Genomic DNA, 67,045 nt, shown 5'->3' with positions numbered 1-67,045 from the left:
CAATTTCTTAGAGAACACTTCTTGATACAGCAGGAAATTTTTCAGCTAAGGACGAAATTGTGAATCGTCTGTTCTCTTTCACTTTACAGTTCACTTTTTGAATGAGATCATCGGTAATGACTGAAGGTCACCCACTTCATTCCTCATCATGAACGTTTGTGCGGCCATCTTTGAAGGCCTTAACCCATTTCCGCACCATTCATTCACTCATAATGTTTTCACCATAAACTTCACTGATTTGATGATGAATCTCAATTGCTTTTAACCCTCTCCCGCTCGCAAGGCATGAATCGGCACGGCTACCACATAGCCACTGCAGCGTAACACAGGCACTACGGCACAGATCGTCACACACTGCTTTACCCACTAAAGCCGATAAGTGCTGCTCTCGAGTAGCAATATTTTGTACTACTACGGGTTGTGTGCTATCAGGAGACCATTTTCTTTACTTTTACAGTAGATTTATTCCATTATTTTGCTATATTTATATTAGTTGTGCGGAAACAATGGCAGGTTGTAGTCGTACACTTTGTGACAGTGAAATCGATCTCGTTATTAGTAGTGATTGCGACGATTCAAGTGAGTGTAGTGATGTACCAGAGCCTTGTGAAGTGGTTGGTGGCATTGAGGATGTAGTTCGGAGTGATCAAAGTGACGGCGAGCCAGACAATGACCTTCACCAAGTAACTGCGCAACAATCCCGTGCCACCGGCTCCCAGCTGTCCATGTGCCCCCTCCCTGGTCTCGTACAATCAACTTCATTGAACCAATATATAGTAAAATAATTAATATATATAGTTATAGTTAATTACAATGACAGAACGTGTGTAAGTTGAGGCGCTGCGTATTTTGACCTAGTGCGACCGGCAGAGCGAATTAATTGAGGTTAGAAGCACCGTGAGCGCCTGGAAACAATGCGAGTGGGAGAGGGTTAAGCCTCTAGCACAGAGAAAACTAATCACAGCACACACTTCACAGTTGGCGGGATTCTCGATAGTCGGCGGCATTGTAAAATCACGTAAACAAAGACTCGATCAAACGGCGTTGTAATGGCGTCTGTGGCTTCCCAACTGATGTAGCTACACTACTTACATGCGCTAACTTTGCCTGTTGAAATAAAGGAATTTTCATTTCATTTAAACGGCAACTGCAGCGCTGCGGCGGCGTAATTTAAAAAGGTACTTACTTTAAAAACATGCCTCGTATTAAGGATTGTATTGAATACATTAAATCATATCGTTGTGTGCCCATCTTTATAATAACGACTTAAATAACAACATACAACAAACATAGTTTCTTTGTGGTCCAAGGTAGAAGCCTGTTAATTTTAAGCTCAAAGGGAGAAACTATGATCAGAGTTGTTAATTCTTCCCAGTGTACGAATTATTCCTAAAAGCCAGCAAAATAGCTATTTGGCTATGGTCTTTTCTGCATATCTTCTTTTATGAGGAAATGTAGATTTTTGGTTCTGTGAAAAAATAATGCTAAAAATCATTTTTCTCAAAGAGTTAAATATATTGTGACCAGAAATGTCAAATTAAATACAAAATCAATCATAGACAAAAAGTAAAGGCTTGTAGTGTAATGGCTAGTAAGTGAAATAACTGTATTTGGGTTTTATATATGTAATATATACTTTATACTTAATTTTGATAATTTTAAAATATATATTATATACATACATTTATTTGACAATATATCCCAGGTTTATTTCGGTAACCGCAATTTCGTACAGGTTTGCAATAACCCTTCAGAGACCACCATCAATGACAACTGAACAAGAATAGACAGATTATATCATTAATGTTCCAATAGTGTTAGTTTCAAAAGCAAAATAAGAATATAATTGTAACTGAACATACATCCTTTGCACTCCGATTGCAACTTATGTAATTGTCCTCTCAGCTCGTGGGCCACTATGGTAGCAATAGGTGTTTTGTGTCAGGTCTGAGGATTATGACCACATCCTGTACCTCAGTTTGTTGGCCTACTCTCGCTGTTTTCCCGTTGAGCTCTCAGGCCACTTACTGTGTCCCACTGATTTGTGCAGGTATAACATTCAATTGATCCTTATCCAGTTGTGGTGAGAAAGTGCTGCAATCTCTCTGCCAAATAATGAACTAAATTTAGATTTCTGTGTTTGCAGCATATACCAAAGTAAACATGTTTTTATCAGAGTGTTAATGTCACAGTTGCTGCTGTTGTGTAGTATCCTATCAATTTATTAAAATAGTAGCCATTTAGGGGATATTAGGGATTTACTTGTATGTATTATTTTGCAATTAAAAATAATTTTAAATCAGATAAAACAATGGCTTGAATTGTATACTACTCTGTATGTGAGCAAAATAATGAGTAACAAATAGAAAAAGTTTTAAGCTTAAAACTAATAAACTTTTTAAATTTATGAAAATTAAACTTAAATCTCAGTCGTTTTAAGGGGGTCAGTCATTACCATTGAAATATAAATCAATGTAACGTAAATAGTTTCACGATTCCCGAGTGGTGACGCAAAACCTAGCCAGCCACTAGCCGTTGTCTGCTGAGCCGAGAGGACAACTACCTGTAATTCCACATGAGCTGAGCTATAGATCAGTACAGGATCACTTAGTGTCCTGATGAGTGCAAAGAATTATTTTTTTTATTATAATTTTTACAACAAATATTAAGAGTACAAGTTTAATTAAATACTTTTCATTCTTGTTTACGATAATTATTGGTAGAGAATCACTCAATTTCTGGCACTGGCATTAGTTAATATAATACAGCAGTAACAATAGTAAACTTGCACCAGTTCTGGGTAGATTGTATTCTCAGTGCATCTTCCCATAAACAATTTGAGTAGATTACAATTCGGTGAACATTCCTCACTTATTATCACATGATAGCATTTGCACTCCTGATATGTTGGCAAATAAGCGTGGTATCTAGTGATATCAGGTAGTAGACAATATTACATAAGTGCAAAGAATTGCAAGTAGCATTGTTTTCTCAGTGGATCTGTGTGGTTTTATTTTGTTGCTGTGCTGTTAGTTTGTAATTTTCACATAATTGTTAATTCATACATTTATACATGAAATGCGTCTCACTAATTTAGATTTTGTTGACTCTCTCTCCCAATTTCAGGTGCCAATAGTAACATCTCCGATGTATAGATTAGACGTTAAGGTCTCAGGTGAGTCGAAGATATCTTGATATTTTATGAAGGTTTTCACTAATGGACTGTGTCAGGACTTACAATATTTTTATTGTTCTAATCAGTGTTGATCAATTGTGGAGATGCCGTATAGTATAAATAATATTGATATTGATCTCTCTGTTCATGCAACAGATCTGTGATTGTTTTCTGTGTTAATATACGACATCATAACTTTCCTTTGCTCAATCCTCATATATTAGATAGTACTTTTGAGGATTTTATAATCACTATTAATACATCACTACATTTTTAACATATTAATCTTTCATTAAAACCCTTTATTGTTCATGATAGGATTTAAATGTGAGTTTCATCCCAGTGAAAATGGTAAATGTTAACATCAACTTGTGACTTCTTATAATATAAAAGCTTTGAGATGTTTTATTTACAATACTCGCTTGGGCTTAGTAATAGGAATAAATTCATCTATTAATGTTTGGTTGCGCTTTGGCATAATTTTATTGTGATGGCATATAAACAATAAAGATTGTATAATAAAAAGAGATCTTTTGGGAATTTAGTGATCAATTGGGTGAATTGTTTTACCATCTAAACTCCGGCAACAAGTTCCAAGAGATATAACATTTATACTTCACCAACTATTATTTTCTCAAAAAATCCTTTTATTATACATTTTTATTCTTAGTTTTTATTTTTTAACTAATTGACACTTTTGATCTTTTATTTTAATCATTATATTCGCAGTTGAATTTTAACGTGTTCACAACGATCTTTCACAACTGCCATTGTGTACCCGGTTGGTTTTCTCTATCAGATCCATTTAATTTTGAGGGAAGGAAGCTTCATTCATATAACGCAGCTATGGTGGGAAGGGTTGATTTAATGAGAATGTTGACTTTAGCTCCATTTCACCTTCCACTTAGTGCAGCATCTGAGATTTCAGATGGAATCTGGAGTTCCCATCTGTTTGTAGGGATCCAGCAAGACTGAAACAGTAGAGTACCTTGGCAATAATTCTACTTATACTTGCCATGATTTCAGTGTTCAAAGCTTACTCTCAGCTCGAGTGGGTTCTTAGTTGTTTTCTTATTGCATAGTTTAAATATCGGAGATACCAAATCTTCATACGAGCTACGTTAATAACATAGTATTCTTTGAATATTTTAAAACTTTAAAGAAAAAGATATATAACAAATATAAAGCTTTAAAAATCTTTGAAATTTGTGTATTCTTTTCATGCTAAAATAATATTAAATACACGTGTTTTTCATTGTTTCATCAAGTAGTGATATAAATATTTCCATGTAAATATCATAGATCACTGTTTATATTTTTATTATTTTTACTCATGGTTCACTTTTATTGTTTTGTTATAGCATGGTTCGGTTTGTGAAATTATTTTTCATTGTTAAAACATTTTATGGGTTTTGTTGTTAATTTAGAAACTCATAATTATCTTATCTTCTTTTTATAATATTTATATTGCTTATATTTTCCCAAACATCTGCTTGCCACCCAGCACTTTTTACTCTTGAAACTTGAAAGGTAAAGTATAAATTTCCTCAAGTTCCAAACAATGTATAGACAAGGAAAAGAGGTATGTAAATCTAAAATTTCAGTCTTAGTTAAGTTGAATTGAATGTATTAATTCTAATTTATTACAGATTTATTTATTTAGATACAAGATAAGACACAAGTATTAGATCACTGCACTGATGTCTTTGAAATCATAATGTAAGACACAAGATTGATTTTGGCATTGAAAAGCAATAAGATTTTCAAATTCACTGAAATGACAATCAATAAAATTCCCTTATCTTGCTCAATTAATAAATTAAAATGGCAATATTGTTACTGTTCAGTATAAATTTTAGGTCATTATGTATTAATAGTACAATAATACAACCCAAAAGATAAGTCTCTACATATTTTGTTTCTCAAAGATAGTTACACAAATTTTATTTTATCAGTTGACATTTTGCTCATAATTGAGTAATTGTTGTTTAAAAATCAGCCCTTTCTTCCTTTTTCTGCTGCTACTTATTCATTAGCATAGACTATGACCATCAGAATTGAGTCAAGAAACTTGGGAGGCATTCTCCGTAGCAAAATTAATCACTATTAACATATTAAATTTAAATATATTTTATTTCTGCAGTTACGAGAAAGTTTTATTTATATTTTGTTTGTTTTGTGGGGTCAAAACTTTTACTGTACACCAATATCCCAAAAGAACTTTGTTCGGTTTTAAATAAATTCAGATTTGAGAGTTCTTCAAAGTTTAGATACAATGCAACCACAGAACAGTATGTTTCGAACAATCTACATCGTAATGTAGGCCCTGCTATTTGAAGGTTCTGGACCAAACAGTGGTATAAGCAGCATTCATATTGAGAATTTGATATATGATAAAAAAGTATTGAGATAAATAAATAAGTGTTCAGTTTTTAATAAATGGATATAAGTGATCAAATCATTTCCTTCGCCGTAGAGAGATATCTCAAAACTCAGTCTCTTAAGTTACAACTATAGAATGTTGGTTATCTCATTGCCTTATTAATTTACACTGTGTCAGATGCTAAAATTATGTATAATTATTTATGTTATAGTAAAAATTAAATACATATTTAACTTAACAAAGATACCTTATTAGTTTCTGATATACATAATTTACTAATACATAATTAAGATAGTAACTTGAGATAAATCAATAAAATATTGGTATTAACATAAGATGTCTCAATCTAGTTCTATTGAATATTCCACCTTTAATTCAATGAAGGTGTGTGAAATAGTATTATATTAAAAGCAAGACAGTTTTATGTCTTGTTTGTCTGTTTTAAGGGATATTAAGGTTCTTGGTGTATGTTAATTTACAGATTATCTTGATGTTCCAGATAAATGTCATTTCGTAATGTTTTTATGGAAATAAATTTTATAAAATAGATTAAAGTTTGATTCTCTTATTTTATTTCTGACCTATTTCTATAAAACCTAGTGTAAATATGAATAGCACTTGGCATAGCCTACTCATGAAATATTTAATCTAGGTGCAAACCCAGTTGGTGGTAGGCATTGGCACTGACTAGGGAAGGAAGTGTAAATCTCTCATTTTTTAAAACATTTCGCCAACCCAGTGGCGTTTCATATAAATGATAACATTTCTATCCTCTCCATTTAAAGTTTGTTAGTGAAGATGGATGGTTTGAAAGGATAACAGAATTTGGGATATTTACCAATATTATAGGTTATAAAAGGTATAACACGTTTCAAGGATTTGAATTTATCCTCTTTGTCAGGTGGGGGAGGTATTAATATATACAAAAATGACAAACAGAAAGAAGTAAAGAAAGGGATTCAAACATACCCAAAAGCTGGAAAAAATGTGAACGCAATCGTGAGGGGTAATCTTTCATGAACCAAACTGAGACGTTCAATTGGTCAACTGTAATCATCAATGGGTTATTACGGGTATAGACGGCTTAACACGACACAGGTGGATAAATTACTAAGATAAACTCCATTACACTAGTGGAGGCAACCTTAGATCGACAGGTGTCAGATGAGACTCATGAACATATAAGTCTTAAGAACATATAAGACTTAAGGACTACTGCAAAATAGTAATGTACGCTGATGACACAGCTCTGATTTTAGCAAATAAGGACAAGGACCAACTCGACATAGACTCTTTTTTATTATTTAAAAAGCTTAGGGTTGTGAAAATCACTGCAAGTAGTTAAGATTTTATTAAAAACTAACACTCCTTCCAGTGTCTCCAATAAGGAAATAGTAGTATTAACAATCTCTTAGTTTTATTTTTGACAAGAAGTTAAGAAGCTAAAGAGCAAACACTCACTGGTGCCTGCATCTCAGCGACGCAACACGACTACAACAGTGTACTGCTTGAATCACATCCAAGAATCCGAAGGCAACTGGCTCAGTAAATTTTGAGTTTAGGAAGTGGACTGTATATTCGTTATATTATAACTCAAGATAATAATTATAACAGCCAATAATGTCCAAAAATAACAACAAAAAACCTGCAAAGTATCCCTGTGGCATTTGCACCACAGGTGTCAAGTATGCAACCATTCAATGCAGAGAATCTTGTGGAACTTGGTTTCATGCTAAATGCGTCAACTTGGATGAAAAAAAACTTACAAAAATGGCTACCTCAGGCTGGCTTTGTCCTGGATGTATGGCATCCAAGCAAGACCACAGTAAGAAAACAAAATACTGTTAATGAAGAGTATTTTACTTCTAACCCAGAACATTCAGCCCGAGGTGTTGATTCCAAGCCTTCCCACTCCCCTCTCACAAAAAACAACAGCTTAACAATCACGAAATTAGAAAACAGTCTATTAGAGAACGACCCTACTAACAATGAGGACAGGCTTAAAATGGCTGCTACAATAGGCGCTGCACTTCTAGAAGAAAACGAAAGTTTAAAAGGACAGATCACCATATTAAAGAGCAAGTTAGATAGCAGAGATGCTCAGATAGAAGAGATAAAAGAACAGGAATGTAATTATCTGAGAAAAATTGAAGACTTGCTAACAAAAATGGATGAAACACAGGCTCAACTTAACAAGGAAAAGCAAGAAAAAAGCAAAATCCAACAAATCTATCAAGACCACGCTATTGAACAGGAACAGCTTATAACTAATCACATAAATAGAATTAAATCATTGGAAATTAAAAATGTACAGAAGAACAAAAGGCTTACTACCGCTAGGGAAACAGTCCTTTCTGAAACCAGAGAAATAGAAACTCAAACACCAACTAATTATGCGCTTCCACCACCGAACTCATCTCTCTTGCTAGAAATTGCACAGTTGAAAGTAAGGCAGGAGCAAATGGAAAACAAACATGAGCTTCAGTGAACAAATTCACAAATATGGAGTTATCCAGGCACAAGAGGAAACTCTGGAAGAACCACTACAAAAAGCTACACCACCACCTCCCAAAATTGAAAATCTCTGCAATAACACAAACACCAATAGCGTAAATATATCAACTAGAAACAAAAGGCTTAGAGAATGCAGGGGAAAAAACTTCTTCAGTGTCTCCCTCCAAAATGCTAAGTATTTGGCTGCAGGCAAAGGTGGCTCGATGTCAGAGCCAAAGCTCCACACTTTCAAAGTCAGAAAATGCCCACCAATCACGGCTAAACAGCTAGGAGAGAATGAAACGTTAGAAGAGTTCTTCAACACAAACTTTAATGAGGCTTTAAATTTATGTCCTCTCCTTTCTGTGGACGTTGACTGTACAGAACACCAAGAGAACACAAAAGCAATAGACACTTCAGTATTACCCCAACCTATAGTAGAACACTTACCCTTAGTAAAAGCAAGGAGAGAAAACTATACCGTCCCAAAGACCGACACTAACTCTGCTCTTGTGATATCACCCACACAGGCACCCTCACAATCCAGGCAACATACATCAAACCAGCAATCTTTTTTAGACAAACTCAAGATGAAGGACATGAGGTCATAGTTGAATCAACAATAAGGTCCACACAGAATCAAAATAAACTACAAAAACTCACCATAGCTCACCATAATATTGATGGCTTTCAAAACAAAATCGACAAACTGACTCATTTTTTGCACAACTCTAACCCAGACATAATAATTCTCACAGAACATGGTCTAAGTAGAGAAAAGCTGGAAAACACGAGAATCCTTGGCTTCAGTCTCATAGGTGGTTTTGCCAGACAGCGGCACCGAAAAGGTGGAGTGGCTGTATTTGCGAACTTAAAACTGGAAAACAAAATAGCAGTAACATCTATATCAAGAACTACATCAGAACTTATATGCGAAAGTATTCTTCTGAAAATTGAGCTTAAACGAAAATTTCTTCACCTACTAAGCGTATACAAGCCACCTTGCAGCAACTTGGAAAACGCAATAAACTTTTTATCATCGGAACTAGACAAAATCGTAAACATAAATGACCCGATACTGGTGATGGGAGATGTAAATGTAGACAACCTGGTTGACAGTTGCAACAAAAGAACTCTGAATGAAATGCTCCTTAGCTACGGCTTGAGAAGGCTTCAACTACCTCCAACCAGAATAACTAGTCATAGTCGGACCTCTATAGATTTTGTCTGTACAAACACCAGAGAAACACTAATAACTACTAGAGTGCAAAAAACAGGTCTCTCGGACCACACTGCACAGCTATGTACTATCATCACCGATATGACAAAGCAAACACTGAACCAATCACAGAGAAGACAATTCACTACACGAACAGTGCAGGAACTGAAGCACAATCTTCAAGCACAAGATTGGTCATAAGTCATACTTACTGAGGACACGGAAGCTGCATACAAAGCATTCAATGGAATCCTTCAATCTGCTATGAACATAGCGTGCCCTCTCAAGATAATAAAGAATAGAAGAAATTTCACCAAAAATATTTGGGACAGTGAAAGTCAGACTCTAAAATTGCTGTACTTGGAGGCCCTGAACAGAGAACTCACTGGTCACCCTGATGATAAAAAAGAAACAGCTCGAAGGAAAAAACTTACGATCAAAAACTCAAAACACTTCGAAAACAGTGCAACTCAGCTTATATAGACAGGTCTGACAACAAATCAAAAGCCATGTGGAGAGTTATAAATAATAAAGCAAAAGAAAAATCTACTGGAATGTTTGAAAATAAATGAAGACATCTCGGATTCTCCAAAGGTCATTGCCAACCATTTGAATAACTTCTTTGCTACAACCGCTGACAGAACACTTAACAAAAATGGAAATAGACCAACACCAATGTCTACAATAGAACTAAATAACCTGCTCCAAATTCCAAAATTAAATTTTTTTGAAACAGATGAACTAGAAATTGAAACAATTATTGACTCGTTAAAACCAAAAACATCAACAGGTGAGGATGAGATCTCCTCCAAACTAATTAAACAATGCAAACACGAAATCATCATCCCACTGACAATAGTTGTCAATAAATCACTCTCTCAAGGAACATTTCCCAGTGATCTGAAACTCTCAAGAATTTACCCAAAGTATAAAAGCGGAGCAGCAAATGAAGCCACCAGTTACAGGCCAATTTCTCTCATATCAACATTTTCTAAAATTTTGGAACATGTAGTACGAAGTAGACTTCTGGGACATCTCAAACAGCATAATCTCCTTACATCTAGACAACATGGCTTTGTGAAAGACAGATCCACCTCAACAGCAATAGCCCAACTAATAGAAGCCATAATCGACAAACTGGAAAAAGGACAGATCGCCTCAAGTATATTGTTGGACTTCAATAAGGCATTCGACTGTCTGGATCACAAACTTATCCTACAAAAGCTGCAGTATCTGGGAGTCACTAACAAGGAACTAGACTGGTTCAAGAGCTATTTAAGCAACAGGTAGCAGGTAGTCGAAATCACTCATATGGAGAACTATACTGTGAAGAAAGTAAAATCCGAACAACTACCAGTGAGCAGAGGAGTACCTCAAGGCTCCGTACTCGGACCTGTTTTGTACATTCTAGTAACTAATGACTTCTCAGACTATCTTAAGGACTACTGCAAAATAGTAATGTACGCTGATGACACAGCTCTGATTTTAGCAAATAAGGACAAGGACCAACTCGACATAGACTCTTTTATTGCATATAACCAGGCAAAACAATACTGCTATCTCAACGATCTGGTTTTAAATGACTCGAAGACACAGCAATTAATTTTCACAGCTAGACCAAACAACTTCCATGGCATCCCAGAAATAACAACAATAGAAACAGGAAAATACCTTGGAATAATCTTAGATCAAAATCTCTCTTGGGAACCCCATATAAACCAACTCTGTCACAAACTTAACAGCAGCCTATATGCAGTACGGAGAATGAAACAAATCAGCAGCACCCGAGTAGCTTTAATAGCTTACTACTCCCTGTTAGAATCTCACCTGAGATATGGTCTGATCGTCTGGGGAAGCACAACAATCGCAAACCTTCAACGGGTACTTATTATCCAAAAAAGGACTATTAGGATTCTAAAAGAACTAGGACCACTAGACTCGTGTCAAGTTGTCCTTCAGGGAGTTGAGAATCTTCACTGTGGTAAACATCTACATCCAAGAAACAATCCTCTTTGCAATAAGAACAGGCCAAGCAAGAACTGGTGACAACCATCCCTACAGCACCAGAAACAGGAGCAACTTCCTCCTCAATCAGCACCATCTGAGCTTGTTTGAGAAAAAACCGTTGTACAGAGGAGCGCTGTTTTCCAACAAACTGCCCGAATCCTTGAGGAAGCTTCCAGAGAAGAACTTCAAATCTTCCTTAAAATGCTGGCTTATGGAGCGTCCACACTACACCGTACAAGAGTTCACCCAATGGAGAACCAGCATCTTGTAATAACAGACACTGAATTGAACACAAATTGTAACACTAACACAAGTGACCTTTGCTCTGTTCTCTATGAATATGTGCAATAAAAAAAATAAAAAAGAAATCAAAGATCATTCTCAGAATCATGGACCATGTCACGTTAAATATGATATTTTAACCCTTCTCACGCTGAATTTATCTATCAATTTTGACTCATAACGCGTAATTAACTTTAAAATTTTTTGTTACATTTTACCAACTCTAATTTTTTTTTTAGTTAGTGGTGGCTATTAGGAATAAAAAATAATACATTATCACAAAATAATGAGACCCCTATATTTTTTAACAAATTTTCAAATTTTACAAAAAATCTTTAGGATTTGCCATTGCATAGAACAATATAGGCCTATAACGACACAACAAATAAAGTAATAGCAAAATAAAAAGATAATATAAAGCTAAATACAACAGGAACACGAACAATAAATAAGGAAATATGGCAAAACAGCGTTAAACACTAAAATATGCCGTGCCGGGATATATCGGTTTACAGCGTAATGGTTCGCCGCAGACTGAGACTAAATCACGCCACTAGGAACAAAGCCACGCCCTCCCACCACTGCGACGTGCCAATGAGGTCCAAACTGTAACATCTGCTTTTCGGAACACGGAACAAGTATTCAACACTCCCTTGAACTCTAGTGGATTCCACGGCAACTACAATTTATTACATAACACAAAATAGACTTTGAAGGATATATCCGTTTACCGCGTTTCGATCAAAATTAGGCCTAATGGATATATCCGTTTGCCGCGTGGGAAGGGTTAAAATTAATCAGGTCCTAATTCAATGAACTGTCACATTATTTCTTGGTTTCATAAGTTCTTATAGGCAGAAAAATTAGTTTTGAAATATTCTCAGTTAACAGAGATTCTTCCCTACTTATTCTCGGCTTTCCTAGTCAGGTGGCCAACCTTTATTTCATCCACAGAAAGTAAAAATGCAGTATCCACATAATATTTTAATGGATTAAAATAGCGTTGAAAACAATTTCTAACTCAAAAATCTTATAAAATTTTGAGGAAGGATCCTCCCATTCTTTCCTTAATGGGAGGGCTGGCATTAAATTGAAAATTGCTGTAAAAAGTTGTTTATAATTCGGTTCCTAGGAGGTAGTGTTCTCAAAATTTTCTATGGGGTTGATCCCTGTATATATTGTTTAATGGAGGATATTCCTTAATCTCCAGACTTACCATCGTCTTGTCTTCCCTTAGTTTTTTATTAGCCATAAAACCATTATTTATTAAACAACTTTGTTGCTTCATCTAATATTGTACCCTTCCCACATCACTCCTTTAGAAATTCTATATGGGAATTGAATTCTTTATTATTTATTTATCTTTTGTATTTTACATATTTTAATTTATTGTTCTATTGTATTATTTAACTCCACAAACAATATTATTGAATGTATAGCCCATAATATAATTTTTAATATATCATATTTTAAAATGTTTGTTTCATTTATAATACTTTCTTTATTTGATTTTAATCTATATTTGTAGGATTTTAATGAAGTCTTTTAAGTTTCATGACAAGTCACCTGTCATAAAATTATTATGTAATGTGATGCTTATAAATAATTTAATTATCTAGTCGATAACCAAAGAAGCCTCTACTAATGATCTACCTGAAACTCTGATCATAGCTAATTCCTCTCTTCTTCTCCACCACCCGTATGTTATCCTGTAGGAGTGGCAGGAACCGGGACACCAACTCTGGCCTGTGCTGCAGGACTGTGTGGAACAGGCTAAAAGGTTTTCCGGGTAGAAATGGGAGGTAATCTCTGCATAGGTTACCAAACTTCTGTATTATTTTTTCACTGCGGGAAAACATCATTGTATTATTGACATTTGATACAAAAATTATTGATTTTGAAACACTCTGGTCTGGATAACTTGTTCACTTGACGGACCCGTTCGAATTGTACGACAAATCTCTAATGGCCACTGCCACTGCACGGCTAACCTCAAAACAAAATGCAAGCTTCCTGGATACATCTATAGCTACATTAATCTGTTTAATTAATAATTTACGCTTAGACTGCGACACTTATATACGCATACACAAAAAATATATAGTTATAGAACAGGTAAAGTAGCTGCAGTGTAAACAAAACTGTGAGAGCGAGCCACGATCCACACAGCTGATAAACAGATACAAGAAGGTGCTGGTCCCACTCCCCACCCCAACTCCGGGTGGCAACAACAGGGGGGGGGCCCTCCTGTGCGGTACTGCTCAGAAATATGCTTCTGCGCAGGTTTCTTTAATAGCGGTTGACCTATAGTTAGAACAACGTTTTGTATTTTATCAACCACCAAGCCTTTGTGCACTTTAAAACTCTGTTGTAACAAATCACAGTACACTACAAACTGTAAGAAAAGTAAGAATGGTAACATAGTCAAATTTAAACTTAAAAACCTTAGTCAATACACTCAGCTAATAAAATGAAGAGAGCAACTACAACAAAGATCAGTACATAATCTCTCAGTGTCTCTTTGAATTGTGACTGAGTGAATGGAATACCGTAAGTGTAAGTTTTAGTTAATAAGCCTTAATTTACATTATTAATATCAATTTATTTTAAGAGGTTAAATGTAAGAAAGGATCATATGGTCCTAATTTCGCCTCAATAAAGAAGTGTTTCTTTCTTTTCTTTTTTCTACATAAGTCTATTTTGAAGTTAAGCTTTGGTCAATTTAAAATGTAATGACACAATTCTATTGAATACCCACAAAAGTACATAACTCAAAGTTTGAAAACATTAAGTTAACCAATCTTATTCCACTTATGATAAATTATAAAGGTTTAATTCAAAATCAAAACTGCTTATTTCCTAAATCAGAACTAAGCAAAACTAGAATAGGATCATTAACAGAATAGGTATTAAAATGTTCCTACAAACAAGCGGTAGCTGGTATAAGGGTGGGGGTTTTGCACTCCAACTTTCCCGAGACCCTACTCACAACAGAACAGATGGAGAAGATCCAGAGCTTCATCCTGGAAGCTATCGTGGAAGAACAGGAGGGTCACTACTCTCCAAGATTCTACGGTATCAACAGGAGACAAGGGGTTCTAATCTTCACCTGCGAAAATACCGAAACAGCAGAATGGCTTAAAGGAAAGCAAGACTCCCTCAAGCCTTGGGAAGAGGCCAGTCTAAGGATTGTACCAGAGGAAGAAATCCCTCGTGCGAGAATTGTGACTGTCTATCTTCCTGATAGTGCACACGATACTACCGACGAGATGATGAAGCTCCTAAAAGGACAAAACAAAGAGCTATCTGTCGGAGAATGGAACGTTCTGCGGAGAAGCGACGAGGGGAAGTCTGTCCTACTCACCCTGGCAGTTGACTGCGCTACAGCGAACAAGCTTGAGAAGGAAGGTCCATGGATCGGCTACAAGTTTGGAAAAGTTCAGCTTAGACTGAAAAAGAAACACCAAGGAAACACAGAACAACCCACAAGGGAAGAGGGGACTTCAGAGAAATCTGAGACGGTCACCACAGGAAAAAGCACCGCTGAAGAGATGGAAGTGGAGGAGGCCACGAAGGTGTCAGAGCAATCTGTACATACCTTACCAGAAATGTCTACTCCACAAGCCAGTGCAGCGGTCGAAGATGAAAGACCAACCTGTTCTCTCTTCTTGAAGAGGGGACCTTCTCTCAAAGGACCATCCGTCTCGGCTCGAGGAAGAAAAGGGGACAAAGTCTCAAGCAATCCAAAAGAGGAGACGGGGATGGACCACCTGGGGGAGGTGGCAAAAAGGCGTAAGTATGCGCCTAATACAGATAAACCTACACCATGCAAAGGGCGCAACTGACATCTTGGGAAGAAGGTTTATCTCAACAGGCCTGGATATCACCCTAATCCAGGAGCCTTGGATCAATAGAGGTTGCATCAGAGGACTGACAACTCAGGTAGGTAATCTCATTTATGATCGAACAATTGAAAACCCAAGAACTTGTATTCTAACTTCGAAACTAATAACAGCCTTTCCGATTACAGATCTAATAACAAGAGATCTGGTGGTGGCTACAGTGAAGGTGGCTTCACTGCAAGGGGACAGAGAGGTTACTATAGCCTCAGCCTACTTCCCCAACCCGTCAACAAGCTGCCCACCGAAAGAAATAGAAAGACTATTGCAGAGCTGCAGAGACAGAGGCTCGGCCCTCATTCTCAGCTGCGACTGCAATGCTCACCATACGTATTGGGGAAGCACAAACATAAACAAGAGAGGTGAGGAACTTCTACAGTTTATGTTCAGCAATGACCTAGTGTTAGAGAATAGAGGGTCAAGCCCAACCTTTATAACTAGAAATAGGAAAGAAGTCCTAGATATAACCCTATCGACAGGACTCAAAAACATAAATATTGTAAGGTGGCACGTCTCCAAGGAGGCCTCACTATCGGACCACTGTCCAATTAGGTTCGACATAGAGGAGATAGGGGAAAGATACGTGACCCACAGGGTTCCTAAATCTACCAACTGGAGAGGATACAGAGAGTCCCTAGCAAAAGAGTTGGAAGAAATAGGACCCTTTCAGAAAAATGAAGTTTGAATTAGAAAGGTCAGCACAAATAGTAGAGCAAGCTATAATAAAGGCCTACGAGAAAAACTGTCCTCCCAGGCAAAACCGGTTGAAGAGGGATGTGCCGTGGTGGACTGGGAGGTTGGAAACATTAAGAAACAAAACGAGGAAACTATTAAAATGAGCAAAAAGGACAGACGATTGGCTCCCTTATCTACAGGCCCAAAATGAATATAAAAAAGAACTTAGAACGAATAAAAGAAGAACCTGGAGGAATTTCTGTAAAAATATTAACAGTCTTCCCGAGGCATCCAGGCTTCAAAAAACTCTCCAAACGGAGCATACTAACCCAATGGGGACTCTAGTAAAGGACAATGGAGACCTAACAATGAACAGGAAGGAGACCTTAGAACTACTTCTGGAGACACACTTCCCGGGGGGTCAGCTAACTCGTAATGAGGATACTTATTCTCTATATGGGGGGGGGATCCAGTCGGGAGGTGGCAAAAGCCAGACAGTTGTCTAACAGACTATTCACACACGAAAGAATTAAATGGGTGATAACATTGTTCAAGCCATTTAAATCTCCTGGGGCGGATGGAGTTTTTCCAGCCCTTCTTCAAGAGGGGCTGGATATTCTATTAAATACCCTTAGATTCTATTTAGAAGCAGTTTCGCCTTAGGATATATACCAAAGAACTGGAGGATAGCACTAGTGGTGTTCTTGCGAAAAAATGACAGGGATCCAACAAAACCCAGTTCGTATAGACCCATAAGCCTAACCTCCTTCATGGTGAAAACTATGGAAAAAATAATAAATAGACACATAAGGGATGTAATATTACTGGAACACCCACTTAGTCCCACACAACACGCATACATAGAAGGAAAATCAACCACCACTGCTCTCCACAGTTTAGTGAGAGAGGTGGAGAATACCTTCGAAAAAAAGGAAGCCCTAGTCAGCGTCTTTATGGACATTGAAGGAGCTTTCGACCGAGTAGCATATCAATCCATGAAGACTGCGATGGAACGTTTTGGAGTTTCCCCAGACGTAGTCAAATGGATAGTAGCCCTCCTAAAAAGCAGACAGGTGAAAGCCAAGTACGGGGACGAATCGGCTGCGATCACGGCCCAAAGAGGCTGCCCCCAGGGGGGAGTCTCATCTCCTCTCCTGTGGGCGATGGTAGTGGATGATCTCCTAAGAAAAGCAGAGAAGAGGGGAATAAGGCTACTATGTTATGCGGACGACCTAGTGCTTATGATTAAAGGGAAAAACATAGGCAGGCTGGAACGCCTAATACAAACAGAACTGAACTTCATAAGCAACTGGTGTCATGGGGAAGGTCTGCGGATCAACCCATCAAAAACTAATATGATTACCTTTACCAGGAAAAGGAAATTCCAGCTAGCAAAACCGGTCCTGGAGGGAATCAGCATTAACCAAACAAAGGAAGTGAAGTATCTGGGTTTAATCCTGGATGAGAAGCTCACTTGGAACTCCCATATTAGAAACAAGACATCCAAAGCAATAATGGCCCTCGGGGCCTGTAAGAGACTCTTTGGATTTAAATGGGGACTTAAACCCAAAATGATATATTAGATTTACGAAACCATAGTAAAACCAATGGTCACATATGCTGCTCTAGTGTGGTGGCCGAAGGTCGAACAAACAACAGCTGCAAAAAGGCTACAGAGTCTTCAAAGGTTAGCTTGCTTAAGCATCACGGGAGCAATGAGCTCCTGCCCAACACGTGCAATGGAAGCGGTTCTGGGTTACACTCCTCTTGGCCAGGAAGTGATGAGAACAGCCGCGATGAGCGCAATGAAGCTACTAGGAACAAAGGTAATAAATGCTACCTTCCTAGAAGGCCACATGAAGATATTGGAAAATTTTCCTGAGGCTGAAATGCTAACCAAAGTATCTGATACTATGGTTAAGAAATACTCCTTTGAAAAACCATATACGGTCTCTATCGGAAGTAGGGAGGAATGGATTAAAAGGGAGGCCTACCCTAAAAAAGGAGTCCTGAAGTTTTTCACTGATGGTTCACTCCTAGACTCTAGGACAGGATATGGAATACATGGACCTGGAGTTGACATGGCTGTACCCCTAGGAAGACATGCCTCAGTTTTTCAGGCGGAGGTCATGGCAATAGATTCGTGTTCCAGAAGACTCACACAGTTGAGGACAAAAGGATTATCATACCTAATACTCTCTGATAGCCAGGCTGCACTGAAGGCACTGGATCCTGTTCGATTGATTCGAGAGCGGTCTGGGAATGCAGAAATGCTCTAGCAGAGCTAGCAACAAATAACAGAGTAACACTCAGTTGGGTGCCAGGTCATGAAGGAATTCATGGGAATGAAAAAGCGGACATCCTCGCCAAAAAGGGAGCAGAATCCACATTGGTGGGGCCTGAGCCAGGTTGTGGGATAGCCTTCTCCAACATTAAAGCTCTGGTTAAAGATTGGGAAAAGAGGACAAGATACAAGAATTGGAGCAGAGCCTCGGGTTTAAGAATATCTAAAATGTTTATCTCTCCTTATGCAAAAGGGTGGATAGCTCTCCTAGACCAGAATAAGGAGGATATAAGACTGATATTGGGAATGTTGACAGGACATGGCCCTCTGAGGAAGCACCTTTTGAAGGTAGGCCTTAGTCGGAGCAGCGAATGTAGACTCTGTGGAGAAGAGGAGGAGTCAGCAGAGCACATTTGGTTGGATTGTCCTGCCATCGTAGAGACTAGGAAAAGATACTTGGGAGCATATCTCCTCAGCCCCAAGGACATCAGAGAACAGGAGCCCTTAAATCTGATTGGTTTTTGCAAAAGCCTTGGTTTTTGAGGTCACAAATTAAAGTAAGGGAGGCGCAAAGGTCCTTTTAGGACTAAGTGCGGGGACAAAGTGTCCTCTTCCCTCAGAAGGGAAAAAAAAAAGGAAAAAAAAAGTAAAAATGCAGTATCCACATAATATTTTAATGGATTAAAATAGCGTTGAAAACAATTTCTAACACAAAAATCTTATAAAATTTTGAGGAAGGATCCTCTCATTCTTTCCTTAATGGGAGGGCTGGCATTAAATTGAAAATTGCCGTAAAAAGTTGTTTATAATACGGTTCCTAGGAGGTAGTGTTCTCAAAATTTTCTATGGGGTTGATCCCTGTATATATTGTTTAATGGAGGATATTCCTTAATCTCCAGACTTACCATCGTCTTGTCTTCCCTTAGTTTTTTATTATCCATAAAACCATTATTTATTAAACAACTTTGTTGCTTCATCTAATATTGTACCCTTCCCACATCACTCCTTTAGAAATTCTATATGGGAATTGAATGCACTCACATTTATTGGAATATTAAAATACTAATTTTTATTTACATCTTTTACAAAAAATACAATATAAACACTTGTTAACAACATTATATAACATTTGAGTAAGGAACTTTACATTAATAAATATTACACAGATGACCTCTACAATCCTCAATCCATGGTGGTGATCTGTAATAATCCATCACTGTTTTTGACATAATTGGGCTTTATCGAGTCAATGTATGCAAGATACAATGATGTAACAAAGATGAAAGGTACTGACCCAATTATTGAAGCTCACCTATATTTGGTCAGTTAAGTCGAAACCTGCCAATCGTCGGTGTGGACCCATTTTACTTGATTGTGTTTCAATGAGGATTATAATAATTTTCAATATGTTGAACTTGATGAAAATTAAAGCAAATTAATTTAATGTTCTCATGAGAAATTTTTAAGTTTTAGTGTAATTGAATAGTATTAACTCGATTAAACATACAAACGACTAACTGAACAATAACTGACTGTTTGTTGTTGTTATTGCAATTTTGAAAACTGACTATTTTATTTGATGCAAAAATGGATTATATTGTAGTGATATTAAATTTAATCTATATAAAATCTCAACTATGTTGGGTAAGAGAAAGAACATTTCATTTAATATTGTGGACATATTTTACCTTAAATGGCTAATGAAAAAAGACATTGGAAACTCTTAAAAATTAATATTTTGAAATTTGAAACTACAATGATTATAAAAGATGTAAAAAAATAATGTATCAATCCTTTCAACCATGTTATCCTTCCTTTAGATAATCCTTTTTGGGCTAAGTCAATAGATCATTCTAGATAAGGACTTTAAAGGGATCACTAACTAATCTTTCTACATAAGAAGTGGATATTCGTGTAGGAACAATTTAGTAATTGTGATGTTTATTTTATGTTAACAATGTGATGTGCTTTATCACATCAAAGTAAGGTTAAACATGAATGTCAGTTCTTGTTATTGCAATGGATTAAATCCAAAAATGATATTGGTGATATGAAATTATCTCCATCTTTCAACAATTTAAACTTTGTACAGCTAAGATGTGATTTTATGCTCCATTTCTTAAATACTCTAAGGCACTTTCCAGCTTCTCCAGATACATCCTGAAACAAACAATCGGCATAATTTAAAAAATTTGAGATATGACACTTGGAGAGTACTATACTAGTCTATCACTATCTTACCTAAAGATTGCAACAATTTTTTAATTACTACTTCTTAAATAAATACCATGAAGAAGAATTTTCTGTGTAAAGTATTACACTATCAGGAGCCCGATCAAGGGAAATCTTGAATGCTTTGCAAAGTACTAATGTGGAAAAACATGACTGTTTAGTTAGTTATTTGTACTGGAGTGAATGATGCATACAATAAAGATTTTATACATATTCGACAACCTCAGGAAAAAATTACTCCTTCTAAAAGCTAAAACTATTTATGGTTAATGTTCCTTTCAGAAGATATGTACCATTACATAATGACATTAACAATGACATTTTCGGGTTAAAACTTATATTTAAATGATTTGTCACATCAAATGAAAAATTAAAATATGCTGAAGTGAAAGTATTATTTAAAAAAGGAAATGTGAATGGCACATCTTGCTACTGCCCGATTGCATTACTACAGAGTTTTTCTAAAATCTATGAAAAGGTAGTAGAAATTCAACTGAATTAATACTTAAGAGTAATTTTATTTTAATCCATTACAATATGGCTTAGGTAAAAATTTCAACACTAGGCAGAGCATTTTCAGATCTTATAATCTTAAATATACAACATTAAAAACTCAACGTGCTGTTTACCATGCTTACTTCTAACATATGAATTATGGTTTATCAGTATGGGGTGTCTCTAGACATGCTGATAATATCTTCAACTTGCAAAAGAAAGCTATGAGAATTCTAGCAGGCATACCTCCACGTGCCCATTGCAATACCAGTTTCATCAAATCTAAAAATTGTAACACTTTACAGCCACTATATCTTGGAGATAGCATGTTCAGTAAGTCATAACGTAACACATTCATGGAGATTTAAACAATCCACAGCCATAACACAAGACATAAACATGTTATAAAACCGGTACAGCATGGACTAATTTTGTTTGAACGTTCGCCTCAGTATGTGGGGCCGAAAATTTACAACAGATTACCTATGCATCTTCGAGACATTACTTGCCCAAGTACATTCAGAAAATATCAACATACGTGGCTTGAGCAAAGGGCATTCTATTCTTTAACAGAATTTTTAGAATACCAATAAGAAAATGTCCTATACTTAATATAATTAGTCGAATAATTTTCAACTATTGTTTTATTTATTATATATATTGTTATTTATTTATCTTTTGTATTTTACATATTTTAATTTATTGTTCTATTGTATTATTTAACTCAACAAACAAAATTATTGAATGTATAGCCCTTAATATAATTTTTAATAGATCATATTTTAAATTTTTTGTTTCATTTATAATACTTTCTTTATTTGATTTTAATCTATATTTTTAGGATTTTTAATGTAGTCTTTTAAGTTTCATGACAAATCACCTGTCATAAAATTATGATGTAATGTGATGCTTATAAATAAATTAATTATCTAGTCGATAACCAAAGAAGCCTCTTTACTAATGATCTACCTGAGAGACTGATCATAGCTAATTCCTCTCTTCTTCTCCACCACCCGTATGTGATCCTGTAGGAGTGGCAGGAACCGGGACACCAACTCTGGCCTGTGCTGCAGGACTGTGTGGAACAGGCTAAAAGGTTTTCCGGGCAGAAATGGGAGGTAATCTCTGCATAGGTTACCAAACTTCTCTATTATTTTTTCACTGCGGGAAAACATCATTGTATTATTGACAAAAGATTATTATTATGTGAAAACATCCAATCAATAATCATCATTTTAACTGATAACATTGCAGTCTTTAACGCTTTGGGATCGGCATTAAATTCAAATGAATGGCCTCTCGTATCACCTGGCCACAAGTGTGGCTATAGCTACTCACTGCGTCAGGTTGGTCAGGTCTTTCATTTAAGACCATGTCCTATCCCTCTGTGGCTCGATGGGTCATATCTAGTGGCTCTCATTGCTTTATTGTTCAGCTCATCAAGCCACTACATGGGGCCCACTATATTGCACAGATATAAAATTCAATTCTTACCCTGGATGAATTTTAAGTGGTTGGAAAGTGCTGCAATCTTTTGGCCAAATAAGTAAGTAAATTAATATTTCTCTATTTACATATGGCATAGGTGCCATAATACAAATTTTTCAGATTTTTTTTATCCCAGTGACTATTCGCTGTAGCTGCTATAGTGTATCCTATCAATGTATTAAAATACTAGTGCATTTGGTGGAGACGATGCTCAAAATATGGAAACAAGTTTATATTCTATTGACACCAGAGGTCTCACTAGTTTTGTTGTTCATCATTCATTGTTGGGTTAACACTAATCCTAAATTTGGAATCGCTTAATTCTTAGTGATATTTATGAATCTTCAATTTTAAATTCTTCAGTATTTTATACTTCCACCATATTGGCTGTATTATGACACAGTGCTCAACGTGTTATAGGTAAACCGCTTACAAAAAAACCTTGGTTGATTTCACGCAGGGTGGGGTAAATACCCCTCCGCCACCCTCCAAGTATCCCCACCACTGCTCGGCGCTCACTCTATTTGATCAGCTGTCTAATCTGGCTCAGTTGGTATCGTTCACTGCTGCGACCCGTTCAGTTGACCGGTTAGTACAGAGTTACTAATCCTTCCCGCTAGAGCGTGTTTTACTGGTCATCGTGTTGACTGAACAAAATGAACGAATGAACAACTGGATGTAATGACCGAATGATCGAAAGGATCTGCTATAAAATACGAGCATTATTCGAATAGAGGAAGAAACAGCATATCGTTCAGTGAATGGATAGATATACATCAATAAATGTATTATTTCAGGAATCTAGTAAATTATCTATTAAAACCTATTTAAAAAATGTAACTTATTTAAAAAATGTAATTGTAAGTTACTAGATACATTGCTAAATATTTTAAATTTTTAATACTTGTAATCAATGGACTTGGTTGATTGATATGCCTTTGATTTATCATAAGTAAGGTTATTCCCAACAAATGGGGAGACTCCCTAGTCTCCCTGTTGAGTTGTACGATTACGGTTTTATTCTTAATCGGTTAGCAGTGAACGAAAGTAACGACTGAACAATTTTGAGGACCTAGTGTAACCTAATGCATAAACTCTATAGTTTTAGTTAGTTCCATATGATGTTAAGCTATTTTTCATGGATAAGAGTTTTTAAATGAACTTAATAATAATATTATAAGTTTTAACAATCATTAAAAATAACATATCTAGTTTGAAAAAAGTATCAAACTTATTCAGTTGGCAGGAAAAAGTGAATGAATCGTTCTAGGTGAACGGGTCTTTTGAAACACTCTGGTCTGGATCACTTGTTCACTTGACGGACCCGTTCGAATTGTACGACAAATCTCTAATGGCTACTGCCACTGCACGGCTAACCTCAAAACAAAATAAATGCAAGCTTCCTGGATACATCTATAGCTACATTAATCTGTTCAATTAATAATTTACGCTTAGACTGCGACACTTATATACGCATACACAAAAAATATATAGTTATAGAACAGGTAAAGTAGCTGCAGTGTAAACAAAACTGTGAGAGCAAGAAACGATCCACACAGCTGATAAACAGATACAAGAAGGTGCTGGTCCCACTCCCCACCCCAACTCCGGGAGGGGGGCCCCTCCTGCGCAGTACTGCTCAGAAATATGCTTCTGCGCAGGTTTCTTTAATAGCGGTTGACCTATAGTTAGAACAACGTTTTGTATTTTATCAACCACCAAGCCTTTGTGCACTTTAAAATTCTGTTGTAACAAATCACAGTACACTACAAACTGTAAGAAAAGTAAGAATGGTGACATAGAGTCAAATTTAAACTTAAAAACCTTAGTCAATACACTCAGCTAATAAAATGAAGAGAGCTACTACAACAAAGATCAGCACATAATCTCTCAGTGTCTCTGAATCGTGACTGAGTGAATGGAATACCGTAAGTGTAAGTTTTAGTTAATAAGCCTTAATTTACATTATTAAGATTAATTTATTTTAAGAGGTTAAATGTAAAAAAGGACCATATGGTCCTAATTTCGCCTCAATAAAGAAGTGTTTCTTTATTTTCTTTTTTTTACATAAGTCTATTTTGAAGTTAAGCTTTGGTCAATTTAAAATGTAATGACACAATTCTATTGAATACCCACAAAAGTACATAACCCAAAGTTTGAAAACATTAAGTTAACCAATCTTATTCCACTTATGATAAATTATAAAGGTTTAACCCTTTGAACGCCGATATAAATTTAGTAATTTTTTATATTACGCTCATTTAAGGTGAAAAAATAAAAATGAAAATTCCTTAAAGCTAATTTTTTTATTCATTCCTAATGACTAATAGTCGCACAAAAAAAATAAATTTTACAGCAGTGTAATACTTGCATTAAAATAATCATATTTTTCATAATAATGGAATATTTCAATCAAAATCAAATTTAGGTTACAGAGTAATCAAATGCATGTGATGAAAAATATGAAAACTATGCACAAGGATAAGAAAACAAATAAAGTGTAATATGCTGATCTTGATTAGTTTTATAAGTTCTGATAATAATAGATTTCGGCAGTTGTACGGTAAACTTCAAAACAAAAATCGGGATGAAGCCATGGGGTCTCGGGACATAACTTGCAACCATAATCACACAACAGAAAAGAAACAATAAAAACTTTATTATAACACCTAAAACATGGTAACAATAACTTTTTACAACTGTTTGTATAAGGAATGACAACTTAAGAACACTTCCCAAAGGCACAATGCGTGCTCCACTGAGAGTCGTAATGGCGGATAGTATCGTCATCGGCATACAGACGGGAGTGGGAGAACAGCTGCCAGCAACAAAACAATTTACTGTTTACCTACTGCGGCCAGCTGACAGCTGCAACTGGATTATTTGGTCCAGCCAGTACATTACTTTGTATTGTGGCTTATTTTTTGGATTTATAAACTTCAAAAACAGTAATAAAATATATTTTTTTCGATCGGCGGATTATTTCGTCTTTGGCGTTATAAGACCAAAAAACATCGCGGATTATTCCGTCTAAGGCGTGCTAAGGGTTAATTCAAAATCAAAACTGCTTATTTCCTGAATCAGAACTAAGCAAAACTAGAATAGGGTCATTAACAGAATAGGTATTAAAATGTCATCATCAGTGATATATTGTAAAATTGTTTGTATTTGATTATTAGCAAAGAATTCAATAGATCTACTTATTTATTGATGTACTAATTCAATTCATTTAATTTTATGATATTTGGACTGATAAATGTTCATTGTTAGTACTACCTTATTTCATCTCCAAAGCTGGAGGATTCAAATATTGACACAAGAACCTCTTTGGCAATATTCTTACAGGGATGAAAATCATCACAAAACATGATGACATCACAAACATGCTCAAAGCAGGTGTCCACCAATTGTGACATCACACGATGCTCCTTTGAATTTCTTTTTGCAATCAAGCACAGGAACCTTAGAGCCTGCAACATAAAATAAACAATAATAATTAGTGATTAACAAACAACAACCAAAGTATGTAAATTAGTTGAATCAAACTCATTATATATACTGATTTCAAAAATACTGCATTTTATCCATGTAGTATTAAGCCAACTATTTACATGTGCAGTTTTAATACTTTAACTTCTACTTGCTTTAATTGTCAGCAGAACTAAACTTGTAAACTTAAATTAAACTGAAATTTAATAAAAGTAAAAAGATTTTATGCAAGACACCAACGAGTGGCTAGTTTACACATCATATAAAAGGATGCTTGTAAAGTTACACACTGGTTATTTTTATATTAATAATCAGAAAACATATTGTGTATTTATTTTATATTCTTCAGTGAAAAAGGACAACCTTCAAATATTTAAGAAAGTAAAGATCGTAATTTTTTGACTTATGTGACCAACATCATGACTATCGTCAATGATTTCCGGGTCAAACCGTGTCAAAAAACCATTTATCTCATACCATAGCCGTAGTCCATTTTCTTCAATATACAGTGTAACAATTTCCTATTTAGAATGACGCTATAGTTTTTCTGTAGATTAACTATCATTGTTAATCAGCTGACACAGACTTAAAGAGATATTCAAGCCAAACAAAATGTATCAGCTCTCTTAATATTCTTAACAGAGAAACTAAAAAATGTACTCTCCGTTTCATATCCACGCTTACTTTTTCTGAATACGCTTATCTCTTTTTGTAATATGTTGTTCAACACTTGACCTTTCATCTATACAACACCCATTATTACATATTTTTCTCAAAAATACAAATTAATGTAAATTTTTCCAAGTTAAATTACGGGCAAATTCATAAATAAATAAATAACCAAAACTTATTATAAATATACCGAATCAGATGGAAAAGTACAAAACAATAAGCTTGCCCTATTACAACTAATTTGCTAACAACAATGTTTATATATTCCATTTACTGTGGGTCTAAGAAAAAACAATTCAATACATACAAGACTGATCACTATAAAGCCCATTTCATATGCGCCACATATATCTTCTTAATTCATGTGGCTAGTTGCTTGCTTAACATACCATTGAAATATATTACATTTTTCCACTACACTAAGGACCTGATGACAGAACCTGTATTATACCTGAGAACAGTGAGGGTGGGGGCTGGAAACCTTGCGCTTGATGAAAGCTGAGCAGATTGCAGTAAGAAGCAGACGAGCCGAGCGATCCTCCCGCTCTACACATTCATGGAGACTGCAACGGCTTGAACCAGAGACCCAAGGAAGGTAGATCCTCACCAGGTCCTCTGTGCACCGGTCTATGTACGCATCATGCATCATTCCTGGTCACACAAATCCTTTCTCAATCATCAGCTTTATTTCACTTAACTAATTTGTTATTTTAAAGATTATAGTCAAATTAAACGTACACAGTTATTTATTTACATTATGATACTCTGTTTTCTGTGCTGATCTATTATATAATATTTAAATCGACTTAAGTAGGCTGACAGACACAAGGGCTATTTAGAAAGTAAAAGACATTTTTGAATGGTGCGGTAGTGGGTGGGCTACAGCCGCCATCTTGGTGTCAAAACACTGGTGTTCAGTACGCATCGAGCTGTATTCACGCGCAATCTGTATCTTTTGTACTTTTTTCATTGTGATTAATTAAAATATGTGCTGCAATTGAAAATCCCGCTACTTGTGAAGTGCGTTCAGTGATAAGGTTTTTGTTGGCAAAAAACCATAAACCAATTGAAATCTATCACCAACTGTGTGAAGTTTATGGAAATGGAATAATGAGTGAAAGCAGAGTAGGCAGTGGAGTATTAACTTTAAAAATGGCCGCACCAATGTTCATGACAATAGTCGTAGTGGTCGGCCTAGTGTAGTGACTGAAGATTTGATGTTGAAAATCAATGAAAATTTTAGTGAAAATCGGTTTCACAATGACTGAACTCTCAGAACATTTCCCAAAAATTTCATTAAGTTTATTTCATGAAATTTTTGTAGGGAAGTCTGGATACCACAAATTTTGTGCCAGGTAGATTCCAAAAATCCTTACGGAAGATCACAAAAAACAAAGATTTGCTGCAACATAAACTTTCCTTGATGAATACAGCAAACATAGTCACAAACTTCTGGTATTGTTACTGGTGATGAAACATGGGTGAAGCATGTCAATTGTGAAACAAAACTGCAGTCTATGGAATGGGGGCACACGCATTCTCCAAAAAAAACCAAGAAAATGTCTCCAAACTCTGTCAGGAGATATAAAAAAAGTCTTAAAAAATAATCATAGGTGAGGAAAAATATATTAAATAACAAAGTTTTAAAACATTTATTTCTAGCAATTTATTGCTAAAACATACTTCCCAATGTGGACAAATTATATTTCTCATTTATTATATTATATTTTTTAAATTCAAAACATCAATTTCATACACCCAAAAACACAAAACCTAGATTTCTTTGTTAAATAATATTGCATACAAACAACATTAATAAAATGTTACATATCAAATAGTCATGTGAGATGAGGCATATTGAGGATGTAGTAAAAGTTTAATTCTACAATTTTTATATTAAACATTCTAGATCCCTACCACTTGATGTAACACTTCTACTGTGCAATGATGAAGTTCTTTTTGTAAAATAATGTATGGCTTCCATTGCATATGCTATCACTGCTTAAGCAAACTTAAATTGTATTCCTTTCACAGCTGATTGAAATGAAGTTAACAAAAATGTAACAAAGAGTTGAATCACACTATAGTACAAAACATATCATTGCAAGTCTGGCCGTCTGCCTTTATCACTGACCAACAATGTAAAGAGATCTTATTTCATAACTCTAATACTAGTATTATCACAAGAAACTAATCTTCTATAGTAATATCATATATTAGGCCGAAGCATATTAAACAACACTTTATTTGCCACTAACCAGGCAATGATATGTCTCTTAATATAGTAAAATCGGTTAATATAGTATGGTGTTTAGCTAAAAACGTCAAGACTGACAAATCATTATTTGGCCTATCATCGTGGTGAAGGAGTCATGAATTATTATCATTCATTGGGCCACTTTGTAGTTCACTGTTATGCAAGCTTGTCCAAATACCAATGTAGTAATTTTGTGAACAGGTTACAATCTTGCCATTGTTGCGTAGGTGCGTGTTACTCGATCACATAAAAACTACTAGTACTGAAATTTTACATGAACATTCTTAGGGTCCTGGTTAACATATAAGCCTATTCTTACTTTGAAAATCACTCCGAGCTACACGCCATTGCAAAAAATCCCATCTTGGTCTCAAAGTTGGGAATTTCATTACACCAAACAATATTATTACTTGAAAGAGCATGTTCAATGTAATCAACTTTTCTGTGTAAACATTGTTTTACAACAGCACAACCAGTTAACCACTATTTTCAATTTGTTTACATTTATAATCTTGAAAGCATAGAGTAAGCTTAATTTTAACAACACTTCTATTTCAACCTTTTCTGAAATCACTGCTGAAGACTTGAATTTTCTTAAAGCAGTATGAAATAACAATCCACTTTCACCGAGAACAGTGAACTGATTTAGCTAGAAAGAGCCATGAGTTGAATGTGATGGAGAAAACAGGATCTGGCTGTCCTGAATGTAATAGAGATAACAGGATCTGGCCATACTGAATGTAATGGAGATAACAGGATCTAGCCATTCCTCTCTCAGCACTGTTAAGTTCATATATTATGTATAAAATGTCTGATTATTTTATGGTAACGTAATATTGCATAAACCACTTGATCCAGTTCATTGAAAGTGCCTATCAATTTCAATGCAATTCCTGCTATAAAAAGGCTGAAACAGTAGTTCTTTACTTATAAACATAAATCTTACCTAGATCAGCCAGACCCTTGATATACAGATGAATGTTAGCTGCAATCACAGCCTTGATATGAGAGCTGGGCTCAAAATCTGGCTTATACGCGCTGAGTGGCAGAAACATCACATCCAACAATCCTTTCAGAACCGTGTTGGGTCTTGACTGGAACATAGAATAAATATTCTGTTTAGTTTCAAAATCTACCTTATACACGCGGAGTGGCAGAAACATCACATCCAACGGCCCTTTCAGAACCGTGTTGGGTCTCAACTGAAATATGAAATAAATATTCTGTTTAGTGTCAAAATTTGGCTTATACGCACTGAGTGGCACAAAACATCACATCCAAGAATCCTTTCTGAACAGTGTTAGGTCTTGACTGGAACTTAAAATAAATATTCTGTTTAGTGTAGACTGACATAAAAGTCAGTTCTTTGGATTAAGAAAAATCCAAATATCTATCTGATTCACTGTAAACGTAGAACAGTTACAAGCATTGCAACTTATTTGAAATCAAAGTTTTCACACTATGTTCTAATTTTAATTAAATAAATTTTTCAATTAATAAAGACATAGCAAGCTTGTTTTATTTGTTAAAAAAATTGTCTTTTTAAACTCTCGTTAAAGCAAATATGAATGAGTCACCTTGACGTAGACAAAAGAGGGCATCAGAGAGACTATAAGGCCGACGATGTGATAAATACGAGCCACAATCTCGGGAGACTTTCCTTGCTTGATGAAAGGCTCCACCCACTTGTCCATACCGGTCAAGTAGCGAGACATTCTTTGTCTCAGGCTGCCTCTCTCCATGATATCCTATACAGAAAGGATAAAACACATCAACAATAGGAAAGATTAAAATTCCAAAGATATATTTCTTTTAAGGAGAAGCCGGTCCCCTTTTGAGCCTTATTCTGCCTGTCCTCATGGGCCACTGGACTGTGCGAGGATCTTATAAAACTGAATAAGGGAGAGAGTCAATACACTACAAGTCACTACAAGTTGAGTCTCTAACTCAGACTCAAAGTCCAATGTCTTAGACCACTCGGCCATCGGCACTCCCAAGATGCAAAGAAATTTGTAATGTGTACATGAAGCACAAAACAACTTTTTGCAATGAATAAAGCCTTTGTAGTTTTTTCTTCAGGACAACCCTTTCATTCCATCCACTGTATTTGGCTTAGTAATATACATTTACATTTTCATTTTGATACACTAAAATCTAGGTTTGTCAACTTTAGGACTGACTTTAACCTTTTGAGTGCCGTAACATTCACATAATAGACAAAATGAAATATGCATAAATTTCCAGCGTCTACATAGTAGTAAAATAATAAAATACAGATACTTGAGTATCTGTATTTTATTATATTTTTCATATATTGTGTTTTGTTTTAACTAATAATTTAGTTTACAACATTCTCAAAAAACCAAACTATCAATTCTTACTGAATCTTCTCTTTCACTGTCTCCTAGTAGTGCAATTATTTCTGAATTGTTGATAGGTTTGCACAAAATGGCTGTTTGCCTTATTGGTTTTGTATTGCGATACCATGTTTTTTTTTTTCTCTTAGGGCAAGCTTATAAATTGCACTTAGTCCTGTAAGAACCTTTGCGCTGCTTCAGGAGTGACAGGATATTCAGGATAGGTAAGGTTAGGGAGTAGGGACCGCCTCCTATCGAGATCCATGAGGAAGACTTAGGGCACTACATCTCAAAGTCATGTCTCCCCAGAAGAAGGGAAGGCCAGCTCTGAACCAGCCTCTCCAGTCAAAGCAGGCAGGGGGTGGCATACCCTTGTTGAGGTTAGCAAGAACCTCTGATAGTTAGGGAACAAACCCCACCAACTCCAACAGTCATCTACCACAGTATACTAGACCTATAGAATTGCCCATGAACCTCAGAATTTCAACATTTGCGGTTAGTGATGTGCTGCTCCTGGACATCCATAAGGTTGTCTAGATTTAAGTGACACATCCGTTTTTGCTGTGCCCAGTGGTGGGTTTAACTAGAAGAAATAAACCAGCCAGAAACGATCCCTGTTGGGGTATAGCGATACCATGTTACCTAATAATGTATTATATATGATTTTTCTTTAATTTTTATTATAAGATTACAGAGTTACTGAAAGTAAAAACGTTAGTTGTACCTTGGCAGCTTTGAACTTGTTTGATGTGGTGACAATAAAGTGTACAAGAGGGTCATTGGAGGAAGGGAGATCCATACATATGTCTGCGATGAACGGCAGGTAGGCCACGTAGTTCGTAATACGACTCAGCTCACTGTTCTTGCTGTCCACACTAAGTAGACTGCAGCGAATCCAGCCCTGGCATCAGTGTTCACACCATTAGAAACACTTATAAAATGTACATGACTTTATTTATTATATTATTTCATTCATAAATATTTAAAAATAAACATTTTAAACCACTTAAAACTAGATAAGAAAATTGTAACCAGGATGCCATCATAGATGTATTGTTTACCATTAGAAACACATAAACTGTACATGACTTTTTTTAAATCATTTCAATAGAAAGTAAATATTTATATTGAATCTTTTTATTTATTTATAAAAAAATAAACTAAAGAAAAGTAAACATTTTAAATAACTTAAAACTTGATCTGGATATTGTAATGAATTAAGAAAAATATAGTTAATATGCACATGTTGGTCAAACTGAATATACTAAAACAATAATTATAAGATTGACAAATTTCTGGTAAAAATATACATACTTGATTCAATTAATGAAGCAACACTTAACTTCCAAAATCTGAACATCGTGTCATGGATTTTACATTTTTTAAATAACTTTGTGAAAGTATATGAAATGAAATAGAAAATAGTCAACAATGCCAACTGAATGATTATACAAGTACCTTGACAATTAGAACTGTTAGGGGTTCTGCCGAACCTGAAGGCACGTTTTCCAACAACGCCATTAAATCATTTTGCTGTATTAACAGCCATAAGAATCGTCTGACCAATCTGAAACATATCATAAACCAATGCTTGTAATATAAAGATTTTTAAATGCTAGAAATAACAAATTATAATAAGAATGAAAATTTTTACATTCCATATCTGACATAAAAGAAACTGTGTGGTAGGATTTAATGACGCTCACCCAAAATCTCATAGATGGACATAAATTAAATTGTTTAACTTAATAGTGAACTGAAATATGAGTTTACATACATTTCCAAAAGCTTAAATACTGTACATCAGGAATTTATACAAAATTTTTAAAATTACCCAGGTATTTATGAAGATTGGATATTTACCCTGAACCATAAATATCCGTGTATTTTACATCCCTTGTATTTTAAAATTACCCAGGTATTTATGAAGATTGGATATTTACCCTGAACCATAAATATCCGTGTATTTTACATCCCTTGTATTTTAAAATTGTAATAAACGATAAGGTATTATCTAACAAGGACAAAATGGTACCTTTAAAAGTTAATGGATACTTGTAGACAATTTTAATATGATATATAGATTTTTTTTCTCTTAGTAACGATGCTTTAAAATATTGGAAGAGAGTTCTAAACAACCTGTACATATCTTTTCTAACTGAGATAACTCCTGTATTTGGGATATTTGGACATAATACTTGTCATATATGGGAACTTTAGCTCTGCATAATCCTTGTAGCATACCCAATATTGGTGCTGTTGTTGTTGAGGAACAGCTGAATGATGTCCTTGAGGGTGTCGGAGTGGGTGTACGACAACTGACAGAGACTCAGACTGACATCTACCAGCTGGAGTGGACCTTCCTCTCCAATCTTCAGTTTCACATAAGGGCTCAAGTACTGCCATACGCTGCCTATAAGGGATTTATTTTATTGAAAATATTCATAAACGTTATATGATACAAGAAAGTAACAAGTACATATAGTGACTAAGGTCGAGACATATCAGTGTTAGCCTGGGTTGTGGCACAATGTTGCTAGCTGTAGCGAAAGAATAACCAGTGATGGGATCGATTGAATTCAACAATCGAGCGATCGTTACTTCTCAACTATCTTCCTGAATCTTCACCTTCACAATTTAAATTAATCAATTAGTTTACACTACAACACAGAACTTGAGGAAAAATTATAATAAAATTAAAACATCCAGAATAATCGATTGCAGAAGAACAAAATGGATGTAAACAACCCGAACGGAGCAAAAAGTTGTTGCGTAGCCTAATACTGAAAATCAGCTGATTTGACAATGTGGCAATACCACAAAGTGCAGGGAAAGTGGGGTGTGGTAACACCCCAAATGGCTGAACTTGCAATGATGTGTCTCATACTATAGTACTAATTACACATTTAGTATCACATAACAGCTTAAGTATATGCTGACAATAAACGATTAAGTTTATATCATAAACATTATATTCCATTCTTTTTCTTACATTCTTTTACAATAATATAATTTTGCTAATAGAAATATTAATATTTTTTCATCTTTAATTTTATATATAATATGTTAGGAAAAAATAACTTCATATTCAATTATATAACTTAAAATTGATTCAATGTAAATAACCTTTAAAAACCTAGTAAACTAAAACAAGTTGGGTCTAGGGTAAAATGTGTTAATTTGCTCAGAAAAGGTGTGGCTATAGTATTTTCAACTGAAATATCAACTACTCACTTTGAAACTTTGTATGCTCCAATGGCTGTTTTTGTACTCTCGAAGTCAGGACTTGAAGAGTATCAAGAAGACGATTTGCATCATTTTGGGAGCACTCTGTCAGGTACTTTGGTATCCAATTTCCTAGTGAAACATTCATGTTGCTTAATACTTTTGTATGTTATACTTCCCAAAATAATATTTGAAAAGTACAACAAAGTATGAATATCCAAAAATAATTCATTTTTCTTACCTTTAAAAACCATAAAAGCAGTCTTATTAATACAATACATTAGACATCTTAAGATTGTACATAATCTTCAGTCAAATCAAATCATAAATTCCCCTTGAAATTTTCAAAGTTGAAAGACATTTGATGCCACATGTAAAATTAACCTAAATCAAGAAAAGAGCAAACAAATTCATAACAGAAATAAATGGATACATATTTACTTTCCATTCCTCCATGAAAATGATCAAGAACTTAAAATTAGACTGCAAAAATGATACTAGGTTTAAGTTACTTTTCTAAACAACAATGTTAAATACAAGAAAAATATTTCAAAATTAATATATAAGAAAATTGAACAAAGAACTTGTTTTTTACACACAACATAGCCAAGGTGAAAAGGGTTGTTTCAATATGAATGTTGAGTTTGGATCCACCTTCCTGTTTGTGCAGTGTCTGAAATTTGACGCCATCACAAACTTGACTCATGGAATCTGGTGTCATGTTCATCAGAAGAGATCCAAAAAATAAGCGAAGACGAAGAAGCTCAAATGAACTTTACATCATTTTGACATCAGAGACACCTCGACTACAAAATATAGGTGAAGAGGTATTCTCGTTGTCTCATCAGGTGCACAATTGGCAAAAATGACTCCATGACAAGTCTGTGAAGTCAGATTACAGACACTGCACAAAGTCGAATGTGAATTGGAGCTAAACTCAACATTCACATTGAATCAATTCTTCCCACCACAGCTAAAACCATTATTTAAATTTGTACAACCATTTTTGTGACGCAGTCAGTGTGGTTTGGTGTCACCGGTCTCTTCACAAGCTGGACAACCCAGATTTCATCAAACAAATTCTATCCATTCGCAGATGAATCAAAAAGCTCAATAGAAGAAGCTGTTACTTTGAGCTGAAGAAAATGTCAGAATCGATTCTCATTAATTTTATGTGTGGACAGGAAATTTTAGAAACTACAGGGCCATACATTCTACATAATATACTAAACTCAACCATCTATCTTGCATACTTGCTGAATGTCCTTCTTAAATCTTCATGAATTTGTTGGAAAATATTAAGTAAGAAGAAAGACAAAAGACGTGATTTCAGTATGACGGTGCTGTTGTGATTAGCGGAAACAATGTGCCAGAAAATTTAGATGCAGTTTTTAATGAGTGTTATGTTAGTGAGTCCATTGGCCAAGAAGGACCAAGATCATGGTTAATGATTGTTACACACCAGATTAGTGATGCAGCAACACTACTGATAAGTAAACAAAGGCATGCAGGTAGGTTATAGGCCGCATAGGCTTGGGTTATCTTGTATCTTGATAAATTATTGACAAGTCTGTGCCTGATAGGTGATCGGAAAACAGGACCAACAGACTCGCTGAGGGTAAACTAGAAAGGTACTAATGTATAAAATTTAATGTGAATAAAATCACTGCCATAATTTTTATAACTGATTACAACAAAACCTGGAAAGATTGTATTTAGTATGCCCTGACGAATTTATGTTTTTTATAAGTAACTAGCAATTACTCACGGCTTTGCAAAAAACTGTCTACTCAGTAACAGGTACATCTTAGGCATGTCCTTTCTGAATGGCTTAATAAACACTCCTGGAAATAAATGATGGTCACTAGAAGATATACTCAAGTCCCTTAAGTAAAATACAAATTTAGTTCTAAATAAATGCTTAAATTAAAATATTAACTTGGATTAATTGTCTAACCCTGAATGCAGGCACAAATAACTTTACGAACAAATGGACTTTAAGTTGAAGTTTAATGAAGTTTAAAGAGCCATGTTTTGGGACCTTGAAGTCAGAGAGTGAAACAAGTTTTTATGAGTACCAATAAAATACACAAGTTTCTCTGCAACATTCCAAAATATTTAAATGAATAGTTTTAACAATTTCAGTAACACTTCAAATATTTTAGGCTAAAGTGGAGGAACACTAAAACCATCATAGTAATTCATCAAATCGTTAGTAATGTATTATAGTGATGTCCTAGAAGTATTTTAAATCGGAAGCAGACAAGTTTATGATATGTATTAGATCAGTGTTCATTGTTAAGAGGTTAAAAAGTTCAACAAAACTTCCACTGGCTTATTTCAGATTTAGCGTGCGAAGAAGTATTTCTGGTCTAAATGAATTATATTTCATACACCATAATATAGTTTGCCTTGTTGCCACGATAAAAAATATATACATGCTCGGTCTGAGAAACCTACTTTAGACAAAAAGTGACTAAGTCTGGCCCTTACAATCTTCTTCCAGTCTAGGTTATTCTCGGTGCAACTATTACCAGCTATTGTAATCTATTTGTGGTCTAGGGATTTCAGATACCGGTAGTCTGTTGAGATATTGATAATACAAGGCATTTGTATATCAAATTTCATCATTCTAGGCCATGGGAAGTTTTAAAATAAAACATAGTTCTTCTAGGTGTTGCAACTCTTTTTCAGCTCATATGGACAATTGATCTTCATGTAGTATATTTACTTTGTCTATTGAGATCATGAGGCACATGTGTGTCAAATTCATCATTATAGGACAAACAAAAATATACTACTTCTACGGGTTACAAAACCATTTCAACCCCATTGGGCGTTTGATATTTATGAAAATGCTTTAGTTTTTCTATTTGAGTCATCAGCCATAAATGCACCAAATTTCAACTTTCGGTAATATCGAAAAGTTGGAGAATCAGTGAAGATTGAACATATTATAAATAGAAAAAATTTAAGATATCTTTGAGTACATACCAATCAGTATGTTGTAGTCCATCCTCAAACAAGGACTGCACTCAATGATGTCTTTAAGACCATCAAGATATGTTCGGAAGAGGGCCACAGCCTCCTGGATGTTGGTGGTATTGTCCAGAGCACTGGTGACTGGGGAGAGAAAGGCGGTGAAATCTTGGCCACGCTCAGCTGCCAGCAAACATACAGACAAATGTGTCCTCCAGACCAGCCGCCGCATACCTCCCTCCAGCTCAGGCTCAGACAATGCTCCGAGTAGCACCTGCAGCTTCTTGCACTACAACACAATACAGAAACAGATTACCATTAAAACCTTTACATTGGAAGTAGTCATCATTCCTGTATCATTAAAAATCTAAACTTGATTCTGTTACGAACAATATATATATATATGTTTATTCGTTGGGAAATGTTATTGTTTAGTCTCATAAAATTCTAAGAAACAGGTTTTTTTTGCTCAAATTATTTATAATTCATTCACATTAAAATCTGCTGCTTCCTAACTAGACAATAAAGGGAAGACGATGTTTATATATCCATTGTTGGAATATCGAAGACTGCCTTACAAGCAATAAAACTTGCTATAGAGTTAAGAATCTCAATAAAAATTATGATGCTGTGTACAACACTGTTACCACATCTGATGCTGGTTAGACAGAGACCCAGAAGGAATTATTCGACACTGATAAGTATTGTAATTCTGACATGTTCTATAAACTTTTAATAATCTCAGTGTTCTTGGACCAATTATATTCACACTCTATGTAAATATTTCATGGTCAGTACTGACAGCTTTTTTTTTTGTAAATGATACAGTTACTGTTATGGCTGATTCAGCCAATAAACTGGAAGGCTAGCCACACTTCAATAAATAATAAATATGGAGACAACCAGCCAATTAAGCTAGACCGATCAAGGAAATACTGTATTGAAACCACAGACTGACTTGACTTAGAGAGATTGTGGCATAAATATTTTAAGTTTGTGTTTCATAAACAGGCTGCTTAATGGAACCAGGTTCTAAAAATATGAAACAATATATATGATGACTACCAGCTTATACTCTATGATGAGCTGTGAGCGTACGAGTTCGGGTAAATTAAGTGCTGAGTTTGGGGCTACCTTCATATAATTTCTTTCCTCCCACTTCTACCATTTTTTTACCATCATGGTGCTTCAACATAAATGGATCTGGCAAGTCAAAACAAATTAGATTGTAAATTTGTAAAGTCACAACACAATAATATAGTTCCAAATCTAATTCATATTCTGTAAGTTTATGAAATAATATTTATTTTAATATAGGAATATTTATGTGAGTATTCCTTGCGGTCTTCTTTTCTGAAACTGTCCTGTTATCAAAACAAGTTCATATGGTTACAATGATTAATACTTAATAACGATTATTAAAACCAGTTCCTGTTGTCTTTGTTAACACAAAATAAAACTTACTACATGAAGTTTCATATGTGCCCATGTGATTATTCAGAAATAAGTTAAGAAAATTTGAAACTTAAGATAAATATACAGGAGTCAGGAAAACTGTACTATGGAAGGCTGAAAGGTGTAAACTGCAAAAACCCCTCATGACAAAAAAAACTATCATAAAGATTACAGTACAAATAATATTAAAAGACAAAAAGCCACAACATAAAATAAGGGAAATAATCATTATGAAATCTGAGAGAAAGACTATTTAAAGCCCTTATATTACCACTTCGGTAAGATCAGCTGTGACAGCCAGAGTGAGGAAGAGAGAAGCGATGTGGTAGAGTCCCACTTCTGTAAGGCCCTGCATCTTGGAGGGTGAGAGCTTGGAGTAGATACGGCCCCGGATCTGGTTCCAGTGTTGTGTCTGGCCAGACACCCTCTGGAGGTGTAAACCTGAACACAAAACAAATAAAATATACTCTATAGCAGCAATTTGGAACATAGCTAAAGTAATCTAGCCAGGTAACTATTCCATCTTTAACTCTATTGCAAGATTTATGCAACTATTTGATACAACACATAACTTAGTATGATGGGAAGGGTTGATTCAATGTGAATATTGAATTTAGCTTCAGTTCACCTTCCTCTTAGTGCAGCATCTGGAATCTGATGTAACATATCTGGAATTTGGAGTCATGTTCGTCTGAAGACATCCAAAAGCTCAGTTGTTTCACTGTAGTTAGAGAGATCATGTCTAAAACATTGTAGTGTACTCAATTGTGCACCTGATAAGACAATGAGAATACTTCTTTGAAATGACACTATATTTTGTAGTCTACTTGTCTCTGGTGTCAAAAAAAGAGTTCATTTTGAGTTTCTTTATCACCGAAGTGTTTAAAATTTCTTCAGATGAAAATGACTCCAGATTCCATGAGTCTAGTCTATGAGCTAAACTCAATATTCATATTTGATACTATATATAATTGAATTGATATTCATTTTTATTGTAACTAATTAACAATACAGAAGGCTGATGTCTTACCCAAAATGCGTAGAAACATTTGAAAACTGTCGTCACAATGAGTGCTGTTTGTCAGGCGAGACTTGACCTGCTTCACCATTCCCATGACACTTTCGCTGGAAAGTAAATGTTCATTATTTTATCTCATCTTTCCAGGATCATGGAAGATGTCTATTGACTAAAGATAAGAATCTATTTCCTGTGTATGTCTTATCAAAGGATAGTTCATAAATCTCTAAAATCTAATGTTGGTCAAACTAAGCAATGTGGCAATCTAATCTACTGTGTGGGCTTAATGGGCACAGATCGGTTAATGTGTGTTCTAAATAGGGGGACAAGTGATAATTAGCATTGTACTAGGACACAAACTAGTTTTTCGTTATATCAATAAAGATATCGATCATTAGTTGTACTGATTTTGCTAGCAAATAAATTAGGAGTGAAGAAAAAATTTGTTTAAATACCGAAATATACATCTTTAGCTGATAATGGTGATTATCACGTTTTACCTAATCGGCAGATACTGATATAACAATTACTTGTTTATCTGATGATTGCTTCTAATGTGTTAAAACTACAAAACATTTTTATAATTAGTGTGTGCGACTCGCAGAATTCCCTTAGTCTCTCCATTAAATATGTTGAACGCTGTCACTGGTTCATGGTTAGACAGAAGATGTACATAAAGCGGATGACCAGAACTGGTTCATTCTAGGTGCCATTGAGATCTGTGCATATGTGAGTTATTGTGTAATATTTGTTTTTAATTTTATGTAAAGATACATAGAGTTACTCTTAGTCTACTGTATACTTTATTTATTTTTATTAAAAGTAGGTTAAGTGTAAGAAAGATCCATTTACTCTAACTGCTCATTGAAATGGAAAATGTTTATTTCATTTGATCTACCTTCTCTTTTCAACTACACCAAAAACTAGTGTAATTGACAACCAATCTCTTTCTTGGAATAAACTCCTTCATTGATTTTATGGAACACTAAGCTGAGTTGTTAAGCATTGAACTTTGGCTTCGTCTAGACTAAGATAATAAATTGTTACATTTAAATACTGATTGAGTAAAACAATGACATGTATACAAGTATACTACAGGTTTTATTATAATAAAACCCAGTCAAATAGTGTAATTGGGTACTATTTTTGGAGGAGTTTTTCTTACCTGGGACCTAAAAGAACTACATTATTAGAAAGAACTTTATTTGATTTACTGAGAAAATGTTATGTCATTATGACAATTGGTTTTTATTTTCTGCTTCTCAAAAGGAGGCCATGTTGGCAATAAGGAGGCCTTTATGTCCCTATTTACTATTTGTTGTTAGTTAAATCAGTAGGTAAATACATATGTATGTATTATAAATATAAAAAATAAATCAGTGCCCTTGTGATCTGAGCATGAATTTATTTACTATCTCAAAGGATGTGTTTTTTGTTTCGCCAGAACTGGATCTGAAACGGATAAGTTGGACGATCTAAGACATGATCTGATGTTGGGAAAGTACCGATCGGAAATGCCCCAGGCCATCAGTGCGAGCTTCGGTGGCACCTTTGGCAGAAAAAGACATCCCTATAACTCTCCAATGCCACATAAATTTTACAAAACAAAAACCAGATTAGCCTTAACTTACTCAAAAAAACTTCACTAACTAATTTAGAACCACCAGTTACTGATTTTTTCCTCTCAAAATACGTTTACTACCAGATTTTTTTATACTTAGGACAATAGAATATCTCAAATTTTATAATGAGTTCTTTCAAATTCTACATAAGGATGGTAATTGTGTATATTTCAAACAGTCATTGACTGATTAAACAGTAGGGCCAAATTTTTCACTACTGTTGTTGAATACATGTGCGTCACTATAAAATGTATTCTTAACATATATGATGGAATCCATTTCACTACCAAATTCCAATGCAAGTTAACAGTGATTTATTACAATCTAGGCAGTTGCTCAGGTCAGTTTCTCCATAAATTGGGATATTTTGTTTCGATAGGTTGGTAACAATATTGAGTTGGCAGCAACACAGAGTAAGTTCATAGTTGTATGCTCTCATTGTTGTCTGTTCCAGTGGCTAGTGTATAGTGATTTTAAAAATGTTTACAACCCAATAACGAGTTTACATCCTTCAGTTGTGGTGGAAACATAATAAAAATACTGCTATAATAATTGAAGAATTTAGTGGTGAATATCTTGGTGTCGCGATAACCACTCAACAGTATATGCGGAAGTTAAATAAGAAATTTGAAAACACAGGAAGCGTTTTAAATGACCCGAAGTGTAGTTGTCCATGATCAATTTGCAACGAAGAAAACCTGCAGACAGTTGCTTAAGCTTTTGTAGCCAGTCCCAGTAAATCAACTCGTAAGGCATCTGCTGAACTAGAAATATCAAGAAAAAGCGTGCAAAGAATGTTAAAGCAATTCAAATTTACTCCATCCATATTTACTCCAAGCGCTTCACGAGGATGATTCCGATAGGCGATTAGAATTCTTCAACACAATAATTATCCGCTCAGAGGCTGATCCAAATTTCTTACGATCAATTTTGTGGTGTGATGAGGCATGTTTCAAACTAAATGGATGCGTTAATCAGCATAACTGCGTGTACTGGTCGGATGTAAATCCTCATAACGTAATCCAAGCAGAACTCAATGTGCCTGGTGTGTATGGGGAAGTATTTCGAGTCCTGCACTGGTTGGTCCTTATTTTCTTCAAGGAAATGTTAACTCAGAACGTTACTTACGGTTGCTGTAAGAAGTAGTAGTTCTCGAGCTCAGAAACAATCCTGTTCTCAATATTCATTCGCTCATCTGGCAACAAGATGGTGCCCCAGCACATTTCGGTATCCAAGTTCGAGATTTTTTTTAAATAACACATTTAATGAATGGATTGGTCGCCGTGGTACAATCGATTGGCCTGCGCGCTCGCCAGACCTGACCTCATGTGATTTTTCACTGTGGGGTATTATAAAGGAGACTGTGTATGCTTCAAAACCGCAAAATCTTGACGAACTCAGAAACCTATTTAGAAATGCATTTGAACTTGTTAATAACAATAAAACTTTATCGCTAAAAATTTATTATTCTGTTCTAAATCGTTCTATGAAGTGTATACAAAATCAAGATGGACATTTCAAACAACTGCTATAACATTGTATGGTAATATATAAGTAATTTCATATAATGAATTTGTTTTCTTGCCTAAAGATGTTTTATTCAATTAACCTATAACGCCTTTAAATTTCTCTTCTAGGGAAACTGACATATGCGCCACCCTGTATTAGGTAGGGGATTGTTAGTTATCTCTAAATTAGTGTTATTTTAAACTTATAGATTAAGATTCTAACTATTTATACATTCACAGGTAAAAAAAAACTATTTATAAAACTAGAGAAATGGAAACACTGTAAAGTAACATCTTTTCACCTCATGATTGCCATGGATTCAACAGAAGAGCCTGGGACAAAGAATGTGGAATTCAGTCTCTTCTGAAAATATTCCCAAAGGAGGACAATGATTTCACTCTTGGGTTCCCAGTATTTAGTGATGATTCTCTCAACAAATGTGAGATGCACTCTTAGGTGTGCTTCTGGGACATCAGAGTTGAGCAGACCTCTCATGATGGTCTCCAGAAGAGGGTAGTTGCTGCTGTTGCTCTGGTAATAAACATTGTATTAATATAACATTGTTAGAGATGTAGCCTCGAAAAGTGTTTTATAAATATGTATAACACAATATGTATAAACCTTTTAACACTTTTTTAACTTTTATTTTTCATACTATGTACATTTTAAAATCTGTGTAGTGAAAAAACACATGACAAATTGGTTTTAATTATTTATTTTCATAATTAACTTAACCTTAGTACCTGAAGATGAAATCCCAGATTTCAAAATGTACATAGTATGAAAAATAAAAGTTTAAAAAAAGTATTAAAAGGTTTATACATATTGTGTTATACATAATATAACATTGATTATTATTAAAAATAAATTTAAAACAAACATGTCAGAGGTGTCACAAAATTAAAGTATATTCTTTTTACAAGATTCTTTTACATCAAAAACATACCTTTTAAAATCTTGATATTATTTATTTCGAAATATTTTCATTTAACAATAAAATATATCCTTTCTGTGCAGAAGAAAGGTAGATTTCAAAATTAGTTATAGAGGTTAATCTGCAGATTATTAACGGTATGAAAACTTTATAATGGTTGGCATATTAATGTACTTGTGAAACATTCAAAAATTTTAAAACATCATCTTGGAACTTTGTAAGATAGAGTTATAAACATATAAGACATTTCTAAAACCATACACTTTGGCTTTATTCAGTTGGAAATTTTATTTGAAAACACGTTGAGACTTGTAATGATTCAATCATCTTATACTTATGTATGAAATATTTAGTCTACTTCTCAAAATGTGAATGGCTGCAATTGGTGCTCTCCATACATAGTTTGATTTGTCACTTTCTCTCTAAGTTGTTTATACGAGTCCCACTTGTTTTTCCTCTCCAGATCAGAAATAATTATTATGCTACTTAACAATAGTTGTTATTGTATTTTTAATGAATCCAAGTAAACTATCACAATTTAAAACACACTTCTCTTTCCTCTTCCCATTCCGTCCATTTAGCCTAAATTCCCATGTTAAACTGTATCAAAGAGTGTACCTTCTCTTCAAATGTATGTAGCATGGCTGTATGTTTCAGTAACCACAGTGAGAAGGCATGCACATTGGTGCAAGGTGACGTCACAGACTGGGCAAGGGACATACAGTTAGGCCTCACTAGGCTGCTTCCATCAGACACCAACATTTTCTCCACCACTTTGTTCATAAATGACCACAAATCCTAAAAAAAAATACAGCTAAGAAATGTGTATTATTCAAACACTTACTAAGAATAAATTTTAAAAGGGCATTTAATTTATTAAAAATAGCATTTATATCATAAAATCAAAACAACATAAAAATATAACACTTGCCAGCATGAGACTAAATTTGTAAAATAAAACTAAAAAAAATAATCATTCATTCACAGTCCAGGACAAATACAAAGTACTTATGTAACAATGATCTCTCAAGTATATATGTAATGTAAGCACACATATTTATAGACTGGCTATTGTAACTACTAACTAACAACATAACAAAACAGTTTAAATAAATTACGTTCACGTAAAGTGATTAGTTTTAATTGTTGGACTTACATCAAATTTTCCTTGACTATGCAACTTGTAACAGAACATTTGTAGTAAAATCCAGAGTTCAGCCACACAGCTACAATTGAATGGAGACTTAATAAGCAGGCTTCGTACATCAACCTATAACAATTTCTTGGTATTAAATTACACTATTTAAAAATATTAGTTTACTATATGTATTTTTATTCCTGTCCACAGTAAAATATAGCAAATTGGATATACCCTCAGATTACATAAATACTAGTTTATAACCATTTAAAACTGAATGATGAAACATAAAGACAATTATTATACTATTCAATTATCTTACGTTCCCTAAAGTAATTTAAAATTTTGTTCAATTTCCATTTATAAACTAAAACACACATTTACAAACTACATGCCACTTCTTATAACACATTATTTGATTTATATTATTTGCTGGTTTAAATGAACAAAACCAAAGCATATTGCAGAACTACCTGGTTGCACATATTATGGTTATGAATATGTGCATGTTTTGTTTTGATAGTGACTGGTATTATTAGTTTTAAAAATGTAAAACCATAAAAAGTAGTGAATTTTTTTTAATGTATAACTCAAGACTATGATAGGATTTAAGTTCTCAGCAATCAGGACTTACTTTTTGAGCTAAGTTTATTTTATTTAACATGACAAAAAGTTTTAACTGATTGACTAACCTATAAACTAAGTATACATTTTAATATTTTACCTCTAATATTCATTCAATTTCAATGACACTATATGAGACAATATATTAGCTCAAAGAAGTAAACATCAAAGATAACACTAAAAAGCTGATATGGACATTTTTATGAAAGTGATTAACAAGTGAAATGGCCTGGGGTTTTCCAGAGATAACAGGTTCCAGTATTATCTGTAGTAAAGCTGAATGAGTGAAGTGAAGCTTATCAGTCCTAACTAGATAGGGTTGTGTAGCTCAGTTGGGCAATACGACTGCCTTCCACACTCAAGATACCTGGTTCAAATCCATTTGGAATCTGAATAATTTTGCTACTCTTGGAAGTAATTTTTAGAGTGAATTCAAATATTAATTATTAAATAAAATTATTAAAATAAATCCCTGGATAGTAAACAGTTACATAGACATTTTTTATTGTTTTATTAATATTATACATAGCCTATATATAATTTAAAATGTCACAACAATCTTCAATCAAGGACAACACAGGAACTAGTCCATTCATTAAAACAAGAGCACAACTTAAAAATAAAACACAAATAGGACCCCTGAGAAGTTCTTCATTGCAGGATAAAGGTGGAAACTTGAAATATGCAAATAAAACATCAACAGAAAAAGTACCCACAAAAAATTTTGCCCATCAGGATCCATCTCCCTTGTTACCAAAAAATTACAGAAATCAAGAGGAGACCTTAGAAAATAGCAACAATAAGTCTGAAACCAATTTTTCGGACTTACAGTTAAAATATGATGCCCTACAAAAAGAAAATGAGAGTTTAAAACAACAGGTAAAATCAGCAAATCTAAAACTGGATATTTTAGGCCAGACCTGGTTAACAGATGACACTATAAATTCTTATTTCCAGGTTACTTACCGTTAAAGTGATTGGGAATAAAGAGAACCCCTTTTTAATGAAACCCAAACAATAGTTGAAGCAATTAAAGAACTGAAGGACATATCATTTCTTCTGGATCCCCTTGCCTTACATGAAAAGGGCATACTACTCATCCCTATAAACAATGCCAAATATGACAGTGGGGAAGTTGATAGTTATAAGTCAGTAAATGGCTCACATTGGAGTCTTACTTGTGTATGAAAAAGTGGTAAATAAATATTATCACTATGACTCTATGAGAAGTAGTGGTAACTCTGAAATTGCTAAGCTGGTGTCTCTGAAACTTATTCATTATTTTCAGAAACTCACCAACAACTGATTTAATATCACTTGATGGCCCGAATCAAAAATAATTCATTTGATTGTGGGGTGTATCTTCTACATGCAGTTGACTACATTTTACTTAATTTCAACAGCAAGAACTTCTTTCAGAACATAAAGATCCCAGATTTTTCTGAAAATGATTGTGCTAAAAAACGATCCTACATTGCTTATGTTATAAAAAATGGATATTTTAACTCCTAAAAGACATTGTGTTGTCATTTATTAACCAGCCAAGTTCTAATAATGACTATGATAGCATAAAAACTCACATCGGGGGGAAAATGATTTGTCTATAAAAAACCCTCAGAACCAAACAAAACCTGAAATACTCTGTGAAAAAGCTATACAAACTGAACAGGCCCCCCCTACTACAGGTTACCCTAAACAGGACATTTTTACCAATACCATCTCCTTATGTTACTATAGTTGGTGACAGCCATGGCAGGTATCTAGCCAGGAAAAATTCATGATAAACTCGAGAAAACCTCCAAGGTAAATGAGTTGGTATCACCTGGAGCTAAATTCATGGATATTATTGACCAAACATAGAAATATAACTTTTGCACCAGAAGAATTTTTAGTTATCATGGGAGGTGCAAATGATGTTTACAATGGAAGCACTCAAACCATTTACACTAATTTAAAATCTGTCTTACTGTCTTATAGGCATTGTAGAGTTATATTGTGTGGCATACCCTTTAGACAAGATCTACCCCTATTCCATAGAATATAATGAGGAAATTATGAATTTAAATCTACATTACTATGAGCAAACCAGAATAAATGAAGAAATGTTTCTTTTGTGGACATGACAGCTTTATCTGAAAAAATGTTTTAATCGAGATGGCATCCACTTAAACTTCTTAGGAAAGCAATTGATAGTTAACAGGATATGCAAGGAAATAAATGCCTATGACATTTAGAAACAAAACTGGTTTCAAAAATAATTGTGAACTATTCGTTACAGAATAAAGTGTGCACTTGTGGGAACCCACCAATGATTGTGAAATCTCAAAAGAGAAAAAACCTTTTCAAATAATTGTTGCAAATATGAAAGATATTATCGTCAAGCATCAAGAGAATGCATCTGTGGCTTTTGCTCATTCAATTTCAGCAGACTTCGATCACGATCGCCACATGACAGCAGGAGTTGCCGTGATATTTAAGCAGCAATATGGAAAGCCTTCTGATTTAAACTGTGTCACTTCACATCTTGCGTACCAGAATCACAGACATGGTGCAGGAATTTACAGCCTCATTACTAAACCCAAGTACTACAACAAGCCAAAGAAAATGATTATGATTTGGCCTTTCATCAATTAGCTATGGATTTTGAGAGGAGGGGATTCAAGCACCTGATTTTGTTCTCCAATAGGTGCTGTTCGAGATGAGATCACTATTGAACACTTGATTTCCAATCTCTCAAAAATTTCAATTGGCTACTGGAGCTACAGTAAACCATAGTTTCTTATGATCAAAAATCTCAGAGAAAACTCAGGAGAGGACTGTCACATGATGAATTTCTCGAGCGGATTCAGGGTTCCATGGATTGTCTTCGTGGTACTCCATCACAGCCCTCAACCGAAACTGCGAGTAATGAACTGGAAAATAAGCTCCCAAGTTCCACTTTCCCCAGTATGGAGAGGTTGGTCGACTCCGCAGCCGCAGGGCCTACAAGAGTGAACTTGTTTTCTCCTCACATACTCCAATCCAAGAAATAACTTCACTTCCAGCAACAACTGAAGCAAGTGTCTGTGAGAGCAGTGAAGTGAAATGGGCGATTTTGTGATAAGTGAAGGGAGTGTGAGGGAGAGTGGGAAGGTGTCTCCTGAATTTCAAAGTTCTTTCCTAAGTCCAACTGTAACAACTGTTCATTTGTCTCCACAAACAACACTAGCACAACCAACATACTCCACACCAACACTATATACGCCACACCAACAGCACAATGACTCCCTTTTTTTAGCAAGCCTAAATCAGTTTCCACCATTAAAGTAGATATTTCAAATAGATCAAAACATACTGTAAATAGCTCCTCCACAATATATAAAAAAAATTTGAATTCAAGAAATGCAAATCTTACAATAAAAAATTCTACATCAAAATATCCAACACTTTTTATCGCGGAAATTATCTTTGGAAATTAGTTCTTGAAGAGTTGAAACCAGACCTAATAGTGTTGAGTGAACATAAACTAAAAATTGATGAAGATAAAATTTGCTAAAGTTAATAACTATTCTGTTATAACCAACTATTGTCGCCAAACATGTGGTGGTGGAGGAGTTATGATTTTGGGCAGCAACTCTTACAAGTTAAGAGAGTTTGTAATTCCTAGAATTAATAACTTATGTATAGATAAAGAGTTTGAATGCTGTATTGTTTTCTGCCGAGCTATTGATTTTTCTTTTGTATTAGTGGGGTTGTATAGAACTCCAGGTTTAATTTATGATGGCCTCTTTTTGGATAAACTTGATATTGTTTTAATATTTTAACTGAAACTTATGAGCATGTAATTTTAGCTGGGGATATAAACATAAATGTATTGCATTGTTCTAAAAGTCATGATAGATTAAGTAATATTTTAAGGCAAAAAACATAACATGCAGTACTTGGTGAATTTTTCCGACTAGAGTTAACCTGGATTGTGAAAGTGCAATTGATAATATTATAACAAATTTACCGAAAAAGTCACTTATGGTTGAAGGTGTTATTACTGAGCTCTCTGATCATGATGCCCAACTTTTGAAAATTAAGGTGTGTAGTAATAAAAAGACATCTTTTAAGACCTTAACACAGTTTTGTAGAAAATATACAAGAGAAAAACATTGAGATCTTTAAAAATATGTTGAGCAATGAAACTTGGTTGGAAGTCTACAATGCAACAATAGACACTAAATACAATGTTTTTCATAAAATTTTGATGTACTATTTTGATGTTAGTTTTCCTCTGGTCAAGTCTAGGGTAAATTTTAATAAAGACAAATGGATCAATTATGATTTGGAAAAAGAAAAAGCGGAAAATTATAAGTTTAAGTCAAACTACAAGATTAACCAAAGATAGAACACTAAATAAGCTATTAAAACAGTTGAAAAAAAATTACATCAAAACATAAACTCTTCAAAAAAGGAATATATTGAAAATAAAATTAGAAATTCTGAAAACGTATGTAAATCTACTTGGAAAATAATTAATAATGAAACAAAAAAATTATCACAATTTTTAATAAACATATTAAAATTGATTTATGAAAACCATGAATATTCTGAACCAGAGGAAGTCTGTGAAATTTTTAACAATCATTTTATTGACATTGTAGATAATGAAAATATTACCAAAACTTGTCATCACACATCACTGTTAACACTGGTACGATTTAAAACTTTCTAATGCTAAAAAGTTCCACAGCCAACCAATAAGTGAGGAAGAATTTAAATCAGATTATAATGTCATTTCCTAACAAATATATTCAGCAGGGCCACGATGAAATTCCAATGCCAATTGTCAAGCAAGCTAAAATGTACCTGATCAAGCCCCTGACTCATGTTATAAATTCCTCTTTTGTGTCTGGAATCTTTCCTGAAAAACTGAAAATCTCTAAAAATTATAACGTTTTCAAAAAAAGGAAGTGAAACTGACCCTAATAATTATCGACCTTTGTCCATTTTGTCTACTTTTTCAAAAATTTTTGAACGTGTAATGTATTTACGACTAGTTGATTTTCTTGAAACCAATAATATATTTGACAGAGAACAGCATGGCTTCAGAGCTGGTAAGTCTGTCATAACTGCTGGGACGGGATTTTATTGAAACCATAGTGGACAATATTGATAAGGGGAATTATGTGGTTGGCATTTTTATGGATCTTACCAAGGCCTTTGATAGTGTATCACATGAAATATTAATAGAAATTTTAAAAAATATTGGTATTAAAGATGTTTACATTAAACTGGTTTGCTTCTTATATTTCAAATAGACCACAGTATGTTGACTTGCAGTTTGTAAACCAAATTAAATCAAATCACTCATGCAAAATCTTCTTTTAAAAATATCAAGGCATGGAGTGCCACAGGGTTCCATTCTGGGGCCAATTCTTTTCTTACTTTATATGTTGGGTTTGCCAAATGTTCTGACAAAGGATCAGAGCAAGCTGTGTCTATATGCAGATGACTCTAATTTAATAGTTGCTGGTAAAAGTTTGAATGAAATAGAAATTGCAGGTAAAAAACGGAACTCATGTGTATTAATAATTATTTTTGCAGTAAAAATTTATTACTAAACTTTAATAAAAAACAAATATGATCTCTTTCTGCCACAAAACAAAATAGAAAAAAACTTATGCCAAACATAACTATAGACAATATACAAATTTCTCAATTAACTAACACTAAATTTTTAGGATTACTTCTAGACGAGAACTTAACTTGGAACGAACATATTTTGGCTTTGCAAAAAAAGATTTCTTCCGGATTGTTTGCTCTTAAAACCATGTCAAAATATTGCTCAACTGAAAATTTTGAAAACCATTTATTATGCCCACATACATTCTCATATAAACTTTGGTGTTGTGTTGTACGGGGCCACTAGTAATTCAAATCTGTTAAGCATTCTTCAACTTCAAAAAAAGCAATTAGGATAATCATGAACTTAAAGGATGGGGAATCTGTGAAAGAGTATTTTTCAAAATTATGAATTTTTAACTATTTACGGAATGTATATACTGGAAAACTGTTATGATGGTTTGATCAAATTTTGACAAATTACCCCGATTGGGGGTCAAATCACAACTACTTTACTAGAAATAGAAATCAATTGGCAGTACATAAAAACATGCATTGGAATTTCATTATAAAAAAACCTAGCTCGGCAGGTATTAAATTTATAAACCAAGTCCCTAGGAATTTATTTAACATAGAAAATGATTTATTGTTTAAAAAACATTTTAAAGATTTTTGACAGATAAGGCTTTGTATTCATTTGGAGAATATATGGACACATAGGATATAATAAAATAAAAAATGTAAGATGATTCCATTCCTTATTTGTATAAATTCAAATGTAATTGTACAAATAATATGAATAAAGTTAATTTGAATTTGAATTTGAATTTGAACCTTGTTAAAACGATAGAGAGCCATTTGCACCAGGTCTGCCACCACGGCCAGCACAGCTTGCTCAAGGGTTACAGAGGTCTGGGCCACACCTTCAACTTGTTGGGATGCAGGGAAGCTGTCATCCAGCCTTTGACGACACCTTAAAAAAATAAAATTTTTATTTTCAGTTCAAAATTCAGTAATGTACTGTAATTTATACATACAACGGCTATCCATAAATTATATTAAGTTTTGGTATAAACAAAAAACAAATACAAGAAAAAAATTTAATTAAATACATTTGAAAGTGAAACTAAAATACTATTTTTCAACATAGTTTCCATAAAAATGTAGGCACTTATTAATAACAGTGAACTAGTTTTAAAATTCCAGCATTATAAAATTCTGCCGCCTGGCAGAAGTGACTACTTCAACCAGGTAGTCACCCCCCTCACTCCCGCAGTTCCACGTGTCAACAAAGCGCTGCGTCACAAGCCAAGTCTTCTTTGCTGGAAACAGGTGGTAGTTGGTGCAAGGTCCGGACTGTAAAGCAGATGTGGAAACAGCTCCCACTTAAAAGCATCCAGGGCTTCTTGAGTCCAATTTGCCGTGTACTGATTTTCGGTACCCATCTTGCACAAAATTTATTTTAACCTAACTCCTGCATAACTTGTGTAAGAAACTCTTTGAAATTTGATGAAAACTAAGTGAGAGTTCTATTATTGTGAATCGGCGGTCTTCTTTATCTTAAATCTTCTCATCGACTTTAAAGACAATTTCATCGGTCACAGTGCTTGGCTGTCCACTTCGTTCGTCATCATACACATTACTTTGGCCGTTTTTAAACATAATGCACTACTGACACACTCCACCTTCAGTAATCACATCGTTCTCATAAACTTCACAGAGAAGACGATAAATATCAGTTGGTTTATTATGCTTAACCAACAAAACCATATTACCAACTGCACTTCACAACTCATGGGATTTTCAATTGCGTCACACATTTGAAACTGCTATTGTAAAAAAACAAAGACCGACAGTAACCTCTCACTAGCACAGCTGGATAACCACTAAACGGAAAAACAACTTGATATAATGGCCGCGATAGTCCCGCCCCAGCGCCTACAGAGGGAAACATAATCTACTTTCTGGAGAGCCCGTGTACATTTGGCAAAATTAAGTAGACATGTTAATATTTCATTGATCTGCAAAAACTAATCAATATAAGAAAGTAATTTAACAAGAGTCCTTTATTCCATTCAAGCAAAAATTAAACAATTAAGTGAATTAGAATTAATGAAGTTAAATTAAAGGTATGTAAACCAAACAATCACTTATTGCATAGCGGAAACAACAGATAATCAGCTATACTGTACTGAAAGTGAATTAAATCAATATAGACAATTTATTGCTGTTTTTAACAACTTAAAGGTAAAGTATGTGTTATTAGGTGAAGTTAGAGTTAAGAAGCACACTCTGACACTTAAGCTGGGGACCAACAGCTTACAGGTATCGTTTGAACGACCAATAATGGCAAGACAGGTGGGTTGATTGCAAGGGCAGCAACGCTCAACGAATGTCCAAGCAGCAGCCACATTCGAGGTTGTTTGACTCGGTTATCGCAAGATAACTGCTATTCAGTGCCATTGATAACACACACTCTTAGGCAATCACTAATTAATATAAGTACACAATAATCTATATATATAAAAATGAATGTTTGTATGTTTGTCCTTTATGGAATCGTGAACTATTGGACCGATCATGATGAAAATTTGTACGTATATGTATTTTTCCACGGAGAAGGTTTATAAGCTATGCCCATCCCTTTCCCGATTCAGGATTCCGCCCCACTGGTTACAGAAATACCCATAAGAAATGCATTGCAGCAAACATATGTTAACGTCTTTTCAAATTTTTAATCAGCTGTTCTTTGTAAACATATATTACACTTATAGTTTTAAAGCATAGAGTAAGCTTAAGAGAAACGACAAATTTTGTTTAAACTGTTTCTGCAATCACTGTTAAACATAGACTTTACTATCCAGATAATACAATTCAAATTTGACGTAAAAATTCACCTTTAACTGCAATATTTATTTAATATAAACCATGCTCATGCTTGATCAGAAGAGCAATGCAGATATCATAATTACTATCTTACGTTGGCTACAAATATAAAGAATGTTATAAAATCAACCTTAGTTGTTTTTTTTGACAGAAGTATGGTTCTCAAAACTCCGTGTGTACATATTCTCTCGATCGAGACAACAAAGCAAGCTCAATCGTGGCATCGGAGATATAACTAATTTAATCTAAAATTTATTATAGTAAAAAAAAAAATTACTAAGTAATATAAGGACTTCGGTTCTTAAGATTTGCGTGCGAAGCCGTGGGTAACAGCTAGATAGAGGCAGGAATATGGTACATACCTTCATAATACGCCCAAGAGGCTCACGATGGAACGACTATCAATTATCTCAGCAATGTTTTAGAATGTGATAGAAAAAGAATAAGTGAATATAGTGTACTGTTTTCAACGGGAAATTGCGTGCGAAGCCGCGGGCAACTTTTGCAAAAAATTATTGAAATGCGCAGCAAAGCGCGCCGGGCCCTCTAGTAGTAAATAAATGTTAATTAACAACAAAACAGTTACACTTTCACTTGGTTTTATACTACCACTCACACATTAGCGGAAAAAGTTAAAATGGCAGAGTTTCTTAAAAATAAAATCACATATAGCAAATAATTCCACACCATTTTGGTATGATACCAACAGAAATTGAACTAAGCTAAGGATGTTAGGAACCCTACTTGGGATTGGCAAACTGGTGTTGTCATCAAGCCGACATGTTCAGACCTCTGACCGGAACAGTTCGCCAAACGTCAACACTCCCTTGATATTGATTAAACTCTTCAACCAGCAGACAACAACTCTTCCTCAGCTTATTCTCGGATGCACGTTAATACCTTGAGTTAATGGAGGTATGTTATCTAGAATGGAGATATGTAGGTGTTACATTACCTCTCTAATTGGTACATTGTTGTCAGGTGGAGCCACAGCATGTCCAGACTACAGTGAAACAGGTGGTATGATGCCTCTTGACACTATAACAAATAATTATTGTTCTTTGTCACTGTTCTAAAAGCTGTTGTATACATGATACATTTGTTACAATAATACAAATCTGACATTGATTATTAAGTAAATAGTCATTTTGTACAGAGCCTGATGCAGGCAAATCAGAATGCGTCTACTAATGCTCACCTAAATGGAGCACTATAACAAACAATATTTCACTATCACTAATGACTTCCAAAAAAAAGAGAAGGTTTGTATCAAACATAAGGTAGATGCACTGTTTTTTCTCCACTTTTAAAAGGTAAATTTTCCAGCCTCAATTTTCATCTATGCCACTGTTCTCTTTGGCTATATGCAATAAATCAATCCAAACAAATTTGAAAAGATTGGATGTATATAAATATGTTAGTGAATAATCTAAATATATTACTCAACATACAGATATATTATTCCTTATATTAATTATTAAATAAAATGTACATATCAGAAACTTGTTGAATGATCATACCTTATTCCCCTGAGAGTGAGCTGCATGGTGTAGTACATATTCAGGCAAATCTGTCAACCTACGTAAAAAGAGCCTGAACCTACTGAGATTTTCTACCATCTTGGGAATGAAGTTTGTTAGAATCCAATTGTGCTTTGGAAGCATGATCCTGTAACATTTAACAGAAATAAGCTTGTATTTTCAACAAGATGAAGCAATTTATTATAGTTTATCGTAATGAATCTAGATTCAAAGTATTGATGATTTATTATGCTTGGTTAACTGTTTAGGTTTCATTTTTCCTAAGCTTACTAAACACAGAATAATGTTATTCAGAATAATTTATTAGACCAAAATGGGTTGTGGCAATGGATCACTCAATGTCTGATATTATATAGTGTATACATCATGTTAAAATCATAAACATTTAATTTATAGAAAAACATGACTACTTAATACAGCTTAAACTACTAATATGTATACATGTATTTGTGAAAGTATCAATATTCTATTGTTGGATATGAGATTGTACTTTATCAATATTTACTTTAGTTAGAAAAAAGTTCTTCATGAATAATATTTCCAGTATCATTGAAAAATAATAAAGCAAACAACACTGCATTTTTATTATATTGATTTTAATTAGTTGTACGCAGAAAGGCGACATCAGAAATTTAAAAATCCAACAAAATAATAATATGGGAAAGGAGTGGTAGCTTTAAACACTGCTGGGTTATTTTGTTTTGTAGGTAAATGGCATATCATTTTATATTTTTACTGTTTACAATGTTATTACATTCTCTAAATAATATTTTTTAATATTATACCAAAGTACCCTGATTTCAAAAGAATATTGAATAGGTAACTTAAATCTACGATGCCTCGATTAGTTAATGAATGTTGATCGTAAAATAATTCACTTACCAATTTAGATATTCACGTAGACGTAAGAACAAACTGACACAGTGTCTTCTAGCTTTCATATAATCTTGAGTTGAATTGATATCAGAAAATGTGAGAAGCTCTTTGTGATTTGATCTGGCAGCATCTTGTAAAACCATAATTTCACTTCTGGAAAAAATAATAAGCTCTTACAAATTATACATTTCTAGCAGAATTTTGTTAATTCGTTACTTTAAGTATTTGTAACTGAATGTATCCTCATTCTGTTCAAGAGTATTTTAATGAACATATTTCAAACTTAACTATTATTTGGTACATGTTATTTGTCTACAGAAAGTATTGTTTTTAGTTTATTTAATTTTCTTTAGTTCATGCCATGTCAAAACATTGTTTAAACATCTCGGCCTTGATGTTGAGCTATCTGTAGTTAATTGCGTTAAACCAAAACTGCCAGTAGTATCTTCTACTTATACATGTGAGTTGAGGGAGGCAGACTTGTATCATGCTTGGCTGAAGCTTTAACAATCAACAGTGATAAATATGGATTTGTGTAACACAGACAGCTATTTGGTTGATAATTTGAAATTATTGTCTTTGTTACAGTTATTTTTTACAATGATTATTTCTAAGCTTTCTATCATTATTCTTGCATATTGGTATGAAATGTTTGCAAATATTTTCTTTTTCGTCAAATTAATTACACATGCAACTGTGTTTCGCTATGGCTAATGTTTCTGGTCAATAAATTAGTTTTGGTTTAACATCTGTTAACTGGTTGACTGAAGATAGCTGGCTCTTCAATGAAGCTGAAACATCTCAAGATTTTAATTGTGTAAACAATACTTTTATGCAATGTCAACCGGAAAACTTAAATGATAGTCGTCAAGGTAATGGGTTGTAGTGTAACCATGACTTAAGTTCTTTTGCATTTCCTTCACTATTAAAACTTATCCAGTTGCAGGCTATAGTACAATTTTGATAACCTGAGATTTACATCTTTCACATCCAAGAACTCAGGAAAAGCTTTCCAAATACAATTCTACCTATGTTTTGAAATGATGACTGGATACCTTAGGGAAGGCAATGGTAGAATATAAAACCTCTGAGTCTGAGGCGGCTGGGGACAGCTAAAAACTGTTAATAAGAATGACCTGAAATTACTGAGAAAACAAAATTCTGGATATCTAAAATGGTTACTTTTGAAACAAACTTAAAATTTTTGTTGTGATGCTATGCTGGATCAATTAACTGCATGATCAAGACTCTACCTTACTTCTAAATCCATAAGAATTTGTTTCAATAAAAGCAGTAACCTTTACAATCTTGAAATTTTGGCATATTATTGTACAATATTAGAGACTATTATAATCACTAGAATAATCAAGCAAGCTTATTAATATAAGTTTAAGATAAATATAATGTTTAAAGTGTCCAGACCCTAGAACTATTCATACCTGGCCATTCGGAACAACATTTCACTATTGAAGAGAAATACTGATCCAAAATCAAACTTCTGATTGAACAGCTGAATGCTCCTCTCTTCACAATGGTATGAGAATATATTTGAATTTTCGAAAAGATCAGTCTCCTTATTTTTTATATAACCATCTTCATGTAAATTTATCTTTTCCAGTTTTGTCTCTCCAAGGCATGAAAACCATCTATGAGAATGAGTTTGTTTCCAGGACAAGCTGTCTTCCTCAATATCTGAAAAATAAAGCAATCCTTCTTTTAACCCCAACACTACACAAATTATTTTCCCAAATATGGGCTTGATAACACCCCTCAAACTATTTGTTTCCTGTGGAGATCTTGAAACTTTAATTTTTACAATGAAACAATATATAGTTTTTGAAGATTTTCCAACATAATTACAGTTACTTTTTGGTTTCACTTTTATAACAATATGTCACATGACTTTATTGCAGTACTCTATAGATTTGGCTGACCACCACAACTTGCCAAAAAAGATCTCAAAAGATACCAAATAACCAAACTACACAAACCAATTGGTTTACATACCAACCATACATATTATATATCATTTTAAACATTGTTTGCCTACAAAAAGAGTAAATAAAGCAGCTTATCTTGAATATAAAATTATAAAACATTGTTTTTTAAAGCTACATACTAATATTTTAATACTACTTTTGATTATAATGAGTAGTATTTTGTAAATCATAAAAGGTGTTCTGTTTTTGTTCTTTTTGAGTTTAAGCTTAAATGCAATGATTAGTATGGTGGCTATTAGGGTGGCTCGAAAAAACCTTTTTTGGAGTAATCAATTCTAATAGCACAAAAAACTTGCGCATATAGACGTCATTATTAAGGAAAAAAATATAAAATAAAATCATTTTTAAAATTTGAAATCGCGCAGAGAGGGCTTAAAGTTACGAAAAAAATAAAAATTTTGGCAATTTTCAAAAACACGCAAAAATTCAAATTTTAATTTTTTTTGGGGTCTAATAGTTAAAAAAGGGTTTTTAAAGAGTGGCCTTAATAAATATAAATAAAATTTAGACTCATTTCCTTTTAAAACTGAAACCGCGCAAAAGGCCTGAAGTTGAGGCGTTTTTGTAAAGAAACGATCTTTCATGATTTTTAACGATTTTTAAATATATGCCTCAATCTAAAAATTAGTAAGTTAATATTTTAATAGACTGAAAACATTCAAAATTGTTCTCCCAACACGGAAAACATACTTTTCTGAACAGATAATCCTAAACTGTATTCGCGCAAAAGGCCGAAAGTAAGGTACTAGTTAGCTCCCCTCAAAACATACTCCCCTTCCGCTTGGACGGATAGACTCGCCCAGGCTACGGGACACACAGGCGGTCAGTTGCAAATCATCCGCGTTACTGCTAGTGCTTACGTTGTTAGTGCAATCAAACAGTGATGTGATGAACATTGTGATAAAGTGTTTTTATGTGTTGTAATTTTGAAATGGCATGTCCAAACGCTCCCCGTGTCACAAGACAGACTATTGCGTGCCCTATCATCGGTGTGCCCAAAGAAAACTAAGTGGATTGTCGCTGCCAACATACGAGGACATCCTGCTCTGTTGCTTGGATGAGAAGTATAAACATTCTTTGTTATTTAGGCCTAATAATAAGAAAGAATTAGGATTTTTAGCAATTTGCGATTGTGTAGCTACTCAAGTAGTTGGAATTTACAACAAGGCCACAATTCCAACAGTCACACACACACTCGTGTGGTCCAATTGATCCAATCATATTACAACTCTTATATTGCATTAAAAAAATCTTATAACCGAGACTGTGAAAAAGATTTTTACAAGAAAAAAATTGAGGCTTTCACACAGAATGCAAACTTTTTGATATTGCTGGGTGTAAATGTAAAATAACTTTGAATTGCACATGTGGTACTGTCATCTGTAAGGGCAACTGTCCTTTGAGTGTAGCCTGTAAATGTGATAAAACTAGAAGAATTCCAGACATTGAGTTGAAATTTATGTATGATCAAAGAACAACCAGAATTATGGCTATTGGTAGTTTAGATGTACAAGAAACAACTAAATTAAGAAAGAGAGAAGAGAGAAGAGCACAATTGTTGTCTCAAGAATCGCAAACTACTTTTGAGCCTAGTACTCCCAGTACAAGCAAAGGTGCTATAAGTGGTTGCAGTAATGAAAAAAAGAAAATTAAGAAAAATTTACCAGATGTTGAGTGTGATGTAGGGGTTTTGTTGCCTTCTTCGTCTACACAAATGCGTTCAACGTTTGACTACAACATCCTTGATGAGTGACAGGTTCGGGGTGTCGGACAGAGCCACCGCAGCAATAGCTACTGGTGTCTTGCACGATTTGGGAATAATATGTGATGAAAACATGGCAAAAGTAATAGACAGAAATAAAATAAGAAGAGAAAAAGAGAAGATTCGAAAAGTAATTACGGAAGAAGACAACCAGATGAAAGAAGTAAACGCAATCTATTTTGACGGAAGAAAAGACAAAACTATAAACTCAGGAGAAGATTGGATCGAAAATGTACCGGAGGACTATAAAAAGAGGAACATGTCAGTGTGATAAGTGAGCCTGGTGGTAAATACATTGGCCATGTAACACCAAAAAACGGGACCGGGAATGGAATTGCAGACAGTATTTGGGAACACTTAGAAAGTAAGGGATTTGATATGAGTGCAGTGGAGGCCGTCGGATGTGATGGAACAGCCACAAACACTGGATGGAGAAATGGTGTTATGCACAAAATAGAACTTAAGTGTCGCCGTTCGTTGCAATGGTTTATATGTTTGCTACATTTTAATCAGTTGCCATATAGGCATTTATTTGAACACTTGGATGGAACTACAACAGGGCCAGCTTCATTCAGTGGTCCAATCGGAAAACAACTCCCTGGCTGTGAGAAACTTCCTGTTGTAGATTTTGAGCCGATGCAATCAGAAGTATATTACTAAATCCAATCCGAGTAAAGATCAGCAGTACCTCTTAGACATTGTAAGAGCAGTCAACACAGGAATCTGTAATCCAGACTTGGCTGCTAAGGATCCTGGACCCATCAGTCACTCTCGTTGGCTTACCTGTGCTAACCGGTTTTAAAGATTGTATGTCTCCCAAACTAGTCCAACACAATTGAGTTACAGACTCTTGCAAATTACATAGTGAAGACATATGCGCCTGTGTGGTTTGATATAAAGAAAAACTGGACTGTGAAAGATGGACCGAAGCATATTTTGAAGGTAGTCGAATCAACCAGATATCTGCCAGAAAGTATCAAGAATATCATTGATCCAGTGATTCAAAGGAACGCATTCTTCTGTCACCATGAAAATATCATGTTGCTATGATAATGGATAACAACCCAAACATTAGAGAACTCGGATACAGGAGGATCCTAAAATCCAGAAATGAGCCATTAGCCGAAGGATTCGTTAGAGACTTCATCATACCTTTAATCAATTTTAGTGCAAACAACTATACCGAACTAATTGATTGGTCTACCTGTAAGTTAACACCACCGCCACTTTCTGTCTAAGATGTCAACTGAAACATATTGCTTCTTTATTGAAAGAAAAGGCCTTACCGGAGGTTTAACTACCTCAAGTTCCCATGCCACACCCAGGCAGTTGAGAGGTGTGTAAAACTGGTTACAGAATCAGCAGAAAAAGTGTGCGTGGCAAGAAAATCGAGATGGATATATTAGAGCTACCTTAAAATCCAGACAGCTGATGCCCACATTTGATTTCAAGTCTCAATTCAAGGAGTTTTCCAACTAAATAACCTTTTGCCTATCAAAATAACATGCATAATGTATAATATGATGTAATATGATGTGATTGGCTAATAAATTTATTTGATTATCACTTGCAAGAGTCTTAATACAAACCTAAATATAATATGTTATGTAAACACACGTTAAATATTGAAAATCACAAAAATTATCATAGTCATGGAAGATCGATTTTTACGAAAACCACCGCATCTATAGGCATTTTGCGCGATTTCAGTTTTAACGGGAATTAGTTTAAATTTTATTTATTATTCATTGAGGCTATTCTATAAGACCCTTTTTAACTATTAAAACAAACAAAAAAATTAAAAATTACATTTTTTTGCGATTTCGAATATTGAAATTTTTTTTATTTTTTTTCGTAACTTTAAGCCCCTCTGCGCGATTTCAAATTTTGAAAATGATTTTATTTTATATTTTTTTCCTTAATAATGACGTCTATGCGCAAGTTTTTTGCGCTATTAGAATTTGATTACTCCAAAAAAGGTTTTTTTCGAGCCACCCTAGTGGCTATGGCCAAATAATTTTAAATCTTAGTTTTTACAATTAAGTCAAACTTTTAATAATTAAAAATGTTTAGTGTGAGTGTGGGTAAATGATATGCAGTTTTAGGGTAATTTGTAGACAACTTTTAAAACTGATCACTTTTAACATAACAGATTGCAGCAGTGATGAATTTAAATTATTTCAGATACTTGAAATCAGTTTCCTTTGACATTGTGGGACAGCATATTTACAGTATCAAAACTGGAGAATCAACCAGTAATATTCACTCATTTCAGCTTCCTACATAGTGCATGGCTTAAGATGATGCAATTGATTGTGGGGTTTGAAAATTTTTTTTATGTTCAATTCAAAGCCCATGAAGATACTGTAATTTCTCTGAATACAAAGAAGTAAACAAAAATTATTTGATCACTCCATGTGAAATTACAGACATTTAATGTACGCAATTTAAAGGCCATTTTGTAATCAGGCCAAAGAAAAACTGCTAAAGGTAAAAAAGTGAAATTTGTATAGTACGTTCATGAATTGTAGCTCCAAGGAGTGACATCAACTGTACAAGTATTGTGTTGGTAAGTAAAATGGAAATTAATTTTACACATAGCTTTACAGATTGTTAATTCAAAGACCCTATATCTAAATTTAGTGTAAACATTATATTTTGTTGTAACTCTTCTTTTCTCCTCAGTAAAAATAAACAAAGGAATTGCCTATATATTTATTCATTTACTCATATTATCATTTCACAAAGAAATATTCATCTAGATATCATCCACATTAATCATCATGGTACATTACAATGAGGGTTCAGTACATGACGAACTTATCAACATCTACTTTAGGATACGGCACAAAGTTAAGATTAATTTTTACAATTAAAAGGCAAGATGTACTACTAAAATAATGAAATGTTTCAAGAGCAATTAAATGATATTGGATAATATTAATAGCATGTAGCATAATGTCATAATAATAATACAATCATAATCTCTATAGGATGCACCATCATCGAACTCAGATTGCATAAATAGAAACGAAGCTTCATTTCAAAATTTCAAGTCTAGGTCAGTTCATTTGGACAGACAGATAGATCTGACAGGCAAAAATTAATTTTCAGCCCCTCAAGTGGTAGACTTCACTAACTCTCAGCCAGTTAAAGAGTCCCAACAAAGGACTAATAGCAACCCAGAATGATTTTCCACATATGAGAGTAATGAACCTCCTAGGAATTATACCGTAATTCTCTTTAAACCTTAATCATTCATGATCAGACCCTCTGGAGTTTTTATACTACATGAAATGCAGTCTCGAGATATTTTTGTTCGTCATCAGCAGAGTGGGACAGCACTGAAAGTTCTAGAATTTTGACATGTTATCTCCTGATACTTAAAATTAGTTTGTGTAGCCTACAAAAAATGTGCTGATTAAAGTTTGTATATTTTGTATAAATATAATAAAATTGGTTTTAGGACTTACTCATTCTCTCCTGTTGCCCTATTTCGATAAAGGTTCATATTAGTTCAATTTGAAATGAATAATTTGGTACTAGCCTATTTAATAGAATTAAATATGTGGTTCTAATGACAGTTTACATTATTAACTTAGAAGTAGGCCTATTGTAAACATGGTTTTAAATTGTTACCGGAGATGTCCCAAAATCCAATAAGATTATCTTATTAAACAAAAAAAAACTGCTTGAAATAAATCTTCAAATAGTTTAATGGGTAGGGTACGATAAGCGGACCTGTTTAATAATTAAAATTATTTATGTAAAATTGAAATATTACCCTACGTGTAATATTTTAAAGTGTTTACAGCTGTTGATATAGACTATTTCAGTTAATAATTCAAAATAATTAATCAGTATCGACGGATTATATCGATGGTTATGATTAAGTAATATCGTTTGCCAATATCGATATAAAAAACCGGGTCCGCTTATCGTACCCTACCCAGTTAAATAAATAGCGATATAAAAATCCTTATATTTTACATACATTCTGTTAACATAAAATATTTAATCTTAAAAGTCACCTACATGCTTTGGATTTTTCGACTAACAAAGTACAGGGTTACCATTGTTTATTCCCACTGGTATTGTCATGGCGGTGATTACCGCAATTTTTCTTCAAACTTAATTCAGGATTATTCTCATTTATCTAGATCCTATATTTCATAAAGCATGCAAATACTGAATTGTTTAAATCTTTTTCTCTTATGTACTATTTCTATCACAACAAGGGAGATGAAAAAGAGACGAATTGTTTACTTTAATATTTTAAACTATATTGAGACTTCATCAGAAATTTTCTAACTACATGTTATATGAATATATTGTTGAAATTTCTTCTTACCTTGGTGAAAAGTAATGCTACTAGCATCTTCTTCAGTCTGTATGCCATTCCTTCCAGGAGAATTAGGGGGAGTTATTGCACAAATTACTTCTTCAGACATTGTTCTCTAAAGTCAATAGGGATATTATTTTAATGCTGTCCCATTCTCTCAGCTTTCTCTAGATAATTCTCTTACATAATAGTAGGAAACTTGGTTATTTCTTATAATTGCACATATCTTATAGGCTTAATTATAAACATTATTTATGTAAAATTTACGAGTAACAGTTATAGAAAATAGCAATCCAAAGTATGTCAGGATCTCTCCAGTGTCCGTTGCTGATGTCATATTATTCAAAATACATAAACAACATGTTTCTTACTCACATTTGATGTGTCAATTATTATTTCTTAAAATCACTTTACCTAAAATAAATAAAAACCTATTAACCAACAAATTTCATGCACAAAAGCAAACCATTTCCAAATGCAGACGACAAAATAAAATGAGGCGCGAAAACGAACACAAGTTTACAGAGAAGTGAGACATAGAGTAAACGGGTAAAACTGTATGCTGATATCCGTCCTTCAACAACGTGAATATAATAAAAAGAAGTTAAAATTTCAATGTATAATAAACGCTTATAATAGAAAGTACTTTGTATATTAGTTCTCTTCAAAATTAATGAGACTCCAAACCACATTTTTCACCATAATTTTCTATGTATGCTTTCGTGTTTTTCATATACCTAGCGTAAATATAATTCTATAACTATAATTATATTTTTATATATTATAGTACCATTTGTAATAGTACTATATTATAATTCTAGCTGATTTTATACTTAAACATTATTATCATTTGTTATATTTGATGAATAAATAATCAAAATTTAATTTCAACAAAAGATAAAATAAGGGTTTATCTTGAGGTCGGTGATAGTAATGGAGACTTCCCACTATTCAAAAACTTAATGCCATTGGTTAATGCCAATGAACACTTTAACGATTACAGTGCTAAGTTCGTCGTGAATCTGAATTTCTGTAAATGACTACGGTCACTTCATAAATACTTTTATTGTTATGTCAGAAAATTACTAATCTTTCCTTGTCAACGACGAAGCGATACTTAGCAGAGGAGAACCATACACAAGGATATATTTAAGTATTTACTTGTAGATAAGGAATTCGTTTTAATGTGAAACTAGACTTTTTATTCAATAATTAATAGTGTTCAGATGAGCACATGTAATAATTAACTTTTTCTGGTTGGAATATCTGGTTAATCTTGTTATAAAAAAATCCCAATATGTTCGATGATTTGCTCAGAGTGACTTGATGAAACGTCTTAACTTACGGTAATTACGTAGGACACTCGATCAGTTTTCTGAGGGTGAAGATTAGCCTTCCAATGTTGCAGAATGTATGTAATTAAGTATTTTTGTGTTTAAAAAATAACTAAGACATTTTTGAAAAATGGTCTTGTTCTGAGTATATTAGAATGAAAACATTGAGAACAGTATCGTTTCCATACTACGATGCGTTAGACACTTTTGAGAGATGAATGTTATTAGTAAATGTATATTTTGTAAAACAGAAGAAAGATTTGTATTTTTAAGACGCCTCCATACTTACATGTTGACGTAAAATAATAATATTATTATTAAATTCGACAATACAATTAAGGATACCGTATTCAAAATTAAATATTTTTCATTAAAAGCACATATCCCCAAAATTTTTTCCAATCACTGTAAGTGCATTCGACATAGGCTACAGCTTGGAGGAATTTCGCTGCGCTCATGGAACCCAAATACTACCCTTTCAACAAATAAATGCTATCTGTGTGGCGGGTTGCGTTTACGTGCTCGGCGCTGATATGAAGGCGCAATAATCTTTTTAACGTCAATTTAAACTCACGATTTCGATTTTCCGAATAGTATCGACAAATAATTTATTTTGAAAACATGTTGAACGAGACTATAAAAACTGAAAAATAAGTATATGTCCTATTATTGCTATTATTTGAATTTGTCTAACTATTTAGTTTTAAGTGAATTCATTAATATTTAGTTAATTAAAATACTGGAATTAATATAATTTTGTAATAACAAATGTAACAGTCAATGATTGTTTTTCATTGGAGTTCT

General features: G+C 34.1%; 1 protein-coding gene across 2 annotated transcripts; it reads right to left on the bottom strand.

Moving 5' to 3' along the window:
* Positions 1 to 19,465: 19,465 nt before the first annotated feature.
* LOC124360173 (protein MMS22-like) lies at positions 19,466 to 65,396 on the bottom strand. Of its 2 annotated transcripts, none has more exons than XM_046813553.1 (22): positions 64,917 to 65,396; positions 58,243 to 58,495; positions 56,810 to 56,956; positions 55,907 to 56,054; positions 55,342 to 55,424; positions 52,335 to 52,473; positions 45,306 to 45,419; positions 44,768 to 44,947; positions 43,517 to 43,749; positions 40,097 to 40,191; positions 39,338 to 39,507; positions 37,627 to 37,900; positions 34,642 to 34,764; positions 33,652 to 33,820; positions 32,866 to 32,974; positions 32,132 to 32,308; positions 30,628 to 30,798; positions 29,997 to 30,144; positions 27,245 to 27,444; positions 25,909 to 26,102; positions 22,114 to 22,305; positions 19,466 to 20,577 (listed from the first exon to the last, which is right to left on the bottom strand). In XM_046813553.1, the coding sequence occupies exons 1-22, from the start codon at positions 65,014 to 65,016 to the stop codon at positions 20,523 to 20,525; spliced, it is 3,474 nt and encodes a 1,157-aa protein (XP_046669509.1). In that variant the 5' UTR covers positions 65,017 to 65,396; the 3' UTR covers positions 19,466 to 20,522. The 2 variants fall into 2 exon arrangements, with proteins under 2 accessions (XP_046669509.1, XP_046669510.1); XM_046813554.1 differs by having other exon boundaries at positions 43,517 to 43,746.
* Between the last annotated feature and the right edge of the window lie 1,649 nt (positions 65,397 to 67,045).

The sequence above is a fragment of the Homalodisca vitripennis genome, chromosome 4 (genome assembly GCF_021130785.1).
Source record: "Homalodisca vitripennis isolate AUS2020 chromosome 4, UT_GWSS_2.1, whole genome shotgun sequence".
NCBI lineage: Eukaryota > Metazoa > Arthropoda > Insecta > Hemiptera > Cicadellidae > Homalodisca > Homalodisca vitripennis.
The sequence above is the reverse complement of the archived record's forward strand: the minus strand, read 5'-3'. Positions and strand labels throughout refer to the sequence as shown.

What these genes read in the sequence shown, in the direction of transcription:
- LOC124360173 (XM_046813553.1), bottom strand. Translation starts at nt 65,016, where the DNA reads ATGTCTGAAGAAGTAATTTGTGCAATAACTCCCCCTAATTCTCCTGGA. An exon ending in GGAGCATACAAAGTTTCAAA is followed by an intron (nt 33,821 to 34,641) that starts GTGAGTAGTTGA and finishes AATCCCTTATAG; the next exon opens with GCAGCGTATGGCAGTACTTG. An exon ending in AACAACAGCACCAATATTGG is followed by an intron (nt 32,975 to 33,651) that starts GTATGCTACAAG and finishes GATATGTTTCAG; the next exon opens with ATTGGTCAGACGATTCTTAT.